At 41.1% G+C, this 72,089-nt stretch overlaps 3 protein-coding genes and 1 pseudogene across 4 annotated transcripts in view; all 4 read right to left on the bottom strand.

Annotated features, from left to right (window-relative positions):
• Window positions 1–8,436, bottom strand: part of LOC308378663 (phospholipid scramblase 1) — a 9,264-nt gene extending 828 nt beyond the window's left edge. Inside the window, exons 1-7 of the mRNA XM_080855623.1 lie at window positions 8,393–8,436; window positions 7,894–7,979; window positions 7,678–7,720; window positions 7,023–7,243; window positions 6,608–6,769; window positions 671–829; window positions 1–581 (exon numbers count right to left, since the gene is read on the bottom strand). The exon at window positions 1–581 is cut by the window's left edge and continues 828 nt beyond it. Of these exons, the coding sequence (XP_080711749.1) occupies window positions 549–581; window positions 671–829; window positions 6,608–6,769; window positions 7,023–7,243; window positions 7,678–7,720; window positions 7,894–7,962 (687 nt within the window). The 5' untranslated portion in view covers window positions 7,963–7,979; window positions 8,393–8,436 and the 3' untranslated portion in view covers window positions 1–548. The remainder of the gene's footprint in view (window positions 582–670; window positions 830–6,607; window positions 6,770–7,022; window positions 7,244–7,677; window positions 7,721–7,893; window positions 7,980–8,392) is intronic.
• A 7,200-nt stretch (window positions 8,437–15,636) lies between these two features.
• Window positions 15,637–18,425, bottom strand: LOC308378063 (tripartite motif-containing protein 16-like; annotated as a pseudogene). The gene is made up of 6 exons: window positions 17,835–18,425; window positions 17,405–17,500; window positions 17,091–17,324; window positions 16,514–16,673; window positions 16,347–16,406; window positions 15,637–16,151 (listed from the first exon to the last, which is right to left on the bottom strand). The product of its transcript is annotated as a tripartite motif-containing protein 16-like (transcript).
• Window positions 18,426–35,051: 16,626 nt separating this feature from the next.
• LOC308378265 (uncharacterized protein) lies at window positions 35,052–53,443 on the bottom strand (the record flags this gene model as incomplete). The annotated part of the gene is made up of 13 exons (XM_080855127.1): window positions 35,052–35,587; window positions 38,027–38,086; window positions 38,194–38,353; window positions 40,673–40,906; window positions 40,986–41,081; window positions 41,402–41,993; window positions 42,741–42,801; window positions 50,692–51,192; window positions 51,387–51,446; window positions 51,552–51,711; window positions 52,093–52,326; window positions 52,413–52,508; window positions 52,853–53,443. 13 exons carry the CDS (start codon window positions 53,441–53,443, stop codon window positions 35,052–35,054), a joined length of 3,381 nt encoding a protein of 1,126 aa, XP_080711253.1.
• A 4,417-nt stretch (window positions 53,444–57,860) lies between these two features.
• Window positions 57,861–68,419, bottom strand: LOC308378264 (uncharacterized protein; the record flags this gene model as incomplete). Its single annotated transcript, XM_080855126.1, has 14 exons — window positions 57,861–58,390; window positions 58,580–58,639; window positions 58,747–58,906; window positions 59,407–59,640; window positions 59,721–59,816; window positions 60,118–60,708; window positions 62,363–62,418; window positions 62,849–63,159; window positions 65,539–66,028; window positions 66,236–66,295; window positions 66,403–66,565; window positions 67,077–67,310; window positions 67,399–67,494; window positions 67,829–68,419. 14 exons carry the CDS (start codon window positions 68,417–68,419, stop codon window positions 57,861–57,863), a joined length of 3,672 nt encoding a protein of 1,223 aa, XP_080711252.1.
• Between the last annotated feature and the right edge of the window lie 3,670 nt (window positions 68,420–72,089).

Genomic DNA, 72,089 nt, shown 5'->3' with positions numbered 1-72,089 from the left:
ATAAATATTCAAACCCATAAATGTGATGTAAAATACCAGACTGATTTGTCCTCTTAAAGGCATGTTATTGCGGTCATTCTATGTGTGCTAAAGTTGAGCAGAATAGGATGACTATTTTTGGTCACTTTATTTTGTCCTTTCAAAGCCTCTTGTCAGGTTATTGTAAGTACCCAGTGTCATAATTCAGCTATCTGTTATGTTACGTGTAACATGTTACTATCAAAAACTGTTGATGTTGTCTGGAGTGTCACACACAGCATACACGGCACAAACACAGGAAGGGTTCTTGGCGATATACTTATTCTTCAAAGGGCTGCGCTCAAGGTAAGACACTGGTTTCTCAACAGTGTGGTCATTTCCCCCTCCTCTGAAGAATGCTCTCTACCACAGAAAAGCTATGCGCTAAAATTCACATGCACCCCACTACTTCTGCCTCCTCTCCATGTCTTTCACCACCTTGGTCTCTGCTCCAGGCCACCGGAGGGCTGGAATCTGCCTCTTCATGGCAACATATCAACAGGAGTATGTGCCACCTCAGTCACGGTCCCCTAGTTATTGGTGCTCTCAAAGAACATGAAGTCCTGCATGGAGAAGCCACAAAACACACAGTGAATGATGGGAAGTCTTGTGAACAGGGTGTAAGGTAAAGGTCTGTACTGAATGAACTTACGATAAGGAAGCAGGCTCCTATCATGACCGCCTTCATCTTGACATCCAAGTCGAAGGGGAACTGGATACCAAAGTTATCGGTGTCTGTGAATGCCTCTCGAAGTAGTCCTGTCCACTGCTTACTGATCTTCCCAATGTTGACATCTTCCATGGTCAAAATCTGTAAGGTCATGAGGGAGGGTCATCATCAAAAGAACATAGAGGTCACAATTATTTAACAGAAGTGTACATCTGATGAACAAAACAGTTAATCTGTAGCAATAATTAGCGATAGAACATTACTGATGTTAGGTTCATGTGCCCAAACAAGGAAATGTCAGGTAACGTGAAGCTAAAATAAAGATCTCCTGGCGCCATCTGCTGGATGTTACCTAACATTCTCTCCTATCTATAAGCCCTGATCTTTCTATCCTCCAGCTGTCCTAAAGAAAATTTGAATAAATTATACCAAACCTGTTACAACAAGGCCCATTACTATGCATAAATAATTAAAATAAATGATCACAATATATTATTTAAGACTCATGGGAATACTGGGCATTGTTTAACAATGTTTTGTTGAATTAACATAAATTGCAAGTGCATCACTACTTAGGCCTACTACAGTATTAACAAGCAAAGAATGAAATAAAGAGCATGTGGCACTCAGCAATAATTTAAGGGTACACTTTACTTGACCTTTTCAGCACACATGTTTTATATAGGGTGATCTTTTTTATCTCCAGTGTACTTAATAGCAGCCATTTCATGTTCTCCCCCCACCCAAAAAAAGAACACGTCTCTGGTTTGTGGCTTCAAATATGTTTTCAAATGTACTTTTTGGTTTATTTCTTGTATATTACCAAAATCCCATACTACACAGTGCTTTAGCTTAACGCAGTTTATTTTCATATGGGTGCCCCGACCCATTTATAGCTGTGTCTGTCTTGACTAAACAGAAATGACGCGAGATTACATGCTCCAGAGCTTTAGAGTCTGAAGGTTTACATTAGCTAAAGCCACATTCCTGGTGGGAGTCAATGTTTATTATACAAGTGTCCAGGAACTGTGTGGTCTATGACATACTGTATGTATTGGTGCTTACACTTACTGTCCTAAAAATGTCCAAAATCTATAGGACTAATAAATACTGATAAATAAACACACATGTCTCCCACACATACATTTTACATTTGATCATAGCCTCTACATCTGAGACACAGCAGGAATGACAAGTACTAAATACCAGTGTAGGCTATGACCCCTCCGGTCACTGTCGGGGTAATTTTTCAATGCAGTGTCATTAACTGAATTCCTAGGGACAAAATCAGTAACTTTGTCCATCAAGATAATTTTAATTGTTTATTTATTGATTAATGAATAAACTAGGGCAATATGCCATGGAACTATTAAATGAAACAGTGAACAGGACTCTGCAATAGGATGAAACAGGCAACACACTACTGTGGAAACATTCACATTGATTTAGAGACATTGGCAATGATTTATAAACAGTAGCATTGATTTTGATGTAGACACAAATGTAGAGGCACACAGCAAGGACAAGATAAGTCAGCCTGGTCTTTGCTAAGAGGTTTTACTCCTTCTAAGTGAGGGAACTCCAATGGCATCTTTTCAGAAGAGTTTTTAGTGCCAATGTGCACATCTGCTATGAATCATGAATAATTATGAAGGCGTGTCTCAACATGTGTTAGCTATGAAGACATCTGACATTATTAAATGGTTTCTGTTGGCAGGGGGTCAAAGGGGATGGCACCTGTCACACCTCTTCATATTAGCCTTTAACTAGCTACCACTTTGCACTATATATACAGTGTATATATAAATATATATGCTTTTAATTTAATTTCATTATATATATATTTTTTGTGTCTTACTTTGATCTTCATCATGATATAACGTGATATTAAGGGGTTAGATGAAATATGTATATATACAGTTTTATTTTCTATCTTACTCTATGCAATTTATGTATTCAATTTCTATCATTTTAATCATTATTATTTTATATATATACGTATATATATATTTTTTTGCACTATATCCTAGTTTTTATGTTTATTTGATGTCTATTTTTATGTGGATCACTGTGCGTGTAATTATTTGTGCACGTAGTGTAGTTGCTGTCAAGCACTTTGAGCTGCATTCTTTTGCATGAAAGGTGCTATATAAATAAAGTTTATTATTATTATTATCATTATTATTATTATTTTCTGTCAAGCTAGAGCTGCTTGAGAGCTCATGATAAGCTAGAAGACTGCTACTTAACCTGCTCTTCCTGCTGACCACCAATTGATAGTGCTATTCCAACTGACTTTTAAAGAGTTCATACAAGACTTTAAATCCAGCATCTATCTGACATCCATCTATTTGAATTTTCTTTATCTTAACAGTGTCCCCAGGAAGTGAATTCTCTAATACTGTAGAGTGTAGACAGTTGTGAACTCAGCTCTTTTACCATCATAATGCACAAGGTCTGCACCGACATGGAGCACCATAATGCTTTGAAATGTTAGCCTACATTATATGTCTCCAGGCAGTAAGTTTGGGGTCAGTGTGCTCATCCAGCAGCAATGCAGGCATGGAGACAGACCCTACAGCATTTCTGTTGCTGAGCGACTCTCAATATGAGAAGGGCATTTATAATCGCTGGTTAACAGAAGCAGAGTTGACAGGCATATCAAAGTCACAACCCGGCTAAAGAAGACACTGATTAATTATTTACAATCTGAGCTCATACCACAATACTAATGCGATGAAATCCTAAACTTGGTGTGGTGTCCTATCTCTAACCACATTTATAAACCACATCAAACAACAAGTGAATACATATGTATAACACATAACATTAGGTTTACTTAAAAGATATATGTTGTTTGTTTTTAGATTTTCAAATTGTCTGGTGTTTGTTCTTCAAAGACAGTGGACGGGTCATTTTTGGTAGACCCAGGGAGGATTGCAAATTTCCACCACCGGTCATCAGGGTATGTTTACCACAAGGGCCACAGAGGCCGGAACTGGAACCTCATCAATAAGTGATGTTTTAAAAAACAACTTAGGGAGAAGCCCATAGGAATGACTAATGGCCATCACTCTCCCCACCTCCGCTTCCTAGGAGATTTAAACCCTCCTTTTCTGTGCAGCACCCCCACGTCACACGCTCCAGTGTAGCAAAGTATCCCATCTCCTCTTTTTCACTAGTAGCTCTAAGCTCACATTACCCCTTAACCATAGGGGCATCTCAGGACCAATGCCAGCTACCAAGCCAAACATGCGTATTGCATCCCGATGGGCTATATACAGTATGCATATAGAGGCAAGTCATCCATTTAACACAGTGATGTGATGAACATTCCATCAAATGAAATGCAGAAGTTCTTGAGGTCCAAATGGTACGACAGTAGGGGGCGACAGTAGTACAGGAGGTAGAGAAGTCGTTTAGTAATCTGAAGGTTGCTAGTTTGATAACCTGTCGAAGCGTCCCTGAGCAAGACACTGAACCCCTAATTGCTCCTGATGTGCAGTGTGCCATCAGTGTAAGTGTGTATACATCCTTGTAAGTCGCTTTGGATCTGAACAGCGTCTGCTAAAATGACTAAATGTAAATGTGGTACAACTGGGCCTCAGGGGAACAGACAGCTGTCTATTATTATCAACTTGCTCAAATGAGGCATTGGACCCCACAAATAGCCCTTCCTCACAAGTATTTTTCCAGTATATTTTCTTGATGTATGAGTTACTCTCATTCATATGTCCAGTCAGAATGTTCCTCAATTTGACAAGGTACTCATTGAGGGATTGTTCAAATGATGCCATAGAGTATTCAGAATTTCGTTTCTGATATGAAATGATAGCTGGGTTACTCCAATTTTTCTAATTGAATAAAATCTGCTGATGAAAAGACCTAGCAAGTTGGCAGACAAAACCAGCAACTGAGGAGTTTGAGTTTGTTAATGGTGACTCTCTGGACCCTAATGATCGAGCAAATGTACCATAACTTCTCTGAGTCACTGTCAGCTGTGACACTCTGGGCCATGAAAATAAAACCCTGGCTATAAATTGAACTGCAGTTCTGAATACTAATGGCTAGCAGATCCCTTGGTCTCTCAGATTATTATGAATGAATTGTAACAGATGAGGTTATTTGTGCAGCAGCTTCTATCATCTGCTACTCTTCCTTGGGCAAAGAGTGACATATTGATCCATAGCTTTTCAGCAAATGGAGCTTTTTGTTTCTGTTTTCAACCTAGCACTCAGGCCCAAAAAATGAACTAGCTCAGTTATTTTTTTCATTATGATGCTAGCAAAAATGTCTAAATCTCTATATGTCTGCAATACCGCTCTCGGCCTGTCACAACTTCAGCGCTCTCACACTTGCCAGACATAGACAGTAGAATAAAAGCACACGCAGCGATTGGATACTGGACTGTTAACAGTGTATTTTCCGCCTGGAAGTCTCTAGAAATCTGGCACCTTATTGAACGAAATTACAAGGAGTGAACGTGCCGTTCACAGACACCAGAATGAACGCGTTCACAGTATCGTTCATCAGGCAATAATACAGAACGTTCAGTTCATGTTCACCAAAATTATGAACGAGTTCATGAATTTGAAATCCAAGATCCGACGCTTTAAGGTCACCTCAGTTCCTCTCTTTGGTGAGATGGTTCTTAATCTCTCAGTCACAGCTCTCACCAGTAACTCTTTCTGTCACTGGCACTATAGCTATGACTTCCTCATAAAATAGACACCATCCTCTGAAGATACTAGGTCTGATGCCAACCAGGGTCCTCTTTGGTGAGACGGTTTTTTTCTCAGTCACAGCTCTTGCCAGTAACTCTTTCTGTCACAGACACCACAGCAATGACTACCTTAAACCAAAGATACCATCCATTGCCCAGGTCTAATGCTGCATAGGTTCCTCTTTGGTTTTTAATCTCTCTGTCACACATCCCACCAGTGACTCTGTATGTGTTTGGCATGTGTGCATTTAGTAGTAAATTTTACCAATTTAACTTACAGTATATACACACACACACACACACACACACACACACACACACACACACACACACACACACACACACACACACACATTTCTTCTAACACACACACTCGCTTCTGCAATGTACCTAAGCTGTTGTCTGTTCCAGGGCCTGGGAGTAACTATTCTAGATGGACCACTATCTGTCTGGGACTCCTGCTGCTGCTGCTGCTGCTGGTAGCAACGGGACTGTGTGTCAGATATGGTATACAGAAGGACCAGCTGCAGACAGAGAGTGACACTTAAGCAATATAGCACTAGTGGGAGTGGGGTAGGTAAGGGATAATCCCACGGGTGGTGTTCGGCCGTAGCCTTCGAGGCCGCAGGCCGAGTGGCGTAGGCAACAACACCCGCGGGATTATCCCTTACCTACCCCACTCCCACTCGTGCTATATTGCTTCTATAAAACAATTCTACCGTCAACAAATTAACATTTCAACACAAAGTTATTGATTAAAAATGGTTTATTTCCCCATTGTTTCTCCGCAACAAAAAATAGTTCCATTGTCAACGTCTTGGTTTGAAATTTTAAGAATTTTGAATTAACGGTTTTCATCAACGCAAATTTTTCATCGCGGATTGATTTATTATTAGCTGTGAAAAGTCCCATAACTGTTGGTATGTTGACGAATAACCTCTAGCATGGAACGTCTCTTGTCCAATCAGACACAGCTAAATTACGGGATAGAACCCAATTGTTTTATAATTACGCTCATGACCCTTGTGTCTTGTCAGATTGATAACAAAGAACTGAAAGCCTGGGCTGGTAATGCCCTCCTTTCTAAGCTGCTTGCTACCTCTTAATACTACTGTTTACCATATCATGCCAATACATTAATTTTTGAGCAATTACAAACAACTACTGTATATCATGGTGGTGATTTGACAACTCACCTCAAAATCCACATTAGGTAAGCAGCTCCATCCACAGAAAGGCCCCTGTATTTTCAGGACAGGTTCGTGGTGTTCGTTCTCAATAGTGAACTTGGGGGTAATAGGGTGCCACTGCTGAAGCACATAGCCTACAGTATTTCCCGGTGGAGCTTGAATCTCAAGCTGAGACAGAAAAGGGGAGAATAGCTTAGGCTGCATCCATTCACATAATTGGGGCCATAAAGACCATTCAGCTTTTACACAAATCCCACAGTGGCTTCAGTATTGACTTTCTATGAAAGCACAGCATAAATTAGTCAGGACTGACTGGACACCAGAATCCTTACTACCGACTACCTTACTACAATCACAGACATAAACAACAGAAACTACTGTGCTTGGGTTAAAAGTGTACCCTGATGGCACAAAGTCTTACCTCTTGCAGACAACAGGGGAAGCAGCAGGACATACACTTGAGAGGTCTGGAGACTGTGATGATCTCTTGGCCGAAGTTGTCCACTACTCGAATAACGAACGAGCGTAGAGGACCACAGCACTGGCGACTTAGGCAGTCATTTTCCTCCACGGCGTAGAACACATTCTGACCCATGGAGTTCCGAATCTCATACTTGTTATTGCTTTCAAAACCCACGAGAGCTGCAAGTAAACAAGAAAATGCTATTTATTTAACACATTTTGATCATTTGTGTCTATTTAAGTATTTTTCGTCACATTACAGCTCAATAAATGAAATATTTTAAGAATCTCATCAAAAACATCACACAAAGCAGTGGAATTAAAGGAACAATATATTGTTGTTGTTGTTAAACAATGTCAAGTAATTTATTTACATACACCACAATGAGATACCAAAGACACAATAAGAACACATGTAGAATAAATAGTAGTTCTGTGATGAATACAAAATAAATTATATTCAACATGGAATTTGCTAGGAATAAACCCTTTTTTCTGCATTAGCCTAAATCATTACTGTAGATCCTAAAGAAGATAAAGCCAACTACACTCTACAGATTCATGACCTAAAACTATGCAATAACAAAGTTAAAGTGATTGATATCTTCACATACCTTCTATGAGCTCAACCTTCTGCTTGATCAGTAATTGGTCGACCTATTTGTAGGATAACATTAACAATGACAAAAATACTGTTATGCATAATGTCAGGCCACAACAGCAAATCGCTGTTTAAATTAATCTACACCCAGAACAATGAAAAAGAAGCGTTAGATTTATAATCGTATACTACAATCTACTCTCAGTCACTTTGCTTCGAATTGCATTACCTGTGTCAGGTATTCCAACCCCGGCGGACAGCCTGGTAAACCAGGATTGGGCACCGCGTACATGTTCATTTTGCTTCCGAGATTCCCTACACCAAATTAACAGGTGGTGAGTTTACTCGTTCGACAAACAATAAACCATCAATGCGGTGTCGGTTAGGTATCACAGAACAACACGCTGTGCGTTCATTGAGGTTAATTGAAATAAATGTATTTGCTCCCCAAAAACTTTTATTGTTTTAACATGTACGTGGAGTAGCTCACGTTCGATCGTCGAAGGGTATTACTATGGATCCACACAAGACATAAAATAGGCTGCCCTACCCAGGCAGCACACCAAACAAAATACAAACATCCCCGCCTTATCTGATTATATCGTGCAAGCGATACATATTAACTCTAGAAAGCACACTTAAAACATAACAAACATGAAAAGGTAACCTGTGTTAATAACAATAAACAGTATCTTCGAGGAAATCGACATAAACAAGATAAATCTCACCAGATCCTCCTTGGAATGAATCCTAACGGATTGAGACAAGTGCCTTCGCCCCATAGTAAACCCTATGTGCGATTGGCTAACGTCACTGTCATTGCTACTTTGCTAAACCAATCATATTGAGCTCCTTAAAATGGAATTGTGGGTGGCCAATAGGCACAGATTGCGCTGGAGAGGCCAGGATGTAGGCGTCAGGAATGGCATTCACAGAGATTACAGTTGAGAGGGTCGCCGATACACAACCAATAGCTTCAGCTCCATTCTGCAAAGAGTCAAAGTTGAATCACTTACGGTAAACTGCTACTCCAAACCCCGTATTAGAGCAGCCTATAAGAGTCTCTGATAGTAAAGAGGAGAGTTAATCCGTGACTCACAAGAAGCTGTAATGATTTTTAAACTTCCAGGCTGTAAACTACACTATCCTCAGGAATAAACCAAGCATCACTTCATAAAACACAATTAGTCCAAAATGCGGACTTGATTTGTTTAAGCTTTTGCTCATCTAACTCAGTTATTATTTCACTTGAATTGCTTTTATATCCTATATATTTAACGTTTTATACGTATTTAGTGTTTTTAATCTCAAATTGTATTCTTGTTTTTAAATATACTCGGTAAATTAATGTGATTCGACTTACCTTGACTACATTAGAGATTTCAAAATACGAATTTCAGCAACAGGAAGGCCCTACAGTTTTGAAGTTCAGTTATCACATTCAGACTTTTTTATAATTGCCAGTAATATTTTAAAAACTGCCTTAATGTATTTGAGTTTTGTAGACCTATTCGTAAAAGTAACATAGGCTCAGCAAACATTTTTAATTGATTGGGAACTCATCACCAGCACATGAATAGGACACATGCTTTTAAAATAATTCATAAAACATTCATTGTTATTGAAATATTGTTGTATTTGAAGTTAATTTGCATAACTTCTTCAGCATAACCGTGAGGGGATCCTTGTAAACAAAAGATGAAATATCAATATCACAGTTGTTTCTCTCTTCTACAGTTAGCCACATGTTATGAAAATAGTAATGGCAAACACAAATGCTCATGCTGGGAAGATACCATGCACTGAAGCACCCTAGGACATTGTTGAGGGTTTTGAGCCTTATGAGACTGTGCAAGAAGCAGTCATAACACAAGCTGAATGACATTGGCAAAGCATTCACCCTGCATGCTTTAGATGCTCTGAACATAATATCAATGTTTGCACAAAAGTCTGAGCTCTCAGTGATGGTCCTTTACTGGCCACTAAAATTATTGGTGAATTAACATACGTATTAAGGGAAACAAATTCTTCTGGAGAATATCCATACTAGATCTGATTTTAACTTGAATACATTAGACGGGAAGATCTGAGGACTGAGGATAGACAGGGTAAGCAGTTTGCTGATTTGCGGATCAAGAAGAAATACAATTTTAACGAACTTGCTGACATCTATCCACCCAGGCCAAAAGGCCTACTAAAAAAAAACCATCAAAACAATGCTCAAAACAAACTCTGGTACCATCAGATTACAAGAGAAGTGTGTGTGTGTGTGTGTCAACAGTTTGCGCCTTTTAAAAATAACCTCACTATCCCCATAGCATTACTGCATGGCTTGATTCTGGTGCTTTGCAATGAGTTGTGATTAACTAACATGGAAAGCAGGACTTTGGTAGTGTCACAGATAAAACATAAACTGTTTGACAGGTAACTATTGTCTGGTGGACATCCATCATGTTAAAAAGTGTGTCCATCTGTATTGTTGTTTAAAAAAGGATCTGTGTAGCAAAGGGTCTATGTGACTATATATTGTAGTTTAGGAGCCCAGAGCTTCAACAGGGAGGATGATCTGTTGCTTGATGAGCTAGGATGGTTAGGACACACATTCTAAATTTACAGCATCTGAATCTTAGTTATGATAGTTTAAGACGAATGCAATACTGTCAATTTGAGGTGAATCTTTTGTTTTAAGAACAACTATACATCCATGATGTCTTCAACTGTCTGTGTGCACGTCCGCAAGTGAGTATAATCAAGGCCTTAAGCAGAAAGTATAGTTCTCTGGACACTGTGTGCAGGATGCAGATTTTGTCGTACGGACTTGTGCCCATTGACTACGCATGTGCATGCAGGTTTTAAAGGCAGGACAGGAACGGTCTTCTTCCGTAATTAGTCATTTGGTGTGGGTTAGGTGTTGGTTTATGGTGCCTCTAACAAACATTTCAGGACCCCACTGTACCAGTTGTTCAGTCTTCCCACCCCCCTGCTGAGACTCAACCTCTATTCTCTGTCTGTGGCTTTGTCCCTGTGCTTTTCCATGCCAGGGTGAAACTAGGGGGCGGGAAATTAATTGAAGTGTGCTAAGTGAAACATGATGATTTCTTTCTCATGTTTGGGCTTATTATTGGTACCAGCATGCTACAGCAGAACTGTTAATTGTATTATACAGCGGTGGATTGCTGATCAGCCTCTGCACTGGATCGATTGGTTACACGGAATGTTACGTCAGCCTGGAGCCTGTCCCTGAACCAAGTCGAATTAACAAGCTGCAAGGTCCCGTAGCAGCACTGTAGGCCTCTGAGGTAGAATTCAGAACTAGATACAGATTGTGCCTATGGAATATGTCAAGATAAAAAAATCGGCCGTGGCAATATCCTGAGTGACGCTTTCCCTAGAAGAAACCGGTTATTAAAAAGAGTTGGTGATCAGCCAACAAAACCTAGTAGCAATATACATTAAAAGACAGGGGCTAAGGCTGAGTTCCTAATTGAGTAGAGTTAGACAATGAAAATGTAGTCAGATTAATTATGGTCGTAACAAGGAAGGTGCTTTAATAAATGCTATGTTTTCAGCCAAGCGAAGAGCGACGTACCCACTTAAACCTTCAGAACACTTATTCTGCCATTTGTATAGGAAGTGACGTCTTACAGTGCACTGGCAGGACCAAGAGAAACCAAATCTATGTATGCACACACACACACACACACACACACACACACACACACGCTATTTATTCACTCAGCAGGAGCTTTAACCCCAAGCGACTTATTGTACAGATGCACATTTTCATGAGTATGTTTGCTCCCTGATACTGGAGACCCACTCGTGATTCAGTGAATCAAAGCTGACTAGATCACCAGCAACGGTATTTTAAAGTAGAAAGGTCTCACTATGTAGATAGAGGAGTAAACGATTGGAGGGGCAGAGAAAACTATAAAAAAAGAACAGTCTTGCTGTAGATTCACATGACATAGAGATATTACACTGTGATTGAGAGAAATGTGTGCAAAAACTAGTATAGTTTAGAAACACCCATGCGAAAATCTGTGTCAGCATTGCGTGAAGCCGTGTCCGCAGAATCATATTTAAGCCCTTAGACTTGTTTAGCAAGGGTGGCCAGACCTATTGGGGGCACTCCCATCAGAAGTGCAGTACCCTCGTCTTCAATGTCGGAGGTCAGAGAAATCTCAGAGACAGCATGAAAAGGCATCATCCTAGATAGGGACTCAGTCTTCCAGAGTGAACAGCCCTCTGAAACATCGTTTGCCATGACCTAGTCTACACTGTAGAACTTCCCACTGAGACTACCGATCCAGTTGTGAGGGGGCGGAGAGTCTAAATCAACTCCAACATTCAGTTGCCAAGATGCTTTAGAAGAAAGTTGAAAAACATGGCCAACTAAATCAGATTTTTTTTTGGTCACATTCCAGCACATTTTTCTGAGTGTGAGGTGCAATTTCTTGTTCTTTATCTCGGCCAGATGTTGCACTTTTAGTAACATAAACAACAAGGAATGTTTCCCACAAACTGTGTCAACAGATAAGAAGCCAAGATGTACACTAATGCCCTAGCCTCAATCTCCAATGAGCTCTGTTCCCAAGACATGTGAAACAACCCCAATAGAACAATGGCTCCCGATGACTACCACTGAAAAGTTTTAGCGTTGCACAGAAGAGCTTGATTTTGAATCTGCTGTTTTCAGGTCACTCTTTTATTAACCGAAATTATCAAGTTAAAGAATAATGGATACTTAGTAACTCTTTCAGCATATTTGGTAACATGCTTGCATGTGCAGAAAACACTTGGGATAAAAGCAGCTACTATAATTTAAGTTCAACATAAACTTTTGATTATGTTGTCTCTTGTAACACGCTCAATGCATAATGTACAGCAACTACTTTTTTACAAAATGTGAAAAGAAATGTTTAATATTATGTTTTATAGAAGAATAGAATAGTACAATATTACTGATTGGGTGTTGATATGACACTACTAGGGAACGTCCTCCAATAATCTTAAAATAGGAAAAGGTCTAGTTGTGCCTCTTGCACAAGTACAGGAACCCTTGTGTGAAAGATTATCTTGGAGCTTTTCCAGTATTTTGGGAAGTGTGCGTGTTAAATTAAAATGGTGGCAGAAATGCGTTGTGCCTGCAGGATGGCTTGGTCAGCGTCTGCCAACATGAAATCTGCCCAGTCCGTGGCGGAGCTGTTGATGCAAGATGTCATGGCCACACCCAGTTGGCAGAAGGGTGTGGGTTAGGTTAGGAACACCCTAGCCAAAAGCAGCACCAACCAGGGCTCCTCTTTTGAAGTTGGTCCAGGCCTCGCCCAGCAGTGCAGCACAAGTAGAAAGTAGGATAGAGAGAAATCTCAGTACCTGCCAATTCTTTTCAACACCATACACAACACTAATTTAGTCATTTTAAAACTATGGCATGAATATGGATGTTGATGAATGACATTACAAACCAGTTGATATATAATACTCTTCAGAGAGCACATCCCTTCCAAACTGGCACCTTGACTAGTGCTTAACTTGCACTTACAGCAGTTACATTTCTGCACTTCTTTTTCTTTTCAATGTCGTTTTTCTATTTCTTATGTAAAGTAGTATTTATTGTTACACCAGGTTTTTATTGCTCTTAACTTGACTGTTCTCGCCCTTGTACGTCGCTTTGGACAAAGGCGTCTGCTAAATGACTAAATGTAAATAATACGAAGTTGGATCATGCATGTACCTGTTCCCAGATGTACCCCCTGTTGACAGCTGCCACCATCTCACCGTTGGCAATCTCCTTTGCCCTCTGGTGGGTAACTGCTGTCTTGTCAGAGTGGAGACTTTCACTTCAACCTCCTCTTACAGCTCCTTGACTACAGCCTCTGATATGTCTTTGGCCTCACTCTCAAGGCAACAGATTCAGCAGCCTTCACTTCTTCATCAAATGCCTCCTACATGGGTAGATCTTTTGGGATATCAAGTTACAAAGCAACATGGTGTATAAAATGAGATCATGGTGTGGTGAGGAATTGTATTAAATAATACATACCCTGCCAATGGTTGGTTGATACATGTTTGGGATATCAAAGGCCCTGAGAACCAATCTGAAATCCAGACATAAGGCCAAACTCCTCTGCCAGAAAAACATATTCCTAGTGACTGCAGTGGAGCGTTCATCTGAGGCCATGGCACTCTCCTATCCAGCATTGGCAATACAGATTTCAATTAATTTGTAATTATGAAAATATTATGTTTACTGAACAAAACAGGTTCAATAATACAGACACACTGTACACTAAGGTCAAGTCTAGCTAGCTCTCCAGGTCCTTAAACTTGTTTTTCCAGGTCTAGTAAAAATGAAGGAAAAGTGAAAGGAAAAAAAGGAATGAAATCTCTCTATTTTTTTTTTTTAGATCGCTATGTCTCATCTCTCAAACAAATGACCTGGTGACCAGCAGCAGCCAACAACCTTCAAAAGCCACCTTGAGTCTGGCCTGGTGCTCGACCACCCAGTCATGTACCTGAAAAAGCCTAAGGGGGGAAAGGAGAACTCACCAGTGCCCTGATAAGGTGTGGTATTATAGCGGAAAAGCACCTGAGAGAGACAGGGGGCCAAATGCAATGCAATGAAATAATTGCACTACAGGGTTTGTATGGGACAAACCCATACAAGTAGAAGAGCTGGTGGAGTAAAGGACTCTCAAAGCTCCTACCTTGGTCTGAATGAATACGGCTCTTAACTTGAAAATCCATGCTGTCAGAAGGATCCTGACCACGGTAGAAGCCCGCTGATCCCGAGTAGGGACAGCAACGATGTATTTGGTGAACACGCCAGTCAAGATGGGGACATTCTGTAATCCATTCTTGTATGGCTCCAACACTGTGGTAACTATGGTAAGATCTAGACGCAAGTGGCCCATTAAACTGTGGTGCTGATCCAGAATATTTTACAACTTGCCAACGACTGCACTCTTGGCACAACCACTGCTTTATGTCCGGAGACTTCCCTGGAACGAATATCAGAGAGAGTATGGCTCAGAAGGACAGATGCCATCGACTGAGTCACAGACATCATTCACCATACACCAGTGGCTATTTTTAAAAGCATCTCTAATAGACATTGCGTTAAAAATGTATTTACACATTAACACCTCTGTCTTATTCCAACCATCTAGTTGTTGTGCATTGTTGCTTGATTGTGAATCTGCACACATTGACTCTTATTCTGGAGGAGCCATTCATTGTAGTATTCTGTTCACGTTACAATTTGGTTTCATATCCGTTAATATTTTTTGATATGTCAGCCATTTTTGACACAGATTGACGACAAGTTACAATTTAAAAATATTTTAGTTTATTGCAAACAATACAAACAGTCATGTATAACTGCAGTTATCAAAAAAGGGAGATAATTCTAGGGGAGAGAAGTGGATGTGTGAGCATGTGTGAGAAAGTGTATGTGGGAGAAAAAAGGTGATCATACGGTGTATGGTGATTGGTGACAATAGATTGTATGGCAGTTAATTCATTTTAAATATATTTGGGCTATCAACATTTATTTATTCCCAATTGAAATATTGTTTTTGGAAATATCATGGGGACAACCCTCCCACAAACACTTATGAGGTAAGATTAATGTTTTAGTACTAGTCATGCAGATGAAAAGTAAACTTGTGCTTTATTTATCTTCTGTAATAATTTTTCCATGTGTATCTACCACATTATTCTACCACATGAAGTACGTTTCTGTGGTAATAAACGTTCTGTGTAGATAACGAGACAAAGGGTCCAGCCTTCACAACATTAAAGCAAGAGATGTGCATGCACAACCACTGTTTATTGTTCTGTACAATTTAGAAACTCAAATGCAACCCAAACGCTAGGCTAGAAGGGCTGAATGAAGAAAGAAACTTTGTCTCAGGGACTTCTATCCATTCAAATTAGACATAAATATTTAAATTCTGCTGGTATGTTGTCACTGACACAACATGATTTTGCTGCCCTGACTGTAGAACCAAAAGCCAGGATACAGTGGCTCAGTGAATGTCGTGTGTATTTTGTGCAGAAGAGTCATTGTATCAGAGACACTGTAGAAAGACAGAGTTCCTGTCTTGTGATCAACATACACTCCTATTCTAGAGGTGGAGGTAGGCTTATGAGGAAGTGACATTTTTTTACAATCATGTATGAATTTGAAGCCAGATGAAGAGCAGTCCAAACTCCAAGACTTATTCGTGTATCCTAGAAGTCTATAATTAGCGATCCCTTTGTACGGTACAGCAATGGAAACATTTTTTCCTGACCACTCAACCTCCCAGTAGCAGTGTTTAGATACAGCTTCTCTACACAGCACCTGACCATATGAAATGAATCTATCTGGATGGTTAGGATATGAATGTCTCACATGGCACCATTCTCCAACTCTGTTTCCCTCAGACAGTGTGAGGGCATTATTAGCAGTGTTGGGATCCAGGGTTAGCTGGCAGGCATCTGAGGGAGGATAAAACATGACTCATTCAGCAGTAGTGATTGGGGCTTACTGGTTTAAATTATTGATATTAATCAATTATTATATGCACTACCAAATAGAGCAGGGCTCTTCTCTTGTGTATGTGTGTTTATATTTTGTATGTGTGTTTATGTATTTGTACATGCAATAGATATATATGTGTATCATATACTTACATGTCAGGAAATCCTCTCTGGTCGTGGGCTCAGGCAGTGATAGAAAGCCCACTGGCTCTGCTGTAAAGACAAAAAGACACCTATCAACAACCACAACTTTCTGGGTCACATCAATATAGTATTCAGATGTGATGTTTTCAAAGTCTTTGTACTAATGCGTCTCATACCAATTTTAGATATGTCCTTTAGTCCCTGCCCAAGTGCATCCTCTAGTTTCTCCCTGAGCTGAGAAAGTCTTTCTTTTACTTCATCAAAAGACAGATCTGTGTGGACCGTGTGTCTGGGTGAGTTGTCAGAAGCAGAGGAGGAACAGAGAGACTGGAAACTCTACAAGGAGACAGAAAATGAGTCAAATTCAATTTAACAAACATAAACCTTGGTGCAGGAGACTTTTAAGACCACTTCCACTCTGACACGTCCACACTGACATGTCCAGCTCCAGTCTAGTCTTAGTCAGATCAGATCTAATGCAATGCAAAATGGCAATGATGTTAGGGGTTATGGATGTAATATTTAAAATGATATAACAATTACAATGTTTCTGCACTGCACATTGTGTAAGTAAAGAAGGTTGCCTTGGTTACCTTCTCTTTTCTATTATGTTTCATTAGTAAAGAGCACCTGAATAGGAAACTGATGTTTTGACTGACAGTTAGAGCGGTCTTAACAGTGACTTTTTACAGACCTGCATAAATAAACTAATCTCATCTGTGATAATGCATCATATCTGAGTAGTGACAGTACCTGAAGGAAACAAATGTTGTTGTCAGTGTGTGAAAGCTGCTCCAGCTCAGCATCTCTCTTCTTCAGCTCAGCAATCTCCTGCTCCAGTTACTCCATGAGTTCTTCTACTCGACACACCTCAGCCCTCTCCTGATCTGTGATCAGTTTGGTAACCTCAGAGCATCTTCTCTCAATGGAGTGGATCATTTCAGTAAAGATCCTCTCACTGTCCTCCACTGCTGCCTGTGCAGAACTCTGTTGGGACACAAGACAAGACACGAGACATGAATTGCTACAGCAGTCTCTTGTTATTTCCTCTGGTTGATAGAACTCACCTGAAGAGTTTTCACAGCCTGTCTCAGGTCCTGCAGTTCATTCTCTTTTTCATGGATTATCCGTTGGGATTTTCTCTGAGTATCTCCCAACAGTTTCTGTGAACAGGTAAATCTATTAGATTTGAGTATTTAGCGTATTGAAAGAATAAAACATATCATGTACAGATAAAATACATTTCCTTGTTAAAGAAGCTAGAACTCAAAGTCATCAACATCAACACTATTTTCATTTAACCATAACCCTGAACCCTATATGTTGATGTATCAAATGTGGGCAGGAAGTCAAGAAAATAACCTTTCGGTCAAAAACTGAGAATAAAGTCAGAGAATGCTGCTGTTATTCTCATTCACGTGTTTATCAGTGCACAATAACACATTTTAGCTGGAAGGCCTTTGTCAGTATCAGGAGTACCGGCTAAGCGAGTCTCACCTGTTTCTCAGTTCTCTCTGCTGCGACTGAAACTGTTTTATGTCCACTATGTTCATCCATGACACACAGCATACATATGCACCTCTGATCAGTGCGACAGAAGACCTTTAGTAGTTCATCATGATGAGAGCAGATCAGATCTTCTAGTTTACCAGCAGCTTCAATCACTTTGTGTTTCTTCCCTGGGTTGAGATCATTATGAACTCTGAAGTGAGTTTCACAGTAAGAGGACAGACACACCAGACAGGACTTGACTGCCTTTCGTTTTCTCCCAATGCAGACGTCACACTCCACATCTCCGGGTCCAGCATAACAGTGAGCAGTTGGAGCAGCCTGGATTCCCATAATCTTCAGCTTCTCCACCATTTCAGCCAGCATGGTGTTTCTGGCCAAAACTGGCCTTGGTGTGAAGGTCTGTCTGCACTGTGGACAGCTGTGGACTCCCTTCAGATCTTCCTGATCCCAGCAGCTCGTGATACAATCCATACAGAAACTGTGTCCACAGTTTATTGCCACAGGGTCCTTCAGTAGATCAAGACAGATTGGACAACTAAACTGGTCCTGACCCCATAAAACACTGGCCTCTGCCATTTTGGGCTACTCTCTGTCTGTATCTATGTATTTTCCTCTCTCTCTTTGTTCCGGTTGTTTACTGTTATAATCTCTTCCTGACAGTCAAGTTAGAGGCAGAACTTAGTTTCGTTTCTCTGGAAAGGGCTGAGCACTGAGGGGTGGGAGTGGCTTCCTAAGTCTGTGAGAGTGGGAGGAAGTGGGAGGGGCAGCAGTGCAGAGAGCACAAGAGAACAACACTACCTCATGTTAACCCAAGAGAAGGATTATGGGAAACAGGACACATAGGAAAAATATCACATCAGATCTTTCAGTCCTTCATTGTCATCATGAGTCATGTGTCTTTGCACTAATTTCACAGCTGATCAGGCTGTTCAACCAACAGCATTTTACCGTTTATATGCATATGAGAATAAATCAACAGAACAAGGACTGATTTATCATCCTTTATTACCAAGTATACAAAAAATATGCACATTCAAATACCACTTGGCTTGACTGACACTGAGTACAGTTCTCAGGTAGATTCCACCCATAATGTCAGTCTGCTCTGGTTCTCTCTGTCATCACCCGTCACAGTTTTGTGTTTTTGGTGTTCTGAAGAGAACTCTCATCACATTTTGGCACTTGATGCACATTCTTAGACTCCAAGAAAGGAAGGACTCAGGTGATTTTATTAAGCCACTGGTGAAACTGATTGTTGTGGTTTGGTGAAATTTTTACGTCTGTCTGCGGAGTTTTCTCCACTCCTGGGCCCTATTCGGCGTAGCTGGCTAAGTGGGTTAGTGAGCTAGATTCCTGGCTAAAATAAAAAACGCCCCTCTTTTTTGTTCGGTGAAGCATCTTTCCATAAATCACCATAGTAACATATCAATCAGCACTAACCTGCTCCCGGGCAGGCTAACCTAAGTTTAGCTGGATAAGCTTGCCACACCTCCGGCAAAAGGAGGGATCCCATTGACCAAGGAGTCATATTAGATAGTTTGATTAGCGCAGGGAGAGAGAGTTCTTTGCGATCGCCAAGATCCATTATTCCATCATGATGAGTTCTTGTATAAGCGCTACCAATTCAGCCGACAAGGAATAATTCATTTACATGACCTTCCCGAGTCACTTATTTCAAACACTGCAGTCGAACTTTTTGCGAGGGGTACATTTGTAGTGACGGCGATGCGGAGAACAAAGCACTCATAATTATATGACCGTGTTATTAGTAGGGTAGACTGAGTACAGTTGAGACATGGGTACAGTTGATACACCCGAAATAACTTGCATGCGCAGCAATCCTGAGACGTGATTTTTAGTTTGCACATGCATACTAACGTCTTCTTTGATCCTAGGAAAAAAACAGACACAGACACAGGCACAGGCACAGACACAGGCACAGGCACAGGCACAGACAGCAGCAGGATCATAACTTGAGGGGAAAAGGAGAGAGGGAAGGAGGGAGAGAGATAAGGAGTTTATTACAATTACAGTGGTTAGCGTGTAGGCCATAAATCCTTGGGTCTTTGAAGGACTTTGAAACTGACAGACGCTTCACATGTGAAACTTGACTTGACACAAAGTGATAAGACAGGAGTCATACGTCAATCATTCCCCTCTGAAGTTCATTAACCTTTTATTGGCAAACTGAAAAAAAGACAATCTGATTACAGCAAAATAGCTTCTTTTCCATAGGGAAACTGGCAAAGGTGTAGGAACCAGCTTTTTATTTAACAAACATGCATGTCTTTGGGACCTGCAGACCTATATACTGTAAATATATGCCATTTATATATATATATATATGTGTGTGTGTGTGTGTGTGTGTGTGTGTGTGTGTGTGTGTGTGTGTGTGTGTGTGTGTGTGTGTGTGTGTGTGAGTGTGTGTGTGTTTGTGTGAATGCACGCAAGACACAAGATAAAATTGCTGGACATGTGCCATGTAAGTTTGTATAGTGTATGTGTGTGTACATTTTGTGTGTGTGTGTATGTGTGTGAACCATTGTATGTGTATAAGTTGTGGCATCACGATGGGCCAGCTAGTAGATGGGTGTGGCAATCCCCTCGAGGACTGGCTGCCACACCACAAGATGGCCGCCATTCAAAATACTACATTTGAATAATTTTCGTTCTGTCGCCTTTTTCTTTATGCATTTCTTTCTGATGGTGATCTGCATATTTGCTGATAGGATGTTACTAGCTGTAGCATTTGTGCTGAAGTGCCATCGCTTTCTCTCTAGAGAAATCACTCTCATTCTTATGTTTGTTTTTGTGTCTCTGTTTGTTCCTCTTGCTCTTTCCTTTTCTCTCAAATGCACACACACACACGCACACACACACACACAAACACACACACACACACAAACACACACACACACACACACACACACACACGCACACGCATACGCACACGCACATGCGGACACGCGCACATGCGGACACGCGCACACACACACCCTGAAAATTATGAAGTTCATTGCCAGGCCATAACAAGACGGTCATGTAGGCTGTCAATGACAGTAGCAGTGAAAATGAGGGACACTGTCATTCCTCTTCATGCCTGCCTCCCTCTCTATATCCTCATCTCTCTTCTTGCCTTCCTCCCTCCCCCCGCTGTCTTTCACAATTCTCTTACTCTAAACAAGCTAACTTTAACAAGTTTGGGCCTTAGCGGTTTCATCAGGGAATTTTACTGTTCTCTTAATGCCTTTAACTCATCTGATGTGTAATTAATAAACCACTGTTGATTGTAATTAATGTAATTTATCCATTCTACCATTTTGTTGTTCAAACACTGACATCTCACTCACTTCCTGGTCCCCCAATGTGGGATAGGGGAAAGTGACAAACGCTGGCCACCTTGGTCCTTCACAAATACATTTTCTTATGTTTGTACGTCCGTCTTGTAAAACTTTGTCAATCTCTGTATTGGACTCATCTGTCCATCTTTCTGTTGTGAGTTTTTCTGTTGGTTTGTGATTCTGCCAGTCACCATGAGTGATTCAGAACCTAAAGATCACCTTATGATCCTGGATAACCTGGTTGATCAGCTAAAATGTAACGATGAGTCTTTATGACTTGCTTGGTGAGCTGCAGAAAGAGGAGGCAGCAGCAGCATCAGTGAGTACATCTGAACCTACAGTCAGGTAGAGAAAGAGAAACATTGATGGAAACGAACTCTATGCAAGACCAAGGTTACGCACAAATCAAACAGTAATGAAACATCGGAGAAATGATGATGCTCGCAAGAGACTGTTACCTGGAGGAGGAGTTCAGCAATCAGAAGGTTGCTAGTTTCGATCCCGACTCCTCCTGTCCAGCTGGTGGGAGGATGCTGTTGAAGCAGGTGAGTGGGAATGGTGAGCCTTTTGGTGTTGGAGACGGCTGGTGGGTACTCTGGAACTGCAAGAAATGACCACACGAAACTTGAGTAAGCAAAAACTCTCAATTAAACATTAAAGACCGCATTAAAACAAAAGAATAACTGAGAGGAGCTTTCAGTATGTGGTAGACTACTGAGCTGTATATGTCCTGGATCTGGATCCAACTAACCCACCTGCAGAGGCACATCGTGGACCTGCTGATCGTGCCACTCCTTCTGGTGACCAGTAGCAGCCAACAACCTTCAAAAGCCACCTTGAGTCTGGCCTGGTGCTCGACCACCCAGTCTTGTAAACTACCCATGAGAAAGCTTACGGGGAAAAAGGAGAACTCACCAGTGCCCTGATTAGGTCTTGCATTATAGCACAAAAGCACCTGTGAGAGACAGGGGGCCCAATGCATTGCAATGAAATAATCGCACTACAGGGTTTGTATGGGACAATAACCCATACAAGTAGAAGAGCTGGTGGAGTAAAGGACTCTCAAAGCTCCTACTTGGTCCGAATAAATACGGCTCAGAACTTGAAAATCCATGCTGTCAGAAGGACCCTGGCCACGGTTGAATCCCGCTGATCATGAGTAGGGACAGCAACGATGTATTTGGTGAACACGCCAGTCTTGATGGGGACATTCTGTAATCCATTCTTGTATGGCAACAACACTGTGATATCTATGGTAAGATCTCTTTTGTCTTAGACATAGGTGGCCCATTAAACTGTGGTGCTGATCCAGAATCTTTTACAACTTGCCAACGATTGCACTCTTGGCACAACCACTGCTTTATGTCCAGACACATCCCTGGCACAAATATAAGAGAGTTTATACCCATATGAAACTTCAGCTTTAAACATTAAAGACTGCATTAAAACAAAAAAAAACTGACAGGAGCTTTCAGTATGGGGTAGACTACTGAGCTGTGTATGTCCTGGATCTGGATCCAACTAGCCCACCTGCAGAGGCACATCGTGAACCTGCTGATCCAGCCGCTCCTACTGGTGACCAGCAGCAGCCAACAACCCTCAGAACACACCTTGAGTCTGGCCTGGTGCTCGACCACCCAATCCTATAACCAACCCAGGAGAAAGCCTACTGGGAAAAAAGGAGAACTCACCAGTGCCCTGATAAGGTGTGGTATTATAGCAGAAAAGCACCTGACAGAGACAGGGGGCCCAATGCAATGAAATTGAATAATTGCACTACAGGGTTTATATGGGAGTGTCGGGAAGGGCGTGTCCCTGGTGCCCCGCCCCATCAATAGTTACACCAGTGGCTATTCAAATACCTCTGACATTGATTTACACAATTAAAATTGATTTACACATTAACACTTGTGTCTTATTCCATCACTCTAGTTGTTGTCCATTGCTGCTTGAATGTGAATCTGCACACACTGACATTCATTTTAGGATTTTGTTCACATGTTACAATTAGGTTTCACATCCGTTCATATTTTTGATATGTTACAGTCAGCCATTTTTGACTGCACAGATCGACGACAAGAATTACAATTTAAAAAGATTTTAGTTTATTGCAAATAATACAAACAGTCATGTATAACTGCAGTTATCAAAAAAGGGAGCTAATTCTAGGGGAGAGAAGTGAATGTGTGAGCATGTGTGAGAAAGTGTATGTCGGAGAAAAAAAGGTGATCATATGGTGTATGGTGACAATAGATTGTATGGCAGTTAATTCATTTTAAATATATTTGGGCTATCAACATTTATTTATTCCCAATTGAAACATCGTTTTTGGAAATATCATGACACTTGGCCAAATACAGGCAACAACCCTCCCACAAACACTCATTAGGTAAAATTAATGTTTTAGAACTAGTCATGCAGATGAAAAGTAAACTATGAAAGTTATCTTCTGTCATAATATTACCATGTGCATCTAGGATTTAGGATCTACCACATTATTCTACCATATGAAGAAAGTTTCTGTGGTAATTAACTTTCTGTGTAGATAACTGCACAAATTGTCCCGTCAACATTGAAGCGTATGATGTTCATGCACAATCACTGTTCATTGTTCTGTACGATTTAGAAACTCAAATGCAACCCAACACCTAGGCTAGAAGGTCTGCTGGTATGTTGTCACTGACACAATCTGATTTTGCTGCCCTTATCGTGGAGCCAAAAGCCAGGATACAGTGGTTCAGTGAGTGCTGTGTGTATTGTGTGCAGAAGAGTCATTGTATCAGAGACACTGTAGAAAGATAGAGTTCCTGTCTTGTGATCAACAAACACTCCTATTCTAGAGGTGGAGGTAGGTTTATGAGGGAGTGACATTTGTTTAGCATCATGTATGAATCTTTGGCTAGATGAGGAGCACCACAAACTCCAAGACTTGTTATTGAATCCTAGTGCACAATCATTATGATTTCCTTTCCTTGAGAGCCCTTTGTATGATAGAGCAATGCGAACAGCTCCTGAACACTCAACCTCCCAGTAGCAGTGTTTAGATACAGCTGCTCTACACAACACCTGACGCATTATATCAAATCTGTCTGGATGGTAAGGATATGAATGATTCTTATTAGGGCACCATTCTACAACTCTGTTTCCCTCAGACAGTGTGAGGCCATTATAAGCAGTGTTGGGATCCAGGGTAAGCTGGCAGGCATCTGAGGGAGGATAAAACATGACTCATTGAGCAGTGGTGATTAAGGGCATACTAGTTTAAATTATTAATATTAATCAATTATTGTATGCACTACCAGATAGAGCAGGGCACTATGCTCTCCTCTTGTACAGTGGTGGCCAAAATTATTAGAACACTAGACATATTTAAGAGTTTTCAGTTGTTTTTGTTGAATTGGCCATTAAAATACCCTAAAAACGAAGTCATCATTATGCTCTATAAACCATAGAGTAGAGCCATCAAAATGAGATTTAGGTCATTTTCCGTACAAAAACAAATTAGGCCTATTTCACTGTCAATGTCACACAATCATGTTCCTGCAGAGAAGAAGCCAGTCAGGTGTTATTGTGGTTAAATTGATGGTGATGCAAGAGTCTTAGGATACAGCTTGGCGATTCTTTTGAATGTACAAGGCCTTTCCTGCTCATTAAGTGATTGGTAACATCAGGGTTTTGTCACTGAGGCCACACCACCAAATGGTATAGATCCAAAGCCTCTAGAAGCAGTCTTGAAGCACATGTTGCTCTTTGAACATGGCTAAGGTGAAGAAGGAGCAATCGAGTGAGCAACGGGTTCGAATAAAGGCTTCTTTTTATGCTGGCTGGAGTAACTGCCCCATAGCCAAGGACTTGAGATGCAGTCCAAGCACTGTAAAGTACACTTTAGACCACCATGGCACCAGAACCGAAAGGGGAGAGGTTTCAAAAAGGAACTCTCAGACACACAAGTGAAGCATCTCAAAATTCTCAGTCTTCAGGACCGAAGAAAGACTTTACAAGAACTGTGTGACGAGATCAACATCACAATGACTAATGGTGCAACAGTGTCTTCAAGAACTGTCCGCCGGAAACTGGGAGAAGAAGGACTTTTTTGCAGAATAGCAGCAAAGAAACATTACTGAAAGAGAACAATTGAGTGTAACGCCTGAAATTTGCAAAAGAACACAAGAAATGGACAAAGAAAGATTGGTTTAAGAGTGGTCCGTGTATCTTCTGGCCAACCGATTTTCGTTTTAAAACCAGGAAATGGAAAACGGATAATGAGCCGTCTTCCGTCTCCCGTCTCGGAGTCGAAAAATGGGAAACGAGGAACGAACCTATTTCCCATTTCCGATTTCCGATTTCAAAACGTTTAGAACGTTTTCTGTGGTTCGTGTGCGTGGTTATGAATGGAAATTCGGGTAAATAAAAACAGGGGCAATTTTCCATCACTGATTTTGCATTAATATGACCCGGGACTGGTTCTGTGACAAGGGCCTAGACGCTCGTAGAGAGTCAGTTGATGGTGCATCTTTGGCGGACACATATTTCTAACATCCCGGTGCCTGTGGAGGTTGAAAACAAGGGCCTGGAAGCTCGTAGAGAGTCCGTGGATGGTGCTCTGTCCTCGGACACATATTTTTGACATCCCGGTGCCTGTGGAGGATGAAAACAAGGGCCTAGAAGCTCGGGGCCAGTCAGCTGATGGTGCACTGTCCTCGGACACATTATCTTCACATCCTGGTGCCTGTGGAGGATGGAGACAGGGGTCTTGCAGCTCGGGGCCAGTCCGCTGATGGTGTAGCCTACTATTCTCGGACACTTGTTGCTTACAACTTCATCAACGGTAGCCATGATTAACAGACACTGACAAAAGACATCAAGTTCCGGGTCATATTAATGCAAAATCAGTGATGGAAAATTGCCCCTGTTTTTATTTACCCGAATTTCCATTCATAACCACGCACACGAACCACAGAAAACGACCCGTTCCCCGTTTGGAAAATAAATGGGAAATGGGAAATAGGTTCGTTCCTCGTTTCCCATTTTCCGACTCCGAGACGGTAGACGGGAGACGGCTCGTTGTCCGTTTTCCATTTCCTGGTTTTAAAACGAAAATCGGTTGGCCAGAAGATACACGGACCAAGAGTTGTTTACTGATGAGTCCAGGTTTGAATAGTTTGGCAAGAAGCAAAGCGTGTATGTTCCACGAAGTGAGGGGGAGAGATATAAAAATGAGTGTCTCTTGCCAACAGTTAAGGTAGTATTATAGTGTGGGGTGTAATTTAAGCCTCAGGAACAGGTGACTTTGGCTTAATTGATGGCATCATGGATACAAAAGTATACCACAACATTCTGGTGAGGCACGGAGTTCCTTCTTGGAGACGTCTTATTGGGCCTGGATTTATTTTCCAAGAGGACAATGACCCTAAACATTATTTTAACTATTGCGGGATCTACCGGCGACAAGGAATCTGCTGGAACATTGAAAATTATGGACCGGCCCTCTCAAAGTCTGGACTTCAAAACCGTCAAGCAAATTCAGGGCAAGTTGGAAAATAATAAACTCGACAGATCTATTGTAAATTCCAAGGAAAGCCTTTCGCTTGAGTTGCAGAAGGCATGAGATAACATTAGTGTTGAAGTTCTCAAGAAATATATTGACTCTATGCCAGAGAGATGTGCTGCTGTAATTGCTGCAAAAGGTGGACGTACCACATATTAAAGTTAAAAGAGGATAAAAACAGTAGGACTCACTTCATCTGATATTTGTTGTGCTCAGAACAGCCATATGCATGTTTCATGAACATTATGAATTTAAATCATGTTTTGGAGGCAAAAAAAGGTAATTATTCTCAGATCTGTCAGGTGTTCTAATAATTTTGGCCACCACTGTATATGTGTGTTTGTATTTTGTATGTGTGTTTTTGTACATGCAGTACCTATATGTGTATCATATCCCTGTAAGCAAAATGACGTCCCCTAGACGTCCTGTAATGGTCTCTCTGAACGTTCTAAAAACGTAAATGTGTATGGTTCCCGTGACAACTTTAGGATGTTTTGCACGACGTTCCAAGACCGTCCCGAGGACGTTGCGGTGACAACTGGGAAACGTTTTCTATAGGTCATGGGGACGTTATGCAGGACGTTGCAAGCACCTCCCGAGGGCATTGTGGTTACGTCTGGGGAACGTGTTTCTATAGGTCCTGGGGACGTTCTGCAGGAAGTTGCAAGAACGTCCTGAGGGCATTGTGGTGACATATGGGAAACGTGTTTTAGACGTCCTGGGTACGTTATTCAAGGATGCACCGCGGACGTAGCAGGCACGACCGTTTTTGCTGAGCTAAATGAAGAAAATAAAATAATAATAGATCGCGGAGCCGTCATTTTGCTTACAGGGCGCACACACACACGTACATTTATTTTACACATTTCATATGATATGCATAGACACAGACACACACGATTACGGGCATGGGAATTGAACCGTAAACCTTCCTATTACTAAACGAGATCGCTACCTACTGTCCTAACACTGTCTGATTACGATTGTGTCACTTTAACAGGTTTATCACAGTGTGAGACAGCCAACAAACTTAGTCTTTTTTTCCGAGGGTTTGAGGAAAAGCATATTGTAGCAATCTCAGTCACTACGCATTGAGGGTTTTCCGTAATGATTACTTTTTAAATTAACATCCATGGCACATCACGGACGTGCGGGCAGGGAGGCAGAATAACTAGCCAAACTAAGAATGATGAAATAAAATAAATATGAATGCTTCTTTACTGATCTGTGCTATAAATGTAATGTCTGCATGATTCCAATACAATGCATACATAGGAAGGTGACCAAGTGTCTAGCTTTAACATATTGAGCTTTCCATAGGCCTTCAAAGATGCTGCAACAGAACGAAGAGCTCACCGGTCAAATTGTCTGATTGGAATTTCTTTAAAAATCCCGTCTCGCAAGCAGAATCTGGATTTGACAACAATTCTAATATTTAGGCCTATAAAGCAAACGTGCACTGCCCTTATTACGTTTTAAAGGAACAGCCTAATCTGCCGTTAGAAAGTTATTTAACAACACGCATATGCTGCATTTTAAATAAAGCGCAAACCCTCGGTTTCAAACGAGGAGCGAACTGAGTGAGAAGGATCCAACATGGCCAAGCAGACTAGCCTTAATAGCTTTTTTTCAGAGGCCAACTGAACTGAACAACAGTGTTGAGGGTAAACCTTCTGACGAGGATGAACCTGTCCTGTAATACCTGCAGTGTTGCGCGTTTCCTTTTATTATAGGCCTACTGTGCACCGAAGAGCCGCGAGCGGTATTGCAGACAGAGATTTTGAAAAATTATAGCACTCGCAGCATATTGAAAATTGGAGCTTTGAACTTAGTTCAAAATTTTGAATTATGAACAATGAACTGAGCAAGTTCATGTAGAAAGTGAACTTTCCAAACACTGAATACCTGACTCATTGAACAGAGCAATGACCATGTTGCGGCGCTCATTTTAACGCCACAGCAGGTTGCGCTTAAAGGCCACTTATTGACGCGCATCAGACATAAATGTTTTTGTTTCCCATTGTAAACTTAGGAAAATAAACATGTTGCATTCTAAACTACCTGATTATGTTATTATTTAAGCTATGCAGGCGGTCAGTTTTCTTCAATAGAGTTCCTGCGCCTGTCGTCATAGTTGCTGGTCGCGTGCCGAAAAACGATGGGCGTAGCCATTTTGGCAGTAATCGCGTCAGTTATCTGACAGGCACTGACTGGCAGTCACGGCTTCAGTTGACTGTCATTTAGCCGTTGGGAGTGATTAACCTATGTATGAAATTCAAAAAATATAAATTAAGGTTGAAAATCACAGCCACTTAGGTTGGGTACGTTCAAAAACACAAACTAGCAAGTTACAGATGCACTGCAGTAGCTACCCAAGATAATAAACAAACATGCTAACGTGACACTGCCGTACCTAGTCAAGCTAATAAACAAGCAATGCTAACGTGACACTGTCTATCAAACTGGGATCATTTAATACTTACCCTTGCAGTGATGATGCCGAAGTTTTTGGATGCAAGACTCCACAGTCGAAGTTGTGTTACGAAGCCGGACTGACACCATTTATAAGCCTCCAAGCCTTTGTATGCTCTGAGGGAGTCCCCAGTATAAACTAAGGGAAAATTGAGCAGATAGCTGTGGATGTCAGCGTAGCGCAAGTCAGGTAAATATATTCTTCGTTGTAGGATGTTATGCTCTTGAAAAGCACCCCAGGAGCGTTATATGGGTCACTTATATTTAATCTCTGTAATTTTGGCATCATCACTGCAAGGGTAAGTATTAAATTATCCCAGTTTGATAGACAGTGTCACGTTAGCATTGTTTGTTTATTAGCTTGACTAGGTACGGCAGTGTCACGTTAGCATGTTTGTTTATTATCTTGGGTAGCTACTACAGTGCATCTGTAACTTGCTAGTTTGTGTTTTTGAACGTACCCAACCTAAGTGGCTGTCATTTTCAACCTTAATTTACATTTTATTTATTTATTATTATTAGTTATATACGTATATTCGCTCGGTATGAACTCTTCAAGGCTGGCGCCGGTCGTAATGTTTACTGCCAAAATGGCGTCCGACAATCAAAAGTCACGTGACGCAGGAGCTCTATAGGCTAATTTAGAAGCAGAAATAGGTTAGATATTTGGCCGGCTTTTCATTAAAATGTCGGTCAAATGAAAAACATTTTTCTGGTTCAGAGAGGACCATCAGAGGACGTCAAGGGGACGTTTTGGAAGGACCAAATGCGAATGTCCCGCAGAGGACCACAGGTAAAGGTTACGGGGATGTTTTTAAAGGACTTCCTGGGGACTTATGCTGAGTGACCAAATTATAACGTTCCTTAATAGTCCGTTTTAAGGCTGATGCGAACGTCACGCAGAGGACCTGCAGGTAAAGGTTACGGGGACGTTTTTAAAGGACGTCCTGGGGACATGTGCTGATCAAATTATAACGTTCCTTAATAGTCCGTTTTAAGGCTCATGCGAACGTCGCGCAGAGGACCTGCAGGTAAAGGTTATGGGGACGTTTTTAAATGACGTCCTGGGGACGTGTACTGAGTGACCAAATTATAACGTTCCTTAATAGTCCGTTTTAAGGCTCATGCGAACGTCACGCAGAGGACCTGCAGGTAAAGGTTACGGGGACGTTTTTAAAGGACGTCCTGGGGACATGTGCTGATCAAATTATAACGTTCCTTAATAGTCCATTTAAGGCTCAAGGTTCCCTGTTTGCGGGGATACTTACATGCCAGGAAATCCTCTCTGGTCGTGGGCTCAGGCAGTGATAGAAAGCTAACAAGCTCTGCTGTAAAGACAAAAAAGTCACCTATCAACAACCACAACTTTCTGGGTCACATCAACATTGTATTCAGAAGTGATGTTTTCAAAGACTTTGTACTAATGCGTCTCATACCAGTTTTAGAAATGTCCTTTAGTCCCTACTGGAGTGCATCCTCTAGTTTTTCCCTGAGCTGAGAAAGTCTTTCTTTTACTTCATCAAAAGACAGATCTGTGTGGACCGTGTGTCTGGGTGAGTTGTCAGGAGCAGAGGAGGAACAGAGAGACTGGAAACTCTACAATGAGACAGAAAATGAGCCAAATGTCATTTAACAAACATAAACCTTCCTCAAGATCCTACTGGACTATTTCGGCCCAGACCAAAGCATCCAGTGCCCTGCATAACGAATATAGACACCAGAATTGGTGTGGAAATTAGGCACTGGTAATTTTTGCATTAAACAATTGAGGTGCAGGAGACTAAAGACCACGTCCACACTGACATGTCCAGCTCCAGTCTAGTCCTAGTCAGATCAGGTCTATGGCACTGATGTTAGGGGTTATGGATGTAATTTATAAAATGATATAACAATTACAATGTTTCTGCACTGGACATTGTGTCAATAAAGAAGAGTTACCTTGGTTGCCTTTTCTTCTCTGTTATGTTTACCTCATTACCAAAGAGCACCGGAATAGGAAACTGACGTTTTGACTGACAATTAGAGCGGTCTCAACGGTGACTTTTTACAAGCTCTAGCCCAGGACATATGGCCATTACCTTGAACAAGTTATGCACAGTGTGGTGGTATAAACCGCTCCTTCACTGAGAGGAGCTTTCAGTATGTGGTAGACTACTGATCTGTATATGTCCTGGATCTGGATCCAACTAGCCCACCTGCAGAGGCACATCGTGGACCTGCTGATCGTGTCGCTCCTTCTGGTGACCAGTAGCAGCCCACAACCTTCAAAAGCCACCTTGAGTCTGGCCTGGTGCTCAACCACCCAGTCTTGTACCTGACCCAGGAGAAAGCCTACTGGGAAAAAATGACAACTCACCAGTGCCCTGATTAGGTCTATTATAGCGGAAAAGCACCTGAGAGAGACAGGGGGCCCAATGCAATGCAATTAAATAATTGCACTGCAGGGTTTGTATGGGACAATTAACCCATACAAGTAGAAGAGCTAGTGGAGTAAAGGACTTTCAAAGCTCCTACCTTGGTCCGAGTGAATACGGCTCAGATCCTGAAAATCCATACTGTCAGAAGGACCCTGGCCACGGTAGAAGTCCGCTGATCACAAGTAGGGACAGCAACGATGTATTTGGTGAACACGCCAGTCAAGATGGGGACATTCTGTAATCCATTCTTGTATGGCAACAACATATGTATGGTAAGATAATAATAATAACAATAATAATACATTTTATTTATAGGGCGCCTTTCAAGAAACCCAAGGTCGCCTTACAACATTGAATAACAGATTGAATTATACATAATACAGCAACAACTTTACAGGTTATAGGCTTGCTTGAACAGGTGTGTTTTGATTTGTGTTTTAAAAAGAGCGATTGAGTTAGGGTCAATGTTCCTGATGTCAGGGGGGAGGGAGTTCCAGAGGTGAGGGGCAGAGCGGCTGAAGGCTCTGGATCCCATGGTGGACAGATGGGCTTGGGGGACGGTCAGGGTGATGGAGGAGGCAGACCTGAGAGACCGGGTAGGGACATTGATGTGGAGGAGGTCAGAGAGGGGCGAGGTTATGGATTGCCTTAAATGTGTGGAGGAGGATTTTGTAGTTTATGCGGTGTTTAATGGGAAGACAGTGGAGTTGATGTAGAACGGGGGTGATGTGACTGATGGATGGCGTCCTAGTGACGATACGGGCAGCAGCATTTTGTACCAGTTGAAGTTTATGGAGGAGTTTGTGTGGGAGACCAAAGAGAAGGGAATTGCAGTAGTCCAGGCGGGAAGTGACAAGGGAGTGAACCAGGATTGCGGCGGTGTTGGGAGTGAGTGAGGGGCGGAGGCGGTTGATATTGCGGATGTGAAAGTAGGCAGATCGGATGGTGTTGTTGATGTGGGTATGGAATGATAGGGTGCTGTCAAGGACGACACCCAGGCTTTTAACCTGAGGAGAGGGGGTAACCGAGGAGTTATCTATGGTGAGGGTGAAACTGGGGTGTTTGGTGAGGGTGTGTTTGGAGCCAATGAGGACTGCCTCCGTTTTTTCACTGTTAAGCTTTAGGAAATTTGAAGAAAACCAGGATTTGATTTCCTGTAAACAGGCACAGAGGGAGGAGGGTGGGAAGGTGGAAGTGGGTTTGGTGGAAACGTAGAGCTGGGTGTCATCCGCATAACAGTGGAAATGAATATTGTAGTTACGGAAAATCAGTCCAAGTGGGAGGAGGTATATGATGAATAGGATAGGGCCAAGGACAGAGCCCTGGGGAACACCAGTGGAGAGGGGGGATGGGTGGGATGAGAATGATTTTAACTGGATGAACTGAGTACGTCCAGAGAGATATGAGCAGAACCAGTCCAGGGGTGTGTGAGTTATGCCAATGGAGGCTAGTCTGTCAAGGAGGGTGGAGTAGGATATGGTGTCAAAAGCCGCGCTCAGGTCGAGGAGGATGAGGATGGATAATAGTCCTGAGTCAGATGCCATCAGGAGGTCATTAGTGATTTTGATGAGGGCCGTTTCTGTGCTGTGGCGGGGGAGAAAACCGGATTGGAATTGTTCATAGAGGTTATTGTTGGAGAGATGGGCATGGACCTGTGATGCCACTACCTTTTCCAGGATTTTTGAGAGAAATGGCAGTTTGGAGATGGGACGAAGGTTATTGAAGTTGTTGGGGTCTGAACCAGGTTTTTTTAGCGTCGGTGTCACTGCAGCAGATTTAAGAGAAGATGGGACTGAACCAGAGGTCATGGAAGAATGGATAATGGCAGTTATCAGGGGCAGTAGAGAGGGGAGGGAGGCTTTAACCAGTGAGGATGGCAGGGGGTCGAGTTGGCAGGTGGATGGTTTGGATTTCCGGATGGCATCTGATAACTCAGCGGTAGAGGGGAGTTGGAAGCATGAAAGTGGTACAGAGATGGGGGAGTGGAGAACTAGAGGGGGTGGACAACTAGACATGTGAGGGGTTAGTTGCTGGTGGATGGTGGCTATTTTTGTATTAAAAAATGACATCAGGGAGTTACAGTGGTCAGTGGAGTAGAAGTGTGGGGGAAGGGAATCTGGGGGGTGCAGTGTGCTGTTGACCACTGAGAACAGGGCCCTGCACCAGCAGTGATTTTTTTCTGTAAAGTGTTGGGATTTGGCTGAGGAGAGGGCGTCTTTGTATTTGATGATGTGGGCATGATAGATCTGCTTGTGGATAGTGAGATCTCTTTTGGCTCTTGGCCCATTGAACTGTGGTCCTGATCCAGAATATTTTACAACTTGCCAACGATTGCACTCTTGGCACAACCACTGCTTTATGTCCAGACACATCCCTGGAACGAATATCAGAGAAAGTATGGCAAGAAAGGACAGATGCCATGGACTGAGTCACAGACATAATTAAGTCCAGGCATGAGGCTTGCTGGAGGGGCAATGGGACCAGAGTGTTGGGAAGGGAGTGTCCCTGGTGCCCCGCCCCATCAATAGTTACACCAGTGGCTGTTTAAATATCTCTAATTGACATTGCGCTAAAAAATAATTTACACATTAACACTTATTCCATCAATCTAGTTGTTGTCCATTGTTGCTTGAATGTGAATCTGCACACATTAACTCTTATTCTGGAGGAGCCATGCTTGGTAGTTTTCTGTTCACATTACAATTAGATTTCACATCCGTTAATATTTTTGATATGCTACAGTCAGCCATTTTTGACTTCACAGATCAACTTCACAATTTAAAAAGATTGTAGTTTATTGCAAATAATACAAACAGTCATGTATAACGGCAGTTATCAAAAAAGGGAGATAATTCTAGGTAAGAGAAGTGGATGTGTGAGCATGTGTGCAAAAGTGTATGTGGGAAAAAAAAGGTGATCATATGGTGTATGGTGACAATAGATTGTATTTTAAAATATCATTTTAAATATATTTTGGCTATCAATATTAATTTATTCCCAATTGAAATAATGTTTTTGGAAATATAATGGGAACTTGGCCAAAGAGAAAGCAACAACCCTCCCACAAACACTTGTGAGGTAAGATCAATGTTTTAGTACTAGTCATGCAGATGAAAAGTAAACTTGTGCTATATTTATCTTCTGTCATCATTTTACCATGTGCATCTACCACATTATGCTACCATATAAAGTAAGTTTCTGTGGTAATAATCTTTCTGTGTAGATAACTGCACAAATTGTCCAGTCTTCAAACATCAAAGCAAGTAATGTATATGCACAATCACTGTTCATTGTTCTGTACAATTTAGCAACTCAACTGCAACCCAACAGCTAGGCTAGAAGGACTGAATGAAGAAAGAAACTTTGTGTCAGGGACTTATCCATTCAAATAAGACATGCATTTTTTGATTCTGCAGGTATCTTGTCACTGACACAATTTGATTTTGCAGTTAGAACTCCTGAACCAAAAGCCAGGATACAGTGGCTCAGTGAATGTGGTGTGTATTTTGTGCAGAAGAGTCATTGTATCAGAGACACTGTAGAAAGACAGAGTTCCTGTCTTGTGATCAACATACACTCCTATTCTAGAGGTCCAGGTGGGCTTATGAGGGAGTGGCATTTCTTTATCATCATGTATGAATGTGTAGCCATATGAAGTGCAAATCAAACTCCAAGACTTGTTATTGTGTCCTAGTATACAGTCATTAGCCCCTCCTTTCCTTGGGAGCCCTTTGTATGCTACAGCAATGTAAACATTTGATCCTGACCACTCAACCTCCCAGTAGCAGTGTTTAGATACAGCTTCTCTACACAGCACCTGAGCCACTGAATCAAATCTATCTGGATGGTCAGGATATGGTCGACACCAACTTTTGTCGCACCTTTGTACAACTCCGTTTCTCTCAGACAGTGTGAGGATATTATGAGCAGTGTTGGGATCCAGGGTTAGCTGGCAGGCATCTGAGGGAGGAAAAAATATAACTCATTGAGCAGTACTGATTAGGGGCATACTGGTTTAAATTATTAATATTAATCAATTATTATATGCACTACCAGATAGAGCTCCTCTCTACGATGGCTCATTGCATTCACTCAATAATAAAAATTTCACCAGGTTATCTCATAATTATGAGATAACTATCTCATAATTATGAGATAGTATCTCATAATTATGAGATACTATCTCGTAATTATGAGATAATTATCTCATAATTATGAGATAACCTGGTGAATTTATTTTGTATTTATTTTTTTGATGCATGAGCTGTCCTGTATGCGCGCGCAGACTCACGGCAGAAAGAAGCAAGGTGTTGTGTATAAGCGGGTGAGGAAATGTCATGAAGGCTAAATGAAAAGGTGTTGCTGTGTTGTGAACTGTACTAACAGAGTTGGCGATGGGATAAGGATGTTCAGTATACCCAGGAAAAGGCATCCATTTGCCATGAACAGAAGGTGGTTATGCGTTCACGCTATAAGAAGGGCGGTTTGAGGTCCAGGTGGTCCACAAGGAGAAGAACGTATGCAGTGCACATTTAATAAGTTGTTTGTTAGAGCTAGTTATCTTTGATCAAGTGTAAAATGAACACTGCATGACCAGTCAATGTCCATGTTCACGTTAATTCATCAATTACCGTTAAACTGTTCAATGGTGTTGCTTTGGTTCAGTAAAACAGGTGGTAACTAGAACCTAGCTAGCTGATAGCACGCTAGCGGTAGCTAGCAATGCTAGCTCTAGTTAATGTTGTTATGATATGTCAGTTTGATAATACATCCCATTTCAACTTCGATGCAGATTGTAGATCAAGCAAGGGTCAGGTCTACTATATCAATCAGAAAAGTTGCAGTTTGCTTGTTGAGTCGCAGCTAACTAATACCGTTGCTAGCATGCATGTCAGAGAATCCTTACAACAATTTTCCATTATATGCTTGCAAGATACTTTTGTGCGATTGCTCTCTCTCGATGTGGCGTTCAATGTTAATCAATAAATATTGAGAAATAAATAATTGTTCATCTGTCATGTCTTATTTACATGTACCCAGGCATCGTGGGTTTGGCTAGTGCCTTCAAGAGGGAGCACATTTGATCTAAGGACGCAAACTCTGGTGCAGCATCAATAATTCCTTTTTTTTTTTTTACCTGACCACATAACACATAGTTGTAAGCATCAAGAGATTTGTAAGCACGCATCTTTTCTTCTGTGAACACACTTGGTGTCTGGATTAGATGGTTATACATGTCAGGACATTCAATAGCTGGCCATTTTGTATGATCAAATCCACCGATCTTCGTCGATTGTATATGGATTTAAGATCTCGCCATTCTGAAGTGTATATTTTTTGTTGTAGTCAGCACGATCAGGGGCACAAAGGCTTCCCACATTATCCATGTTGAAAATCAACCAGCCTGTATAGTATGAACAGTATTTTGTGACTGTATAGTGTGAGTCTCAAAAGTAGTAAAGTAACGTAAACATAGTCACCACCTTAGCAAACAGCCAGCATCTTAACGTCAAATAAAATATAGACAAAGGCTCAACAATGTACAAGGTTACGTTTGGGAATATGTTGAGGGTGTGTGCAAGCATTCATGGCAACAGAATAGGGATCGGTAGGCTAAATAAGTAATAAACAATACATTTAAACTGGGCTTTCTGTATTCATTTGTATTAGGGTATGGCTTTCTGCCGCGGTTTTGCGCGCGCAGCCTTCAATGTATGTAGGCTATACAAGAAACCCATGTATTGACTCAGCAGCTTTAGTTTGTATGTAGTGACTTCTGACTGTGAATAAGGCAATAATGGATGTCTCTCGTGGAATTTGTTTTTATTTCCTTCTTGGAATGAGGCACTGGGAAATATTACGCTTTCTCAAAATGGATGGGATTAACATAAGCAACTGCACGGTTGCCAGGTGAGACTGATGATGTTCAGCCCAAAAATGCTCAAAATCCACCTAGAAGCACCCAATCCCGCCCAATTTTAACTAAATTCTATTGCTTTCTATGGCCAGAAATCTGCAGAAAAACCCACCCAAATACCATTTTTACCCGCAGACGGCCATCCTAAGCAGCTCAATTGGGTGGGAAACCGCCCAATCTGGCAACACTACTGATGGTCAGAACACCAGTAAAAAAAATAATAAAAAAAAAATTCACCAGGTTATCTCATAATTATGAGATAATTATCTCATAATTACGAGATAGTATCTCATAATTACGAGATAGTATCTCATAATTACGAGATACTTATCTCATAATTATGAGATAGCATGGTGACATTTTTATTATTGAGTGAATGCAATGAGCCATCGTACCTCTCCTCTTGTATATGTGTGTTTGTATTTTGTATGTGTGTTTATGTATTTGTACATGCAGTACATGTATGTGTATCATATACTTACACGCCAGGAAATCCTCTCTGGTCGTGGGCTCAGGCAGTGATAGAAAGCCCACTGGCTCTGCTATAAAGACAGAAAGACACCTATCAACAACCACAGCTTTCTGGGTCAAATCAACATTCTATTCAGAAGTGAGGTTTTCAAAGTCATGGTACTAATGCGTCTCATACCAGTTTTAGAAATGTCCTTTAGTCCCTGCTGGAGTGCATCCTCTAGTTTCTCCCTGAGCTGAGAAAGTCTTTCTTTTACTTCATCAAAAGACAGATCTGTGTGGACCGTGTGTCTGGGTGAGTTGTCAGAAGCAGAGGAGGAACAGAGAGACTGGAAACTCTAGAATGAGACAAATAATGAGCCAAATGAAATTGAACAAACATAGACCTTCCTCCAGGCCCTACTGGAGCATTTTGGCATATACCAAGTCATCCAGAGCCCTGCATCATAAATATAGACACCGGAATTGGTGTGAAAATTAGGCACTGGTAATTTTTTATTAAACAATTGAGGTGCTGGAGACTAAGGCTAGCTTTACACGACAACGATCTGAACACAAACCGCAAAAGTGGCGTTGCGTTCCCACTTTTAATTTCGCGTTTAGACGAGAGTCTTTGGGTGGAAATCTGCATGCAGACGGTGACGCAAAAGTGTGTGAAATTGAACTTAACCGGTGTACACGTGGAGGTACTGCAGGATGTATATGTGTCCATTCTATTCCACTATGGCTATTTTAACGCGATTGGGAGCTTATTTATGTATTCATTCACTTACAGTTGCAGTGTGCGTGTACATTTACATTTAGTCATTTAGCAGACGCCTTTGGCCAAAGCGACGTAGGCTACTATGGGGCGCCGTTTGTAAAATGTTGCACGTTCTAAAATCCTGCTCAGTTTTGGCACATTTAGCATTATAATACGGGGGAAAAAGCAAGACAATATTCACATGTCACCTTTTCAAACATTTAGAGAGAAATTGTTGTTTAAGTTGTTGTAAATAAATGTTAATGTTAAATGTAAATGTTATATATATATATATATATATGTAAATGATAAATGTAAACGTAAATATTAAATATAAACTTAAATGTTTAATGTTATATATAAATGTTAAATATAAGTGTTAAATGTAAATGTAAAATATAAATACTTAAATGTAAACGTAAATGTTAAATGTATATCTAAATGTTAAATGTCCGAATTATGTTCAGTCTACATTTAAGATTTGGCGCCAGAACATTACAATATTTACGGTAATTCGCTCGTGGAGCGGGATGTGGTGTTGGTTGCAGCACTTGTTCCCAATGTAGGTCGGTTTTGGAGAGCCGCCCTAACGCCAGCTGCAACAGCTTTCTCTATAATTAAAGCTAAATCTAATTCATTTGGACTTGCCATCTTGTTGTCTTGTCGTTATCTCGTGAATAAAAGACCGCGCTTTTCTCCATTCAAAAAACCCGTTGCTTCACGAGCGAATTACCGTAAATATTGTAATGTTCTGGCGCCAAATCTTAAATGTAGACTGAACATAATTCGGACATTTAACATTTAGATATACATTTAACATTTACGTTTACATTTAAGTATTTATATTTTACATTTACATTTAACACTTATATTTAACATTTATATATAACATTAAACATTTAAGTTTATATTTAATATTTACGTTTACATTTATCATTTACATATATATATATATATATATATATATAACATTTACATATAACATTTAACATTAACATTAACATTTATTTACAACAACTTAAACAACAATTTCTCTCTAAATGTTTGAAAAGGTGACATGTGAATATTGTCGTGCTTTTTCCCCCGTATTATAATGCTAAATGTGCCAAAACTGAGCAGGATTTTAGAACGTGCAACATTTTACAAACGGCGCCCCATAGGCTACAAGGGATAGAACAGTCTAGCTACGAGACCTAGTGTAATTAATGCGCCTTCTCTGTTCTGTTTTATCTGTGATTACTCGGCTTATTTGCTGAAATGACTCCTGGATAGATATCAAGGCAGCTTGAATCTCCGAGTAATGGAAATAATCTGACATGTTTGTTGTTGTTTGGCTGTACTGCACATGGATATGATGTCAACGCGTATGCGAGGATAGCCAGCGTGAGCAGCTCAGAGCACACTTTTGCGTTTTCAACCCTTTAGACGGGAACGTGACGGTGGAGCGTTTTTAAGATTTCCACTCTGGAGGGTGGGTTCATTTCTTTGCGTTTTCAAGCCCCAAAAACGCTGTCGCCGTCTAAACGAAAGGCACATCTGATAAAATATTTTGTCGTTTTCACCCGGGAGCGTTGTCGTGTAAAGCCACCCTAAAGACCACGTCCACTCTGACATGTCCAGCTCCAGTCTAGTCCTAGTCAGATCAGGTCTATGGCACTGATGTTAGGGGTTATGGATGATATATTTAAAATTATATAACAATTACAATGTTTCTGCACTGGGCATTGTGTTAATAAAGAAGAGTGCCTTGGTTACCTTTTCTTCTCTGTTATGTTTACCTCATTACCAAAGAGCACCTGAATAGGTAACTGACGTTTTGACTGACTAGAGTGGTCTTAACAGTGACTTTTACAGAACTGCATAAATAAACTAATATCTTCTGTGATAATGCATCATATCTGAGTAGTGACAGTACCTGAAGGAAACAAATGTGGTTGTCAGTGTGTGAAAGCTGCTCCAGCTCAGCATCTCTCTTCTTCAGCTCAGCAATCTCCTTCTCCAGTTTCTCCATGAGTTCTTCTACTCGACTCACCTCATCCCTCTCCTGATCTCTGATCAGTTCTGTCACCTCAGAGAGTCTTCTCTCAATGGAGCGGATCATTTCAGTAAAGATCCTCTCACTGTCCTCCACTGCAGCCTGTGCAGAACTCTGTTTGGACACAAGACAAGACACACGGCATGAATTGCTGCAGCAGTCTCTTGTTATTCCTCTGGTTGGTACAACTCACCTGAAGAGTTTTCACAGCCTGTCTCAGGTCCTGCAGTTCATTCTCTTTTTCCTGGATTATCTGTTGGGATTTTCTCTGAGTATCACTTAACAGTTTCTGTGAACAGGTGAATATATTAGAGTTGAATATTTAACGTAATGAAAGAATAAAACATATTTACAGACAAAGTCACTTTCATGATAAAAAAAGTTAGAACTCAAAGGCATCAACATCAACACTATTTTCATTTAACCATAACCATGAACCCTATATATGTTGATGTATCAAATGTGGGAATGAAGTCAAGAAATTAACTTTAGGATCAAAAACTGAGAATGCTGCTGTTATTCTCATTCACGTGTTTATCAGTGCAAAATAACATATTTTAGCCGGAAGGCCTTTGTCAGTATCAGGAGTACCGGCTAAGCGAGTCTCACCTGTTTTTCAGTTCTCTCTGCTGCAACCGAAACTGTTTTATGTCCATTATGTTCATCCATGACACACAGCAAACATATGCACCTCTGATCAGTGCGACAGAAGACCTCAAGTAGTTTATCATGATGAGAGCAGATCAGATCTTCTAGTTTTACAGCAGCTTCCATCACTTTGTGTTTCTTCCCTGGGTTGAGATCATTATGAACTCTGAAGTGAGTTTCACAGTAAGAGGCCAGACACGTCAGACAGGACTTGACTGCTTTTCGTTTTCTCCCAATGCAGACGTCACACTCCACATCTCCAGGTCCAGCATAACAGTGAGCAGGTGGAGCAGCCTGGAGTCCCATAATCTTCAGCTTCTCCACCATTTCAGCCAGCATGGTGGCTCTGCCCAGAACTGGCCTTGGTGTGAAGGTCTGTCTGCACTGTGGGCAGCTGTGGACTCCCTTTAGATCTTCTTGATCCCAGCAGCCTCTGATACAATCCATACAGAAACTGTGTCCACAGTTAATAGTCACAGGATCCTTCAGTAGATCAAGACAAATTGGACAGCTAAACTGGTCCTGACTCCATACAGCACTGGCCTCTGCCATTTTGGGTTACTCTCTGTCTGTCTGTGTATTTTCCTCTCTCTCTCTGTTCCTGTCGTTGACTGTTGCAATCTCTTCCTGATAGTCAAATTAGAGGAAGAACTTAGTTTCGTTTCTCTGGAAAGGGCTGAGCACTGAGGGGTGGGAGTGGCTTCCTAAGTCTGTGAGAGTGGGAGGAAGTGGGAGGGGCAGCAGTGCAGAGAGCACAAGAGAACAACACTACAGGTTAACCTGTAAGTGTTGGATTATGGGAAACAGGACACAGGGAAAATATCGCATCAGACCTTTCAGTCCTTCATTGAGATCATGAGTAGTCCACTAGAATCATGTGTCTTTGCATTAATGTCACAGCTGATCAGGCTGTTCAACCAACATGATTTTACTGTTTATATGCATATGAGAATAAATCAACAGAACAAGCACTGATTTATCATCTTTTATTACCAAGTATACAAAAAATCTGTACATTAAAATACCACTTGGCTTGACTGACACTGTGTACAGTTCTCAGGTATTCCACCCATACTGTCAGTCCGCTCTGGCTCTCTCTGTCATCACCCGTCTCAGTTTTGTGTATCTGGTGTTCTGAAGAGAACTCTCATCACATTTTGGCACTTGATGTACATTCTTAGACTCCAAGAAAGGATGGACTCCGGTGATTTTATTAAGCCACTGGTGAAACTGATTGTGGTGTGGTTTGGTGAAATGTTTACGTCTGTCTGCGGCGTCTTCTCCACTTCAGGAGGGTTACTGGCGCACTGGTATGTGTCTCCCCTCCATCTCTACCAGCTCCACTTCCTTGAGAATGAAGGCTTAGGTTTTTCAGCAAAACATGAACACAGTTTTACACAATGGCTTTGCATGCGTCAACAATCCCCTCGCTTTTCAGCTTGTACTGGGGGCAGGGGAGCTTCCACCGTGTTTTCGTCTGACTACTGAACAAACCTAACATGAAGAGAAAAACCATGGAAGTCATGGATAAATGTACACACATCTAACTGGGTCAATACACTAAATGAAACCCAAAAGGAATAACTGAGTCTCTGGCTCCTCCTTGCATTAAGTCAAAATAAGTGACCACGACATGTGTAATCAAAGGCTGGTCTACTGCATTCAGTTTTTGATCAACAACACCCAGTGCTTCTTTTAGAAAATAATAATTTAGAAAAATAAAAACATAAAAACCAGCGCAAATAAATAAACCCATCTTACAGGGAGCTGCTGAGTAAATGACTGAGTGAAATGTTTTACGAAATAAAAAATAAATAAAGAATAAAACATCTGGAAAAAAATCTGCCAGAACAATCCAATATGAACCAGCATTTCAGATATTCAATCACAATACTTTGGCTGATTCCTAGAGAGAAATCCATGATTCTTTTTCTTTCCCTCGCCTTTTTCTTCATCCACTTCTTTCTGATGGTGATCTGTAAATTTAATGAGGCTGTTACTAGCTGTAGCATTTGTGCTGAAGTGCAATCGCTTTCTCTCTAGAGAAATCACTCTCATTCTTCTGTTTGTTTATCTGTCTATGTTGGTTCCTCTTACACACTCTTTCAGTAGTTTTTTAACAGAAACCATGAAAGAGAAGAGGGCTTCCTTTAAAAGGCTTCATCAACTGTGACCAACCACCGTCAACACACACACACACACACACACACACACACACACACACACACACACACACACACACACACACACACACACACACACACACACACACACACACACACACGCACACGCACAGGCACACACACATACAGGATTGTCAAGTCCATTACCAGCAGTGAAAATGAGGGACACCGTCATTCCTCTTCATGCCTGCCTCCCTCTCTATATCCTCATCTCTCTGCTTGCCTTACTTCCTCCCCCCGCTGTCTTCCACAATTATCTTACTCTAAACAAGCTAACTTGCTGAACCTACAGTCAGGTGGGGAAAGAGAAACATTGATGGAAACTAACTCTATGCAAGACCAAGGTTACGCACAAATCGAACAGTAACAAGACACCAGAGAAATGATGATGCTCTCAAGAGACTGTTACCTGGTGTGGGCCGTAAGGAGCTCATTAGATCTGTGAAGTGACTCTTCTGATGTTACCTACAGGAGCTCATTAGATCTGTGTAGTGACTCTTCTGATGTTACCTACAGGAGCTCATTAGATCTGTGTAGTGACTCTTCTGATGTTACCTACAGCAGCTCATTAGATCTGTGTAGTGACTCTTCTGATGTTACCTACAGGAGCTCATTAGATCTGTGTAGTGACTCTTCTGATGTTACCTACAGCAGCTCATTAGATCTGTGTAGTGACTCTTCTGATGTTACCTACAGGAGCTCATTAGATCTGTGAAGTGACTCTTCTGATGTTACCTACAGCAGCTCATTAGATCTGTGTAGTGACTCTTCTGATGTTACCTACAGGAGCTCATTAGATCTGTGTAGTGACTCTTCTGATGTTACCTACAGGAGCTCATTAGATCTGTGTAGTGACTCTTCTGATGTTACCTACAGGAGCTCATTAGATCTGTGTAGTGACTCTTCTGATGTAGATGAACCAGCCCCTAAGGGCGACAGTCGTTCAGGAGGTGGAGGAGTTGTTCAGCAATCAGAAGGTTGCTAGTTGATCCCGACTCCTCCTGTACAGCTGGTGGGAGGATGCTGTTGAAACAGGTAAGTGGGAATGGTGAGCCCTCTGGTGTTGGAGACAGCTGGTGGGTACTCTGAGATGACCACATGAAACTTGAGTAAGCAAAAACTCTCAATTAAACATTAAAGGCCGCATTAAAACAATAGAAAAACTGAGAGGAGCTTTCAGTATGTGGTAGACTATGTGTCCTGGATCTGGATCCAACTAGCCCACCTGCAGTGGCACATCGTGAACCTGCTGATCGTGCCACTCCTTCTGGTAACCAGCAGCAGCCAACAACCTTCAAAAGCCACCTTGAGTCTGGCCTGGTGCTCGACCACCCTGTCATGTAACTGACCCAGGAGAAAGCCTCAAGAAAAAAGGAGAACTCAAAAGCACCTGACAGAGACAGGGGGCCCAACAGGGGCGTAACTATAGGGGGTGCAGCAGGTGCGGCTGAACCTGGGCACTATTTATATCGATAACAAACATCTTTGATTATCTTTTTTAGACGCTGTTGCGTAGGGAACACTGCCATTTTTTAAAAACGTTTTTTTTTTAGGGTTTAGCGTAGCCTGACGATGTCATACTCATAATTCTATTTAGAATATGAGTATGATGCTGAGCCATTGGGCTGTAATTATGGGGCGTGTTTAACCGAACCAGGAAAAAAACATTCCTCGTCGTTGGATACCTACAACTAATTAGAGCAACATAGTATGACCATCTGATACATTAAAACTTTTACCGGATCCCGTAGGAAGGACGGCAAAAAATGATTTTCGATCGACAAATGCCTTGATCACGTTTCTCTGTTCCTCTTCCAAAATGATTGCGCTGTCAATATCTGTGAGATATGCCTGCTCACGTATTTATTAGCAGCAAGGCTAGCTAGCTACTATGTGTTTCAATGGATTTTTTGTCTAAGCGTTAGCAATAACCTATCAATAATGGTCTAGAGCGCTTCAGTTAAGACGTACAATCCACAGCAACATTCGTGTTGCACATACACAACTAACCGAGTCAATGTAGACATAAAAAAAGTCGTGTAGATAGCTTAAATCACATAAAATATGTCCCACTAAGGTCCAGAGACGCCGCCATCTTGGTTCGAGTTATAATCTATATATCTAATTGTAGCCCACCTAAAATGCACTAAGGCCAAAGTATTGTTACCGCTATAATTCTCCATTCCCCTAGATGGCGCTGTTCCGATTTGTTGGTTGAGCCAGCCTATGTCGCCTAGTTGAGAAAATAAACGACCTCTTTTCTTTTTTCCCTCACGTCAAGCCTGTCCGTTAAACGAAGAGCCGAGCGAAATTAATGCGATTAGATAAAGATTTAGCACACACAACACATCATTTGAAACTGATATTAGTTAGTAAAAGTACCAAGAGCTTTAGCCATAGTACAATACCGTATATATATATTTTTTTCCCTCCTTTGGATATTATTTAAGAATCTCCGGTGAGTACAGCAGCAGGGAAATGCTTGCTAGCATGCCATCTAAGTTGATTTAAAACGTAAAGATAAGATATTCTAATAATTCTATACTATGTGCATTTTATGTTACTTTGCTATTTCTGTTATGTCCCTTGACAATTAAAAAAAAAAACAGTCGGAGATAAGTGATAACGTTTTCTTTGCTAGTTTGACGCTGCAATTCAGAGCGCCATTTTGTGAATACATGTGCGTTGTTAATATGTGAAATGGTGAACGTGAACCCATATATGTTTTTTTAGCTACGACTCGTTACTCTAACGGGCTAATGTTTTGAGGCTTAGAGCCATTATAAAGAATGTTTGCAACATCTTTTGTCGAGCTATTCGTGGCTACATGATTTTAATGAGTTGAGTAACTTTCTAGATTAGACATGCTGGCTGTGAACGGTAGCACTTTGCACTATGTGTACTATTACTGACTGCGTTTTAGGTCGGATTTGAAGTGGTGCGTTCAGTTTGCTCAATTGTGCTCATGTTAAACTGAGTAACTGAGAGTTGAATTTTAGTAACAGAGTGATTATAGAGTTTAATTAGAGTACAGTGATTTTGAATGTGTTAAATGATAAAGCCATGTATAGCTACTAATTAGGTATTTTGCATTGCTGTATGCAGATTGTTTTTTTTGTTTGCATTTTCTACCATTGTTGAGAGAGAGAGAGAGAGAGAGAGTCATTCTACAGCGAGCCAGCGATTCAGCAATCCAGCGATTCCAGACTGTAACAGTAACAGGTGGACTGCACGCTTTGGAATACAGATAAGATTTACTCATGAGATCTCCAACTTTAATTCACACTGTCCGGGCAGTGATTTTAAAGGCCTTCTTCTTTTTTCTATTCAACAATCCCTTTTTTTGAGAACACCACACCACACAGGAACTAAACTGAATCCCTTTCATTGAACATTGATCTAACTGACATGACTGATATTTTTTATTTTAAACTGACTGACTGAATTTATCATTGTGTGTTATTTTCTATATGCAATTTACCACGTGGAATGTTATAATAAATGTTTTGATACGTTTACTACTCTAACAGTGGTCGTAGCCAATTTACTCTTAGAGCCGAACCATATTTTGATTTCTGTGTTTAGATACCATCAATATAGGTTATTACTATATCCTTATTGATGTGTTAAGTTAGTCTAGTTACATAATCAACTCAAGCGTTGGTTGGTCATCTGTCCATCAGACCAAGCACCAGACCAAATCTCCCAGACCAAAAATGTTGTGGCCGGAGTTCGGGCTGGTATCCAGGCTATTTTTAGCGTTCACTAGGGGGGCTCATCATAATATCTTGCACCTGGGCCCGTCGTTTATGTTACGCCACTGGGGCCCAATTCATTGCAATGAAATAATTGTAAAGGACTGTCAAAGCTCCTTCCTTGGTCCGAATGAGTACAGCTCGGACCTCAGAACTTGAAAATCCATGCTGTCAGAAGGACCCTGGCCACGGTAGAAGCCTGCTGATCACGAGTAGGGACAGCAACAATGTATTTGGTGAACACGCTAGTCAAGATGGGGACATTCTGTAATCCATTCTTGGATGGCTCCAACACTGTGATATCTATGGTAAGATCTAGACGCAGGTGGCCCATTAAACTGTGGTGCTGATCCAGAATATTTTACAACTTGCCAATGACTGCACTCTTGGCACAACCACTGCTTTATGTCCGGAGACTTCCCTGGAACGAATATCATAGAGAGTATGGCTCAGAAGGACAGATGCCATGGACTGAGTCACAGACATCAATAAGTCCAGGCATGAGGCTTGCTGGAGGGGCATTGGGACCGGCATGTCTGGGGGGGGGGGGTGTCCCTGGTGCCCCGCCCCATCAATAGTTACACCAGTGGCTGTTTAAATATCTCTAATTGACATTGGGTTAAAAATGTATTTACACATTAACACTTCTGTCTTATTCCATCAATCTAGTTGTTGTCCATTGTTGCTTGAATGTGAATCTGCACACACTGACTCGTATTCTGGAGGAGCCATTGATTGCAGTATTCTGTTCACATGTTCAGGCATGAGAATCACTCACCTTTCAGCGAAATTCGCCGTTTTGAAGTCAAAATAGGTGACCTACGTGAATCGTGTAGATTCGATGAGTTTTTATTTTTGTGGGGGGGGGGGGCACATATTCAGTGAACTGCGAACACGCAGACCTGCCAACCTGCACGTATTTTGTGTACCCGCCCCCTCCCCCGCGACGGAGTTTTTGGACATCTTTTTCATATTCAGATGACATGTACTATTGCAGGCATGCACCTAGTGGTGGTAAAGATAATTAATTATATCTGGCAACACTGGGAAAGCAGTTGATCAATGACTGTCTGTCTACAGTCAGAGCTCGCGCAAGAAGGAAAGAAAGATATCCTTTCCAAAACGTGTATAGACGTAATAACTAATTTGTGAAACCGTAATGTTACCGTAATGTTAGCATATAAAACGTTAAAACATGTGTTCGGTAACTTAACGAGATGATTCATTTCAAGGGGTATAACCTTCAGATACATTTGTATTAAAAAGTTAGCCGTAGTAGCAAGCATATGATGTGATTAGCCTGGTTACGAGACGGCTACGGTGTGAATAACTGATGGAGTAGGCTAATTTAGCTGCAGAAACGTTAACTCAAACGCCACGGAGACTCCCTGTTCTAACTTTGAATCGCTCTGTTGGGGCAAAGTGACCATTGCAATAGTCCTTGCTAACGTTGCAACTAATTCCTACTATTGCAGCCAGTCAACCTACAAGCCTTGCAGGTATAAAACAAATCATGACGTCAAATGACGATGTTCAGTCTTGTTACCATAAACAAGACCTAATACAGAGCAACCCTGAGCACTGACATGATAAGCACTTTGGTGACAAGAAAGGTGAGCATGGCTGCAAAGTCACATGGAATGCTTCAGTGGTGCTCTGCTCAATATATATAGGCCTATATATATGTATATATTACATATACAGTACCAGTCAAAAGTTTGGACACAACTTCTTATTTTTAAGTTTTTTCTTTACTTTTATTATTTTCTACAGGGTAGATAACACTTTTTTTGTTTAGTGCATCATTCTATATGTGTTCTTTCGTAGTTTAAATGTATTCAGTATTAATCAACAATGTAGAAAATAATAAAAGTAAAGACAACATTTCTCAAAATAATTAAAGGTGTGTCAAAACTTTTGACTGGTACTGTATACACTGTATATATTCTTGAGAAGTGCTTAATGATGCCAAATGTAAAGATCTCTTTTCATTTATGGAATTCTTGTCAAGAAAATATGATTGTGTTGTTTTCTTCGCTGCTGATTTATTTTGTTGAATAACTGGATGATATGGCTGTGAGTGGGGAATTGACCACGTGCAAAGCACCTGCCAAACAGAACGCAAAGGGCCTTGCCAAAAAAATGTATTGAAATCATAACATTGTATTGGCTGTCAATCATGATGAAAGAGTAGACCAGTTAAGTTACAGCATGTCCAACATCGCTTGTGGGGGTTATGCATTAAGCCATTTGTGGTGCTTATACCACATTGTGCCTCATATACTGTAAATGTTAGACCCAGTGACAGGCTGGCATGAAATGGCTTGCATAATACTTAGTAAGGAGGCCATAATCATTTTTGACTCAAGGCTGAAGTTAAGTTTCTCCAGCTCTCCCCAGGTTGGAAAAACAGCATCTCAAAATGCATCCGATTGATGCTTTAAAATATGGAATATTTAAATTTTGCTTACGGGGGAGCACGCCCCCGGACCCCCCTAGAGGGGTAATATCCTCCTCACCTTTTTCACCCCTCAGCCGTTTTCATGCCTGATGTTACAATTAGGTTTCACATCCGTTAATATTTTTTGATACGTTACAGTCAGCCATTTTTGCCTCCACAGATCGACGACAAGAGTTACTATTTTAAAATATTTTAGTTTATTGCAAAAAATACAAACAGTCATGTAATAATACAAACAGTCATGTATAACTGCAGTTATCAAAAAAGGGAGATAATTCTAGGGAAGAGAAGTGGATGTGTGAGCATGTATGCGAAGTGTATGTGGGAGAAAAAATTTGATCATATGGTGTATGGTGACAATAGATTGTATGACAGTTAATTCATTTTTGGGCTATAAACATTTATTTATTCCCAATTGAAATATTGTTTTTTGGAAATGTCATGGGATCTTAGCCCAATAGAAGAGACAACCCTCCCACAAACACTTCTGAGATGAGATTAATGTTTTAGTACTAGTCATGCAGATGAAAAGTAAAATTGTGCTTTATTTATCTTCTGTCATAATTTTACCATGTGCATCTACCACATTGTTCTACCATATGAAGTAAGTTTCTGTGGTAATACACTTTCTGTGTAGATAACAGTAAAAATTGTCCAGTCTTCACAACATTAAAGCGCAAAGTAAAGTTCTGTACAATTTAGAAACTCAAATGCAACCCAACAGCTAGACTAGAAGGCCTGAATGAAGAAAGAAACTTTGTCTCAGGGGCTTCTATTCATTCAAATTAGACATGAATGTTTAGATTCTGCTGGTATGGTATCACTGACACAATCTGATTTTGCTTTCCTTACTGGAGAGCCAAAAGCCAGGATACAGTGGCTCAGTGAATGTGGTGTGTATTTTGTGCAGAAGAGTCATTGTATCAGAGACACAGTAGAAAGACAGAGTTCCTGTCTTGTGATCAACATACACTCCTATTCTAGAGGTGGAGGTGGGCTTATGAGGGAGTGAGGTGTGTTTATTATCATGCATGAATGTGTAGCCGGATGAAGAGCAATTTAAACTCCAAGACTTGTTATTGCGTCCTAGAACACAATCATTACCCCCTCCTTTCCTTGGGAGCCCTTTGTATGATACAGCAATGCAAATATATGATCCTGACCACTCAACCTCCCAGTAGCAGTGTTCAGATACAGCTTCTTTACACAGCACCTGACGCCATGAATCAAATCTGCCTGGATGGCGAAGATATATATGTTTTAAACAAGCGCAAAATTCTCCAACTCTGTTTTCCTCAGACAGTGTGAGGTCATTATGAGCAGTGTTGGGATCCAGGGTGAGCTGGCAGGCATCTGAGGGAGGATAACACATGACTCTGAGCAGAACTGATTAGGGGCATACTGGCTTAAATTATTAATATTAATCCATTATTATATGCACTACCAGATAGAGCAGGGCACTATGCTCTTCTCTTGTATATATGTGTTTGTATTTTGTATGTGTGTTTATGTATTTGTTCATCCAGTACATATATGTATATACTTACACGCCAGGAAATCCTCTCTGGTCGTGGGCTCAGGCAGTGATAGAAAGCCCAATGGCTCTGCTGTAAAGACAAAAAGGCACCTATCAACAACCACAACTTTCTGGGTCAAATCAACATTCTATTCAGAAGTGACGTTTTCAGTCATGGTACTAATGCGTCTCATACCAGTTTTAGAAATGTCCTTTAGTCCCTGCTGGAGTGCAACCTCTAGTTTCTCCCTGAGCTGAGAAAGTTTTTCTTTTACTTCATCAAAAGACAGATCTGTGTTGACCGTGTGTCTGGGTGAGTTGTCAGGAGCAGAGGAGGAACAGAGAGACTGGAAACTCTACAATGAGACAGAAAATAAGCCAAATTAAATTTAACAAACATAAACCTTCCTCCAGGTCCTACTGGAGCATTTTGGCACAGACCAAGTCATCCAGTGGCTTGCATCATAAGTATAAACACCGGAATTGGTGTGAAAATTATATTTAAAATTATATAACAATTACAATGTTTCTGCACTGGACATTGTGTTAATAAAGAAGAGTGCCTTGGTTACCTTTTCTTCTCTGTTATGTTTACCTCATTACCAAAGAGCACCGGAATAGGGAACTGACATTTTGACTGACAATTAGAGCGGTCTTAACAGTGACTTTTTTACAGAACTGCATAAATAAACTAATATCTTCTGTGATAATGCATCATATCTGAGTCGTGACAGTACCTGAAGGAAACAAATGTGGTTGTCAGTGTGTGAAAGCTGCTCCAGCTCTGCATCTTTCTTCTTCAGCTCAGCAATCTCCTGCTCCAGTTTCTCCATGAGTTCTTCAGCTCGACTCACCTCAGCCCTCTTCTGATTTCTGATCAGTTCTGTCACCTCAGAGCGTCTTCTTTCAATGGAGCGGATCATTTCGGTAAAGATCCTCTCACTGTCCTCTACTGCTGCGTGTGCAGAACTCTGTTTGGACATAAGACAAGACACAAGACATGAATTGCTACAACAGTCTCTTCTCTTGTTATTTCCTCCTGGTGGATACAACTCACCTGAAGAGATTTCACAGCCTGTCTCAGGTCCTGTAGTTCATTCTCTTTTTCCTGGATTATCCGTTGGGATTTTCTCTGAGTATCTCCGAAGAGTTTCTGTAAAACAGGTACTTCTATTTGAGTTGAGTATTTAACGTATTGAAAGAATAAAACCTATCATGAACAGTTTAAGTCACTTTAATGATTAAAAAAAGTAAGAACTCAAAGGCATCAACATAATCACTATTTTCATGTAACCAAAACCCTTAACCCTATATATGTTGATGTATCAAAGCTGGGAATGAAGTCAAGAAATTAACCTAGGATCAAAAACTGAGAGTAAAGTCAGAGAATGATGCTGTTATTCACATTCACGTGTTTACCAGTGCATAATAACACATTGTAGCTTGAAGGCCTTTGTCAGTATCAGGATTCAGGAGTACCGGCTAAGCGAGTCTCACCTGTTTCTCAGTTCTCTCTGCTGCAGCTGAAACTGTATCATGTCCTTTATGTTCATCCATGACACACAGAAAACATATGCACCTCTGATCAGTGCGACAGAAGACCTCTAGTAGTTTATCATGATGAGAGCAGATCAGATCTTCTAGTTTACCAGCAGCTTCAATCACTTTGTGTTTCTTCCCTGGGTTGAGATCATTATGAAATCTGAAGTGAGTTTCACAGTAAGAGGACAGACACACCAGACAGGACTTGACTGCCTTTCGTTTTCTCCCAATGCAGACGTCACACTCCACATCTCCAGGTCCAGCATAACAGTGAGCAGGTGGAGCAGCCTGGAGTCCCATAATCTTCAGCTTCTCCAGCATATCAGCCAGCATGGTGTTTCTGCCCAGAACTGGCCTTGGTGTGAAGGTCTGTCTGCACTGTGGACAGCTGTGGACTCCCTTCAGATCTTCCTGATCCCAGCAGTCTTTGATACAATCCATACAGAAACTGTGTCCGCAAGGAATTGCCACAGGATCCTTCAGTAGATCAAGACAGATTGGACAGCTAAACTGGTCCTGACTCCATACAACACTGGCCTCTGCCATTTTGGGTCACTCTGTCTGTCTGTGTATTTTACGCTCTCTCTCTCTCTCTCTCTCTCTCTCTCTCTCTCTCTCTCTCTCCCTCTCTCCGTTCCTGTCGTTTACTGTTGTAATCTCTTCCTGACAGTCAAATTAGAGGCAGAACTGAGTTTCGTTTCTCTGGAAAGGGCTGAGCACTGAGGGGTGGGAGTGGCTTCCTAAGTCTGTTAGAGTGGGAGGAAGTGGGAGGGGCAGCAGTGCAGAGAGCACAAGAGAACAACACTACCTGTTAACCCAAGAGAAGGATTGTGGGAAACAGGACACAGGAAAAATATCACATCAGATCTTTCAGTCCTTCATTGTCATCATGAGTAGTCCCCTAGAATCATGTGTCTTTGCACTAATGTCACAGCTGATCAGACTGCTCAACCAACATGATTTTACCGTTTATATTTATATGAGAATAAATCAACAGAATAAAGGATTCATCATCTTTATTACCAAGTATACAAAAAATATGTACATTCAAATACCACTTGGCTTGACTGACACTGTGCACAGTTCTCAGGTAGATTCCACCCATACTGTCAGTCCGCTCCGGTTCTCTCTGTCATCACCCGCCACAGTTTTGTGTATTTGGTGTTCTGAAGAGAACTCTCATCACATTTTGGCACTTGATGCAGATTCTCAGACTCCAAGAAAGGAAGAAATCTTGTGATTTTATTAAGCCACTGGTGAAACTGATTGTGGTGTGGTTTGGTGAAATGTTTACGTCTGTCTGCAGCATCTTCTTCACTTCAGGAGGGTTACTGGCGCACTGGTACATGTTACCCCTCCATCTCTACCAGCTCCACTTCCTTGAGAATGAAGGCTTAGGTTTTTCAGCAAAACATGAACAAAGTTTTACACAATGGCTTTGCATGTGTCAATCCCCTCGCTTTTCAGCTTGTACTGGGGGCAGGGGAGCTTCCACCGTGTTTTCGTCTGACTATTGAACAAACCTAACATGAAGAGAAAAACCATGGAAGATGGATAAATGTACACACATCTAACTGGGTCAATACACTAAATGAAACCCCAAAGGAATAACTGAGTCTCTGTTTCCTCCTCGCATTAAGTTAAAATAAGTGACCACGACATGTGTGATCAAAGGCAGGGCTACTGCATTCAGTTTTTGATCAACAACAACCAGTGCTTCTTTTAGAAAATCATAATTTAGAAAAATAAAAACATAAAAACCAGCGCAAATAAATAAACCCATCTTACAGGGAGCTGCTGAGTAAATGACTGGGTGAAATGTTTAACCAAATATTTCAAAGAATAAAACATCTGGAAAAAAATCTGCCAGAACAATCCAATATGAACCAGCATTTCAGAGATTCAATCACAATACTTTGGCTGATTCCTAGAGAGAAATTCATGATTCTTTTTCTTTCCCTCGCCTTTCTCTTCATCCACTTCTTTCTGATGGTGATCTGTAAATTTAATGAGGTTGTTACTAGCTCTAGCATTTGTGCTGAAGTGCCATCGCTTTCTGTCTAGAGAAATCACTCTCATTCTTCTGTTTGTTTATCTGTCTATCATCGTTGGTTCCTCTTACACACTCTTACACACACACACACACACACACATACACACACAGATGGACACACACACACACACACACACACACACACACACACACACACACACACACACACACACACACACACACACACACACACACACACACACACACACACACAGGATTGTGAAGTTCATTGCCAGGCCATAATAAGCAGGTCATGTAGGCTGTCAATGACAGAGGCAGTGAAAAAGAGGGACACCGTCATTCCTCTTCATGCCTGCCTCCCTCTCTATATCCTCATCTCTCTGCTTGCCTTCCTTCCTCCCCCAGCTGTCTTCCACAATTATCTTACTCTAAACAAGCTAACTTGTCTAACTTGCTGAACGTACAGCCAGGTGGAGAAAGAGAAACATTAATGGAAACGAACTCTATGCAAGACCAAGGTTACGCACAAATCAAACAGTAACAAGACATCAGAGAAATGATGATGCTCGCAAGAGACTGTTACCTGGTGTAGGCCGTCAGGAGCTCATTAGATCTGTGTAGTGACTCTTCTGATGTTACCTACAGATGCTCATTAGATCTGTGAAGTGACTCTTCTGATGTTACCTACAGGAGCTCATTAGATCTGTGTAGTGACTCTTCTGATGTTACCTACAGCAGCTCATTAGATCTGTGAAGTGACTCTTCTGATGTTACCTACAGGACCTCATTAGATCTGTGTAGTGACTCTTCTGATGTTACCTACAGGAGCTCATTAGATCTGTGTAGTGACTCTTCTACAGGAGCTCATTAGATCTGTGTAGTGACTCTTCTGATGTTACCTACAGGAGCTCATTAGATCTGTGTAGTGACTCTTCTGATGAAGATGGTAGAACCAGCCTCTGAGGGCGACAGCCGTCCAGGAGGTGGAGGAGTAGTTCAGCAATCAGAAGGTTGCTTGTTCGATCCCAACTCCTCCTGTGCAGCTGGTGGGAGGATGCTGTTGAAGCAGGTAAGTGGGAATGGTGAGCCCTCTGGTGTTGGGGACAGCTGGTGGGTACTCTGAGATGAGCACACGAAACTTGAGTAAGCAAAAACTCTCAATTAAACATTAAAGACCGCATCAAAACAAAAGAAAAACTGAGAAGAGCTTTCAGTATCTGGTAAACTACTGAGCTGTATATGTCCTGGATCTGGATCCAACTAGCCCACCTGCAGAGGCACATCGTGGACCTGCTGATCGTGCCACTCCTTCTGGTGACCAGTAGCAGCCAACAACCTTCAAAAGCCACCTTGAGTCTGGCCTGGTGCTCGACCACCCAGTCTTGTAAACTACCCATGAGAAAGCCCACTGGGAAAAAATGAGAGCTCACCAGTGCCCTGATTAGGTCTTGCATTATAGCACAAAAGCACCTGTGAGAGACAGGGGGCCAAATGCAATGCAATGAAATAATCGCACTAAAGGGTTTGTATGGGACAATAACCCATACAAGTAGAAGAGCTGGTGGAGTAAAGGACTCTCAAAGCTCCTACCTTGGTCTGAATGAATACGGATCAGAACTTGAAAATTCATGCTGTCAGAAGGACCCTGGCCACGGTTGAATCCCGCTGATCATGAGTAGGGACAGCAACGATGTATTTGGTGAACACGCCAGTCTTGATGGGGACATTCTGTAATCCATTCTTGTATGGCTCCAACACTGTGATATCTATGGTAAGATCTAGACGCAGGTGGCCCATTAAACTGTGGTGCTGATCCAGAATATTTTACAACTTGCCAACGACTGCACTCTTGGCACAATCACTGCTTTATGTCCAGACACATCCCTGGAACGAATATCAGAGAGAGGATGGCACAGAAGGACAGATGCCATGGACTGAGTCACAGACATCATTAAGTCCAGGCATGAGGCTTGCTAGAGGGGCATTGGGACCAGAGTGGCAGGAAGGGAGTGTCCTTGGTGCCCAGCCCCATCAATAGTTACACCAGTGGCTATTTTAATACCTCTAATTGACATTGATTTACACAATTACAATTGATTTACACATTGACACTTATGCCTTATTCCATCACTCTAGTTGTTGTCCATTGTTGCTTGAATGTGAATCTGCACAACCTGACATTCATTGTAGTATGTTGTTCACATGTTACAATTAGGTTTCACATCCGTTATTATTTTTGATATGTTACAGTCAGCCATTTTTGACTGCACAATTCGACGACAAGAGTTACAATTTAAAAATATTTTAGTTTATTGCAAATAATACAAACAGTCATGAATAACTGCAGTAATCAAAAAAGGGAGATAATTCTAGTGGAGAGAAGTGGATGTGTGAGGCTGTATGCGAAAGTGGATGTGGGAGAAAAAATTTGATCATATGGTGTATGGTGACAATAGATTGTATGACAGTTAATTAATTTTTAAATATATTTGGGCTATCAACATTTATTGATCCCCAATTAAAACATTGTTTTTGGAAATATCTTGGACACTTGGCCAAATACAGGCAACAACCCTCCCACAAACACTCATTAGGTACAATTAATGTTTTAGAACTAGTCATGCAGATGAAAAGTAAACAATGAACGTTATCTTCTGTCATAATATTACCATTTGCATCCAGGATTTAGGATCTACCACATTATTCTACCATATGAAGAACGTTTCTGTGCTTATTAACTTTCTGTGTAGATAACTGCACAAATTGTCCAGTCAACATTAAAGCGAATGATGTTCATGCACAATCACTTTTCTTTGTTCTGTACGATTTAGAAACTCAAATGCAACCCAACAGCTAGGCTAGAAGGGCTGAATGAAGATATAAACTTTGTGTCAGGGACTTCTATACAATCAAATTAGACATGAATGTCTAAATTCTGCTGGTTTGTTGTCACTGACACAATCTGATTTTGCTGCCCACACGGTAGAGCCAAAAGCCAGGATACAGTGGCTCAGTGAATGTGGTGTGTATTTTGTGCAGTAGAGTCATTGTATCAGAGACACTGTAGAAAGACAGAGTTCCTGTCTTGTGATCAACATATACTCCTATTTTAGAGGTGGAGGTAGGCTTATGAGGGAGTGGGATTCGGTTAGCATCATGTATAAATGTGTAGCCAGATGAGGAGCATTCCAAACTCCAAGACTTGTTATTGAATCCAAGTGCACAATCATTAACATGTCGTTTCCTTCTGAGCCCTTTGTATGATACTGCAATGTAAACATATCCTGACCACTCAACCTCCCAGTACCAGTGTTTGGATACAGCTTCTCTACACAGTACCTGACAATATGAATCAAATCTGTCTGGATGGGCAGGATATAAATGTTTCACAGTAAGGCACCTTTCTACAACTCTGTTTCTCTCAGACAGTGTGAGGAAATTATAGGCAGTGTTGAGATCCAGGGTAAGCTGGCAGGCATCTGAGGGAAGATAAAACATGACTCACTGAGCAGTAATAATTAGGGGTATACTGGTTTAAATCATTAATATTAATCAATTATTATATGCATTATCCGATAGAGCAGGGCACTATGCTCTCCTCTTGTATATGTGTGTTTGTGCGCTTGTACATGCAGTCTATACTGTATATATTCGTATCATATACTTACATGCCAGGAAATCCTCTCTGGTCGTCGGCTCAGGCAGTGATAGAAAGCTAACAAGCTCTGCTGTAAAGACAAAAAGACACCTATCAATAACCACAACTTTCTGGGTCACATCAACATTGTATTCAGAAGTGATGTTTTCAAAGTATTTGTACTAATGCGTCTTATACCAGTTTTAGAAATGTCCTTTAGTCCCTGCTGGAGTGCATCCTCTAGTTTCTCCCTGAGCTGAGAAAGTCTTTCTTTTACTTGATCAAAAGACAGATCTGTGTGGACCGTGTGACTGGGTGAGTTGTCAGGAGCAGAGGAGAAACAGAGAGACTGGAAACTCTACAATGAGACAGAAAATTAGCCAAATGTCATTCAACAAACATAAACCTTCCTCCTGGCACTACTTGAGCATTTTGGCACAGACCAAGGCATCCAGTGTCCTGCATCATAAATATAGACACCGGAATTGGTGTGAAAATTAGACACTGGTCATTTTTTATTAAACAATTGAGGTGCGGGAGACTAAAGACCTCATCCTATCTGACATGTCCAGCTCCAGTCTAGATCATATCGATGGCACTGATGTAAGGGCTTATGGATGTAATATTTAAAATGATGCAACAATTATTGTTTCTGCACTGGACATGGTAAATAAAGAAGAGTACCTTGGTTACCTTTTTTTTCTCTGTTATGTTTACCTCATTACCAAAGAGCATCTGAATAGGAAACTGACGTTTTGACTGTCAGTTAGAGCATTCTTAACAGTGACATTTTACAGAGCTGCATAAATAAACTAATATCTTCTGTGATAATGCATAATATCTGAGTCGTGACAGTACCTGAAGGAAACAAATGTGGTTGTCAGTGTGTGAAAGCTGCTCCAGCTCAGCATCTCTCTTCTTCAGCTCAGCAATCTCCTGCTCCAGTTTCTCCATGAGTTCTTCTACTCGACTCACCTCAGCCCTCTCCTGATCTCTGATCAGTTCTGACACCTCAGAGCATCTTCTCTCAATGGAGCGGATCATTTCAGTAAAGATCCTCTCACTGTCCTCCACTGCTCCCTTAGCAGAAGTCTGTTTGGACATAAGACAAGACACGAGACATGAATTGCTACAGCAGTCTCTTGTTATTTCCTCTGGTGGATACAACTCACCTGAAGAGTTTTCACAGCCTGTCTCAGGTCCTGCAGTTCATTCTCTTTTTCCTGGATTATCCGTTGGGATTTTCTCTGAGTATCACCCAACAGTTTCTGTGAACAGGTAAATCTATTAGAGTTGAGTATTTAACGTATTGAAAGAATATACACTTTCATGATTAAAAATGTTAGAACTCAAAGACTATTTTCATTTAACCATAACCTTGAACCCTATATACTGTATGTTGATGTATGTGGGAATGACGTCAAGAAATTAACCTTAGGATCAAAAAACTGAAAATAAAGTCAGAGAATGCTGCTGTTATTCACATTCACGTGTTTATCAGTGCACAATAACACATTCTAGCTGGAAGGCCTTTGTCAGTATCAGGAGTACCGGCTAAGGGAGTCTCACCTGTTTCTCAGTTCTCTCTGCTGCAACTGAAACTGTTTTATGTCCATTATGTTCATCCATGACACACAGCACACATATGCAACTCTGATCAGTGCGACAGAAGACCTCTAGTAGTTTATCATGATGAGAGCAGATCAGATCTTCTAGTTTACCAGCAGCTTCAATCACTTTGTGTTTCTTCCCTGGGTTGAGATCATTATGAACTCTGAAGTGAGTTTCACAGTAAGAGGACAGACACACCAGGCAGGACTTGACTGCCTTTCGTTTTCTCCCAATGCAGACATCACACTCCACATCTTCGGGTCCAGCATTACAGTGAGCAGGTGGAGCAGCCTGGAGTCCCAAAATCCTCAGCTTCTCCACCACTTCAGCCAGCATGGTGTTTCTGCCCAGAACTGGCCTTGGAGTGAAGGTCTGTCTGCACTGTGGACAACTGTGGACTCCCTTCAGATCGTCCTGATCCCAGCAGCTCGTGATACAATCCATACAGAAACTGTGTCCACAAGGAATTGCCACAGGATCCTTCAGTAGATCAAGACAGATTGGACAGCTAAACTGGTCCTGACTCCATACAACACTGGCCTCTGCCATTTTGGGTTACTCTCTGTCTGTCTGTGTATTTTCCTCTCTCTCTCTGTTCCTATCGTTTACTGTTGTAATCTCTTCCTGACAGTCCAAGTTATAGGTAGAACTTAGTTTCGTTTCTCTGGAAAGGGCTGAGCACTGAGGGGTGGGAGTGGCTTCCTAAGCCTGTGAGAGTGTGAGGAAGTGGGATGGGCAGCAGTGCAGAGAGCACAAGAGAACAACACCATAGATATCCTATATAAAGGCTAGATGTCTCGCCCGCGTTTCTGGCCAACGGAGTCGAATGGCAGATGGCGGCCATTTTGCGACAGGATAGCTCGCTCACCCTTAACATTGTGTTGGTAGTGGTACACACTTTTTAAATAACCAGAACCATTTTTCAACCGATTTTCAAACGGGTTGGTTTGTTGTAAACGTAAGACATGTAGTTATGACTCTGCATACTTATGAAAAATGATAAACATGGGTTTTCATATGAAAATTACATTGAACAAAACAGATAGGAAAATGTGCACACAGACCTTTCAGTCCTTCATGTACATTTGTGTCAATAATCCCTTCACCTTTTCAGCTTGTACTGGGGGTAGGGGGGCTTCCACTGTGTTTTCGTGTGACTACTGATAGTATTTAGATTTATACCATATATTGGAAACTCAGTCTCGGATTTGACAGTCATGATCCAGGTTTAATCTTAAACAATGATGGCCACCATTGTGAGACAGAGCTTGAAGTCCAACTTGCCCAGAGCTTCACCTCAAAATAATCTAATCTATCCCTTAAGGGACAGGGTGTTATATACATTAAGTTTAGGGGTGTTACCATCTATTCAAATAGGCCCCCTTTGTCTCGACCTGGGGGGGAGGTGAGAGCAATCTCACACCTCTCTCCCAGGTCACGACCAAGTAAGTATATTCACCCAGGAAATGCTTACATGCTGGTAAAATACAACTAAAAGTAACATTTATAACTAGGTATACGAACTTATTGACTATGGCATATCCTTATTAACTATGAATCTCAAATGACCGGTCCCTTCACTACCAAACAAACCTAATATGAATACAAGAGAGAAAAAGTAATGGATAAATGTGCACACATCTAACTGGGTCAATACATTAAACAGAACCCCAAAGGAATAACAGAGTTTCTGGTATATTTGCTGATAGGCTGATACTAGCTGCAGTATTTGTGTTGAAGTGTCATCCCTTTGTCTATAGAGAAATCACTCTCATTCTTCTGTTCGTTTTTCTATGTCTATGTTTGTTCCTCTTGCTCTTCCTTTTCTCTCAAATGCTCAAATGCTCAAATGCGCACACACACACATACACACGCACGCAGGCACGCACACATACACACACACACACACACACAAACACGCACACACAGAGGATTGTGAATTTCATTGCCAGGCCTCAATAAGCCGGTAATTTAGGCTGTCAATGACAGTAGCAGTGAAAACGAGGGACATCATCATTCCTCTTCATGCCTGCCTCCCTCTCTCTTTATATCCTCATCTCTCTGAGGCAGTTATCCTTCAGACTTGTTTTGTGTGCCAAAGTTGTGAGCCTGTTGGTTAGTGGTGTGGTTTTGTATTTGCCTGGCATATTCAATTGTGAAGTTTGGTTCACTCTGGAGAGTTTCACCACAACATTCCCTATACTTCACTGCACGGTTCTAAAAACTGAGAGTCCGACATCCCAAGCTCGAATGGGGGCCCTGTGAGAGCACGTAACACAATCAGCAGATCCCATGAGGGTATAAGGTGCCTGTCAGGCACCCTGAGACGTCTCACTCCAGCCATAAAGAGTGACGCTAGAGGATGGCTGCCCGTGGAATTACCATTGATACCTGCATGGCAGGCAGAGATGGCCACCAGGTATACTTTGAGAGTGGAAGCCGCCTTCCCCTCATCAAACAACTGCTGTAGGAATTATAATATGATGCCCAGTGCACAGATGACGGGTCGCATTGCCGCTCGAAACTGCGCCACTTTAGCGTATATAGAGACCGGGTCGAAGCCGCCCGAGCACTCTGTATTCTAGCCACCACTGAGTCAGACAGACCTGAAGCTAGGAGCCTGCTCCTTTCAGGTGCCAGGTGTTGCGGGGTGGAAGGGGTTTCTGTTCCATCACCGACGCGCCTGCACCTTGGCCGGAGGCGTGGGCGAGCGGAACCCCACTCCGCTTCTGTCCCGCGGACGGGGTTGCTTGTCCTGAGGAGGACTGCTGGTCGGACCCACTGGAGTGAGGCATCCAGACCTGGAAGACCTCCTCGTCTGAGGCGTGATCGTTGGAGTAGTCGAGCAGACTCTCAGTTTCGAGGCCGAAGTCCAGGTCCGGTAATGACTGGTCCTCATAGCCGGAGGGCAGCTCCACCGCCTCGTGGTCTGGTGCGACCATGAGGACGGGTGAAGGAGTGGGAGACAAGCTAGCGGGAATGGCTGCGGCCAGAGGGCATCTGCCGGACACCATGAAGGTTGAGGAACCTGAAAACTCACCAACTCGTAATAGGCCGCATAGCCTACATTTAATCTGCACAGTAACACATTATGGTGGTTAATAAAATCAGTGGTCAGAGCAGACTGTAGGTTAAGCGAAAATGTATTCCATTTTGTATTGATAATAAAGTTAAGTACAGTGCAACAAAGCAATGTGCAACATGACATGTCTGTAAGATGCTTAAATGCCTGTGGTTTATGGAGAGACTGAGCTTAAGAACGGGAGACCACAATGCAAGTGGAGTGGATCCTGGATGTTTCATGGTTTATTGTTCATGGTCAATTGCTACCAATTTCATTTCATTTCAAACTTATTTTTTTGTTAAGTGCATTGCCTACAATTCCATATTTGTATATGAAAATTTGCACATTTAGAACATAGTTTCGAGGACTACATTGACCATTTCAGTTCACATCTAAAGGAATTTTGTAATTTCGCCGAGACAGTGACTGCCCCTCCACTTTGTTTTGGTGAGTTGCTTACTGTTTACTGACCTTAAACACACCTACAAATTACAATTATGCTTTTCCAGTGGTACTGTAGCAAATATGATAGCTTCCAATGGCAAAAGACCCAAAGCATTTTTATGTAAATATTTTAATTAGAACAACTAATGCTGTACTTGAACAAATGACAGACTTTCCCTTTAACAAAAAAATGTGCACTGGACTTTTAAGTCCAAGTGAATTTGGATTTTGACAATTTTGTCTCAAAACAAAAGTGTGTTTTAACAATGAAAAGTCTAATAGTCTAATGTTATTGAAATTAGAGACATGTACAATTTTTCGAACTGTATGTATCCTTAAAGAAGAAGAATCAAGGTTTCTGGGGATGTTCTTTTATATGACGCTAGGACAAAAACTTGCGGAGGTTCAAAGTCATATTGACAACAATAACAAACTCGTTTTATTTGCTTACAAATTTAGATCGGTATCAAGTTACTTACTGTCTGAAAAAAAAACGCGTGTGCTTGGCTGCTGGTCCAGTTTTCTCTGCTTTTTAGGTAACCTCAAATCCTCCATTACTCTACCTTACTTTCTTTGCGCTCAACTGACAAGTGTAGCATACAATTAGGAGGGGGGATTCACACACTTTTGTTTTTCTTAACAAACGGAAATAAATTGAAAATAAATTAGACATGACAAGAGACCGATCCGTTGACAAGGTTCATCAAAGGAGAAAATATATTTTAGATATTTTCTGCTGTATATTGGGGGGGACAGGTTAGTATTTTCTCAATATTGAGGGGGACACGACCCCCCCGAAAGAATGCATGGTTACGCCCTTGGGACTCGTGTGCACGAAAGGTCGATTCGGAGACCTTTCTCTCCGGATTCAGGCAAACTAGACTCCGTGTGCACGGCCCATATTAGATGCACCATAAACCAACACCTAACACACCTAATGAGTAATTACAAGTGGAAGAAGTCATCTGTGGTTTTCCAATCCAAATATTCCCTTCCTGCCTTAAAAAATAAACACGGACTGATTCTGGAGGAGCCATTAATTCTGAATCACAAAAATCTTCAAAACAGGACAGGTACTCTGTTCACCTGTTTCACAACCATCCATGTTTTTGACCGCACAGATTGACGACAAGATTTACAATTTAAAAGATTTTAGTTTATTGCCAATAAAACAAACAGTAATGAATAACTGCATTTATCACAAAAGAGAAAGAATTCTAGGGGAGAGATGTGGATGTGTGAACATGTGTGCGATAAGAGCGTCACTACAGTGTTGGAGGGAGACAGAGAAAGTGTCCATGGGAGAAAAAGGTGATAACATGGTGTATGGTGACAATAGATTGTATGACAGTTTATTAATTAATTCATGTATTTTACATATATTTGGGCTTTCAACATTTATTTATTCCTAACTGAAATATTGTTTGTGGAATATTACGGTAACGGTAGAAGGGACAACCCTCCCACAAACACTTACAAGGTAAGATTAATGTTTACTAGTACTGTTGTACTAGTCATGCAGATGAAAAGTAATCTTGTCATTTATCTATCTTCTGTCTTCATGTGACCATGGGCATCTACCACATAATGCTACCACATGAAGTAAGTTCCTGTGGTAATAAAGTTTCTGTGCAGATAACGGCACAAATTGTCCTGTCTTCACGATATTAAAGCAAATGATGTGCATGCACAATCTCTGTTCATTGTTCTGTACAATTTAGAAACTCAAATGCAACCTAACACCTAGGCTAAACAGGCAGAATGAAGAAAGAAACTTTGCGTCAGGGACCTCTATCCATTAAAATTAGACATGAATGTTTTGATTCTGCTGGTATGTTGTCACTGACACAATCTGATTTTGCTGTTAGTACTGAGGTAAAAGCCAGGATACAGTGAATGTGGTGTGAATTTTGTGCAGAAGAGTCATTGTATCAGAGACACTGTAGAAAGACAGAGTTCCTGTCTTGTGATCAACATACACTCCTATTCTAGAGGTGGAGGTGGGCTTATGAGGGAGTGACATTTCTTTACTATCATGTAAGAATTTATAGCCAGATGAAGTGCAGTCCAAACTCCAAGACTTGTTATTGTATCCTAGAACACACTCACGAGCCCCTCCTTTCCTTGGGAGCCCTTTGTATGACACAACAATGCGAACATATGATCCTGACCACTCAACCTCCCAGTAGCAGTGTTTAGATACAGCTTCTCTACACAGCACCTGAGCATATGAATCAAATCTGTCTAGATGGTCAGGATATGAATGTTTCACATTAGGGCAACATTCTCCAACTCTGTTTTCCTCAGACAGTGTGAGGTCATAATGAACAGTGTTGGGATCCAAGGTTAGATGGCAGGCATCTGAGGGAGGATAAAACAAGACTCATTGAGCAGTGGTGATTAAGGGCATAATGGTTTTAATTATTACTGTTAATTAATTATCATGTTCACTACCAGAGCAGGGCCCTATGTTCTCCTCTTGTATATGTGTTTGTGTATTTTGTATGTGTGTTTATGTATTTATGTGTTTATGTACATGCAGTACATATATGTGTTTCATATACTTACACGCAAGGAAATCCTTTCTGGTCGTGGGCTCCGGCAGTGATAGAAAGCTAACAAGCTCTGCTGTAGAGACAAAAAGACACCCATCAACAACCACAACTTTCTGGGTCACATCAACATTGAAAACATCACTTCTGAATACAAAGTCAGGGCACTAATGCGTCTCATACCAGTTTTAGAAATGTCCTTTAGTCCCTGCTGGAGTGCATCCTCTAGTTTCTCCCTGAGCTGAGAAAGTCTTTCTTTTACTTCATCAAAAGACAGATCTGTGTGTACCGTGTGTCTGGGTGAGTTGTCAGAAGCAGAGGAGGAACAGAGAGACTGGATGAGAGACTGGATACTCTACAATGAGACAGAAAATAAGCCAAATGTAATTTAACAAACATAAACCTTCCTCCAGGCCCTACTGGAGTATTTTGGAATAGACCAAGACATCCAGTGCCCTGCACCACAAATATAGACACCGGAATTGGTGTGAAAATGAGGCACTGGTAACATTTTATTTTATTTGAAACAATTGAGGGGCAGGAGACTAAAAACCACGTCCACTCTGACATGTCAAGCTCCAGTCTGGTCCAATCTAAGTATAGTCAGATCAGATATAATGCAATGCAAAATGGCACAGATGTTAGGGGTTAAACATGTTATATTTTGTTATATATAAGAGTTACCTTGGTTATCGTTTCTTCTCTATTACCCCTACCTCATTACCAAAGAGCACCTGAATAGGAAACTGGCGTTTTGACGGACAGGTAGAGCGTTTTCAACAGTGACTTTTTATATAACTGCATAAATTAACGTATCTCTTCTGTGATTATACATCCTATTTGACTAGTGACAGTACCTGAAGGAAACAAATGTGGTTGTCAGTGTGTGAAAGCTGCTCCAGCTCAGCATCTCTCTTCTTCAGCTCAGCAATCTTCTGCTCCAGTTTCTCCACGAGTTCTTCTGCTCGACTCACCTCAGCCCTCTCCTGATCTCTGATCAGTTCTTTCACCTTAGAGCGTCTTCTCTCAATGGAGCGGATCATTTCAGTAAAGATGCTCTCACTGTCCTCCACTGCTGCCTGTGCAGAACTCTGTTAGGACACAAGACAAGACACAAGACTTGAATTGCTACAGCAGTCTCTTGTTATTTCCTCTGGTTGATACAACTATATAACTCACCTGAAGAGTTTTCACAGCCTGTCTCAAGTCCAGCAGTTCAGTCTCTTTTTCCTGGATTATCCGTTGGGATTTTCTCTGAGTATCACCCAGCGATTTCTGTGTACAGGTAAAGCTATTATAGTTAATGTATTGAAAGAATAAACAATATGATGTATTAGTACGGATAAAGTCACTTTAATGATTAAAAAAGTAAGAACTCAAAGCCATCTACACTTTGACTATTTTGATTTAACCATAACCATGAACCCTGTATATCTTGCTGTATCAAATATGGGAATGAAATCAAGAAATGAACCTTAGGATCAAAAACTGAGAATAAAGTCAGAGAATGCTGCTGTTATTCACTTTAACGTGTTTATCAGTGCACAATAACACATTTTAGCAGGAAGGCCTTCGTCAGTATCAGGCGTACCGGCTCAGGGAGTCTCACCTGTTTCTCGGTTCTCTCTGATGCAGCTGAAACTGTATCATGTCCTTTATGTTCATCCATGACACACAGCATACATATGCACCTCTGATCAGTGCGACAGAAGACCTCTAGTAGTTTATCATGATGAGAGCAGATCAGATCTTCTAGTTTACCAGCAGCTTCAATCACTTTGTGTTTCTTCCCTGGGTTGAGATCATTATGAACTCTGAAGTGAGTTTCACAGTAAGAGGACAGACACACCAGACAGGACTTGACTGCCTTTCGTTTTCTCCCAATGCAGACGTCACACTCCACATCTCCAGGTCCAGCATAACAGTGAGCCGGTGGAGCAGCCTGGAGTCCCATAATCCTCAGCCTCTCTACCATTTCAACCAGCATGGTGTTTCTGCCCAGAACTGGCCTTGGAGTGAAGGTCTGTCTGCACTGTGGGCAGCTGTGGACTCCCTTCAGATCTTCCTGATCCCAGCAACCTCTGATACAATCCATACAGTAACTGTGTCCACAGGGAATAGTCACAGGATCCTTCAGTAGATCTAAGCAGATGGGACAGCTTAGCTGCTCCTGAGAAACTGACACACTAGCCTCTGCCATGTTTCTTATCCACGTAGACCCTCACAGACTGAACAGGAAGCAGAATTTACTTTCGTTTTCATGAAGAAAGAATCGTTGGGCAGTGGGAGTGGCTTCTTAGGACATGTGGCTTCAGAGACATATGGGGGTGGTTTTAGGAAGAGTAGAAGGGAAATAGATTCATGTTTTTGTTTAGACATTACCCCATTAACATTCATATATAATATGAAACATGTTTGGTGTAGAATATTTATTTTGAAGAAGCTTGATACATCCCTCTATCTCTTCAGTGTTAAGAGCTTTAAATATAGCCACATGCTTTACTGTCATGCGATTTATATAGCTACATTGCAGTTAATAGTCAGGAAAATATGGTGATGTTATTTCAAAGAATGTCGAGCGGTTTGCCATAAGCCATTGACACTTGTTTGCTAACTTTCAGCACTACCATATTCAAGTATGTGCCTCTTTACTCGACCATTTACACGGTTAAGCAAGCAAGCTAATTAATCTATTGGTAACGTTAGTCTTCTGTATTTTAGGCGCTCTCTGCCTTGCTAACTTGCTTGCAGCCTCGCTAATTTATGGTGGTTTTATGGGAACTTTAATTTGCTTTCTGAGTTGACTCATCTTGTTAATGTGATAATTTTTATAGTTGGTGAACATGGATCAACTCAATTAAAGTATGAACAGCCTTACTCAAAATGGCTGACCAATAATACCAAAAAGGCTGACTGCTGAGAGGCAGACACCAACAAGTTTATTTGACTTCACCATGAGTATCCAGGGAGTGGTACCAAACACGCAACAAGTGCTGTTTGGCCATGGGAACAGCCACACACGAGAAGGTCCTTTAAAGATGGACTCTGCAGTGATTCCTTCTTTGAGATCATCCATGGACCATCTTCTATTGTGGTTTAGTGAGTGCAATTAACTTCAGATCTGCACATTCAGCATCCTGACTCTTGTTTGTGGAATTGCAAGGTAGTGGCTAGTTTTTACCGCAACATTACCTTTAGAAACGGTCTTTGCAACCTTTCATTTTTTTTACACTTTACCCTTACCCTTTTTCTCAATGATTCCATTTCCACAATGACAGCCTGTCCAATCACTTTGTTTTCCCATTTTTTGACTGAGGTTCAAGTTTTAACTCTTTCAACACCAATGTGTCAACTTTTAAGGCATTTACTCATCAGTTGTGTTACTTGTACGTTCTAGAAACCGTCATTATAACTAGATTTAATAAAACATTGATTTATGGTTTTATTTTATTTTATTTAACCTGATTCCATATTCATTTCTCTCACTCTTTCCCATAGCTGTTCACATTGTTTTGGGTTTTTGCCTGCTCTACGACCATCATCTCAGGGAGGGGAACATCATGGAACATAAAACTGCGGGTGGTCTTATAATGAAATAAAGTTAGTCCATGTGAAAATACAGTATCCATCTCACGTGAGTAAATGTACATTTTCTACACAGAGTTTCTGCTTTGTCATCTGTTGCCTCACACCAGTTTAATAGTTGAATTGAATCAGGTAGTGGAATGGAATGAAATTATTAATATTATTTTTCATAATAATTTATTCTGGATATGAACTGATTTAGAAGATTGATGTTTGTGTGCTGATTTGAAAGAATTCAGTTGGCCCATTGAAGCCAACCAACCATTTTGTATGATTGCTCAAAAATGCATGAACAATAAAAATGAAAAAAAGAATGGTAATAATGATAAATGATAATGATAATTCCTGAATTGACTGATTCCAGACAACTTGCTTTGTTGAAGGTCTTTAGCAAGGTGTTAAATAACATCATCTTCACCATCATTTGATCTGTCCATATCCTGCTTCCATAAGAATAATGGTTTGAAATAAGATGTGTTATTCATTTATTTTTGATGGTGTTTCAGGTCACTGAATACATAAAGAAATTACCTTGGACAAATCTTGGGAAATGTGTTGTAAGCCAGATGAAATGCTGTGTCCCAACCACATGAGGGCAGTATTGCGTTATTTTTCGTTGGCAGTTTGAGTAGATTGAATACAGTAGAGTCAGTTTCTTTAAAAAAAAAAAAAAAAAGAAAGAAAAGAAATGTCAGTGGACAATGAGCTAAATGTGACAGAGCCAGACTATAGCCCAATAGCTCATTTACATCTGCAGTCTGCAGGAGTCAATGTTACAATCTTGAAAAATACAAAATAAAACACAAAATGCAAAGGGACAGGTTGACAAACACGCATCACAAGACACACTTCAAATATAACCACAACTACTACAGATAACTAAAACACAACACATGACTTTAAAATGTGACAAAGAAGATTAGTTAGATAAGTGAGAAGGAAAGGTACGTTTCCATTGATACATAACACTGTATATAATATAATAGTTATAGGAGCTGAAAATGCTCACATAATTGATTTACCTTTAACCACTTCTTAAGGCTTACTTTAAAATCAGTGAGTGTTGTGTTTTTTGTTGTGTCATTTTGAGGGAATGGGAATGCTGTTCCATAGACTGGAGGTTGTCAAACAATATAAAATACAATGAAAATACAATTTGGCTGCCTCTGTATTCATTTGACATCTAATGAACTTAAAATTGATAAGATTCTGTTGCACTAATTTGATGCACTATATATTTAAAAGATTAAGAATTTGACAATTTGAAATCTTCCACTATATCACGTTTTCATCTTAACAATTATCTCAGGCTGCTGGGTATTACTTCTCTTTGAAGTGACGTACATGCAAACAGCTTTTGTGATACTTAAAGTTAAACAGGAATAGTCCAGCCAGTCAACGATTTTGTTCATAGCTCATGTACGTTTGTATCATTTATGTAAATAATGAACAAAAAGGGGCCGAGGACTTAACCTTGGGGCTACCCCTATGTAGAACAGACATTATTTGTGGAGAGCTTGCCATTGACTGTGGTACAGTGTTTGCTGTTAGACAAATATGATGTAATCCACTTGATCGTGCATGGTGAAACAATATGTGTAGATCATTCGTAAACTAAAACATTATGATTAACTGTGCCACATGCTTTCTTCAAAACAATAATCTTGTATTGAGCAGTGAAGAGCTAAATGGTAACACTTAATAGATGCAAACCAACAGGCACCTACACACACACACACATACACACACACACACACACACACATTTGTGTTTGAAATGTGCACATATATGTAGATTACAATGGGAATGTTCTTTTTATACAATGTTCTATGGGGAAATTATACGGGTGTGCTTATTAGAGTTATTTTAAATAATACATTGCCCCCTTGGATGCAATTATTGATTTCTTTGGGTATCTCTAATGAGAACAAATGAAGATGTCAGCTTCGATGAGCTGCATCCTCAGATGGGAGAGCAGTGGCAGCATGCGTAATTAATAAATGAGCAATGAAATTATGCAGGCTGTCTTTGTATAATTTAGCTGGAGTTCCGCCGATGTTTGGTTTCTTCAAATGGTTGTTTTTGAATCATTGCTTTTGAATCCTTCCCTTGCCAGGACAAAGGCTTATTAGGACTAGAGTCAGCAGCTGTGGCTACATCATATATCAACTGACTGGAGGATATCTTATCTAACCGACTAGTGTCCAGCCGTAGAAGATGCGTATTGGTTTAAAATAACATTGCAGCAATATTTTGGTACGCAACACATCATCTGGACCACTGAA

Source organism: Sprattus sprattus, assembly GCF_963457725.1.
Source record: "Sprattus sprattus genome assembly, chromosome: 17".
In the NCBI taxonomy this organism is placed as follows: Eukaryota; Metazoa; Chordata; class Actinopteri; order Clupeiformes; family Clupeidae; genus Sprattus; species Sprattus sprattus.
This window is presented reverse-complemented; position numbering and strand designations above follow the sequence as displayed.